Source organism: Phragmites australis, chromosome 24 (assembly GCF_958298935.1).
Source record: "Phragmites australis chromosome 24, lpPhrAust1.1, whole genome shotgun sequence".
NCBI lineage: Eukaryota > Viridiplantae > Streptophyta > Magnoliopsida > Poales > Poaceae > Phragmites > Phragmites australis.
In genome coordinates, this window is record NC_084944.1 from 6877313 (window position 1) to 6949401 (window position 72089).

The window sequence follows — 72089 nt, forward strand, 5'->3', positions numbered from 1 at the left end:
ACTGGAGTTACCTAACGAAATTCAAAAGTTGATCACTTCTTTTGCACATCTGTTTGCTGAACCCTGTGGTCTTCGTCCATCTATATCTTTTGATCACACGATCCCCTTAGTGCTAGCTACAAAGTTAGCTAACTTACGGCCATATCGATACAACCTAGCACGAAATGATTAAATTGAGAAACATGTATCTGAAATGCTATGACAAGGGATACAGCACAATACAAGTCATTTTGCATCGCTTGTGTTGTTGGTTCAAAAGAAGGACAATACTTGGTGTTTTGCGTCGACTATCACCATCTCAACGCAATAACAATCAAGAACCGATACCCTTTACCGACTATAGATGAACTGCTCGATGAGTTATCAGGCACCAGCTGGTTCACTAGCTTGGACCATCGCACATGCTATCACTAGATACACATGGTGTTAGCAGATGAGTCGTAAACAGCTTTCAGAACCCATTGTGGCCACTATGAATTTAGAGTAATGCCCTACGGACTAACTGGTGCACCGGCAACTTTTCAAAGCGTGATGAATACAATTGTTACTCTGTTGTTGAGAAAAGGGGTTTTCGTGTTCATAGATGATATTTTGGTATATACATGTACCTTGACAAGCCATGTCCACATGCTTGAACAAGTGTTTCAGATTCTAGATGAACACAAGCCGAGAATTAAAAGATCCAAGTGTGCTTTTGCCAGAAGACAACTTAGTTATTTGGGACACATCATTAGCTCAACTAGAGTACCAACAATAAAAAAACATTTTAGCAGTGCAACAATTTCCAACACCAACTACAGTTAAAGAAGTCAAAGGATTCTTGGGCTAAGCAGGCTATTGTAGAAAGTTTGTGCGCAATTTTGGATTATCAAATCGCCCTCTCACTTATCTATTCGAGAAAAAGGCTATATTTTGTTGGACAAAAATGGAGGAAGAGCCATTTAGAACTCTGAAATAGGCATTGGTGCACTATGTGAAAAAAAGATCATAAGTGATGGGTGATAACCGTCATAGGTGACGGGTCCCGTACCCGTCACCTCAAACACGTCATTGACGACTAGTCATAAGTGACGGGTATGAATCAATCACTAATAAGGTCATTGGTGATGGGTCACAACTTGACCTATCACTAATGAAGGTCATAAGTGACAGGTCATAACTGTGATCCTTCAGTGATGGATCACAGTTATGACCCGTCACTTATGACTAATAAATGTTTTTCATATTTTTTAGAAAATAAAATAAAAAAATATTTTTTTCACCTGAGCCATCCCAACGTAGGGGCCATCATCACTCACCACGTGTTACATGCTATTTTTCATACTATTTTTAAACTCTATTCGATAGGAATCAAACTCGTGACTTCTCCTCGCGCACGTTTCTCCTTACAACTCCACCCACATGTGTGTTCTGAAGGTAACAAGATATTTTATCCTTTTAACCTCACCCTCGCGTCACGGTTATGACCCATCACTTATGACTATTTTTCTATTGAATTGTAATTTGATAGGTCACCCGTAGTGACCTTCGGTAAAATAGGCATCATTTTTGTATACGAACTCCGATTTTGACGTTTTTTTACTCTACGGATATCTAAAAAAAAAGTTACATCTATTCTCCATGACTTTGTCAGGTTTGGCAAATTTTTCGAGTCCAAAAATGACCTAGAAGATTGAGTTCTTGCACCCTGAAATTTCTGCACCATTTTTTAAACTCGCGTTTGTGTCCATAGCCATCACCCCTTATATCAAACTTGATTAGAAATATACAATGATTCCTATTCTAGTGCTTCTAAGGTGAGAAAAAATGAGAGAAAAAAAAAATTATAGCATCATGCTATGTACATATTTATAATATTAGCAAAAAAAAAGTAGTAAGTTGTGATAGGAAACTGATTGACTAATACATCTAGTGACCCACGTGAAAAATTAGGTAAGTTGTGATAACAAAAAAATTAAAATTCCTTCACCTTCTCTGTTTCATCAAAATAATCATTAGTGACGGGCCACAATTTGACTCGTCACTAATGACTCTCTAGGATGATCCGTCACTGATGAGTTGGTCATTGGTGTCACAACTTGAGCTGTCACTTATGATTACTAATAAGTGACGAGCCACAATTATTACCTGTCACTATTATCATAAGTGATGGGTCGTATTACAATACATCATTAATTTCGTGTCTCCTTTATCCATTTGTCACGTAGTGGTGTCAACACCTGTCCTAACCTTGCCGAATTTCGACAAACAATTCATCATGGAAAAAGATGCTTCTAAAAAAGGAGTCAGTGCCATTTTAATGCAACAAGATCACCCTGTAGCATATCTCAGTAGAGCATTAGGGCCAAAGAACCAGCAACTCTCCACATATGAGAATGAATGTCCGGCTATTCTTATGGCAGTGGAACACTGGAGGGTGTATTTACATATTGTTGAATTCATCATTCGTACTGATCAAATAAGTTCAATCCATTTTCATGATTAGGGACTCACAACTCCTTGGCAACAAAAGGCGATGACCAAGCTACAAGGGTTAGAATATTGCATTGTCTACAAAAAAGGTACATACAACTTTGCTACCGATGCATTGTCGCATTAGTCAGTTATTGTTCCCAAACTAATAGTAATTTCTTCCTCGGTGCCAAACTGGATCAATGATATTGTGAATGGCTATAACGATGCCACAAACACGCAATAATTGATTGATAAATTGAGCATCGATCAAGCAGCTTCCCCTCCCTTTACACTGAAAGATGGAGTACTTTGATATTGTGGTCGTATCTAGGTCGGTCAAAATCCGACAATACAACACTCAATACTGACATCACTGCATTCAAGCACCATTGGAGGCACTCTGGTATTCAAGTCATATATGCCCGCATCAGGAAACTCTTTGCTTGGCCTAGTATGAAGAGAGCGATCAAGGAATTTGTAAATGCCTGTTCAATCTGCTAGCAAGCAAAACCGGAGCATGTGTGCTACCCGGGACTTCTTCAGCCTGTGTCGATGCCTAAACATGCATGGCAAGTGGTCTCTTTTGACTTCATTGAAGGACTTCCTTGATCTGCTGGCTTTAACATCATTTTGGTGGTCGTGGATAAACTACGAGGTAAGCTCATTTCATTCCACTCTTGCATCGATCCTTACATAGCTTGGAAAGTTGCGCAAGCTTATTTGAATCATGTGTATAAGCTCCATGGCCTACCATAGTCAATGATCTCAGATCGTGATCACATATTTACAAGTGTATTGTGGAAAGATCTGTTTAAGATGGCAGGCACACAATTGAACATGAGCTCCTCATATCGTCTGCAACGGACAGTTAGACCGAACGCGTCAACCAGCGCCTGGAAGCATATCTCCGCTATTTTGTTCATGCTTGTCCCACAAAATGGCGCTCATGGCTAGCATTCGCTGAATGTTGAACAACACTTCCTCCCACTCTACTCTTGGCTGCTCTCCTTTTGAAGCTCTTATGGTCACAATCCACATCATTTTGGTGTGCTTGATTCCTCAGTTTGTGCTATTCCAGACTTGGTTGAATGGGTGAAGGAACGCCGCTTGCGTACTGACCTACTGAGATAGTACTTACACAAAGCATGCCAACAAATGAAACATCAAGCGGATCAGAAACGATCGAAGAGCTCATTTTCTGTAGGAGATATGGTGTGCTTAAAGTTGCAACCATACTTGCAGACCTTAGTCGTGGATGTGCTAACCACAAATTGGCATTTTGATTTTTTGGTCCCTTTCAGGTTCTTCGGTGCGTCGGTGCAGTGGCCTACAAATTGCAGCTACCAGAGTCCAGCCTTATGCATCTGGTAGTGCATGTCTCCCAACCGCGCAAGGCATTGCCACCGGTGACACCGCATCAAGCTACATTACCCGAACCGGTACCAAATGGGGCGCCGCAAGCTGAACGGCAACATTCCATCAGTGGCGACTACATCGGCATGGTTCCAAGGTGGCGTGGCAAGTCCTAGTACAATGGAAGGGGCAACTGGGAACTTTGTCAACGTGGGAGCGTCTCTCTGAGTTTCATCATCGCTTTCCTCTCACTCCGGCTTGTGGACAAATCGCATCTGAAGGAGGGGAGAATGTCATGACGGCTTCCTCGATGGTGACTACATCAGGTGGGCGAAGGAGCGCAGAAGCAAAAGGGAAGAATAGAGCAAAGGCCTAAAAAACAAGAACTCGGGCCTGGATGCCCACAATGACGTGCCCGACGTCCCTCTAGACCAAATGAGAGGGCACACGAAATATTTAGGTGACACCGAGCGAGGACATGGGTGTGAAGAAACTAGATGGCTCTGTATCCGTCTCTTCTCCTTTCTTTCTTCTCCCTCAATAACTCCAGCTGTTGTCTGAAAAACCCTGTATCAAACTGCAGTACGTGTTTCTTTCCATCAGTCAGCTTTCTCGCTTATCCTGATCGCCGCACGCGACGCAGCTCGATCCGGAACCAGTCAGAAGGCACAGCTGTATCAGCTGATAAACAACACAAACTTCGAGGTCGCCGCGCGCGCTGCCATGTCAACTACTGTCACCAGTTGAGTGCTGTGCTGATCTCTAGTCTAAACAACGTGCGATCGATGAGGCAGGTTTCATCTATCCATTCTCCATGCTCCGTTTACTTAATTTGCTCGTTTGTGTTTGGAAACGTAGAAGAGGATGAGGTTTACTTATAGCTGATCTTTCTTTTGTATAAATTGAAAAAGATCAGAAGCGATGATGATCATGATGATAGGCTAGGATAGTGTGGTGTGTATATAATATGTTTAAATGTAGCTATCATGTACTGATATCTTTTTGTGTGCAATGAAAATATATTGAACCTGATAAAGTGGGGGAGAAACGGATGTAATTTTTTCTGTAGATATCAGTAGAGCAAAAAAGCGTCGAAATCAGAGTCTTATGTCCATTTTACTGAATGTACTCTAGGTCACCTATCAAATTGTTATTGTTTGCATGAGATATTTAGAAATTTATAAAATATTTGTACAACTTTGGATGAAGAAAAAGTTTATATGTAAATCAACAATTCAATAAGCAACAATTCACTGAATCCAGTACCAAACAATTCAGTAATCAACAATTCAGCAAAAATAATCATAAGTGACGGGTTATAATTATGACCTGTCACTTATGATAAGCCTGGAGCTGGAGGTTCGCACATTGGTACTCCACCTCACTTTGGTTTGTTCTCCTCACTTTGAAAACTTACTTTTGTAACCACATATCCATACTTAGCATTTCTGTTTACTTTCAAATGCATACTTCTTACTTAGTGTTTCTGCTCCTTGATTGATGCAGGTTAAGGTGGTAATCAAGTGTGGAGTCTGTTACGGCCTGCAATATTTTCTTTTTGTTTGGACTATATTTTGCTATCTTGTCGCGACAATTTGTGATGTTTGTGTCACTTGCGATGTTTATACGACGGTTTATCTGATGTTTATGCGACGGTTTATGTGATGTTTATGCGACGATTTATGTGATGTTTATGTGAATGTGGTAATCTGTGAGATATATATAAATTGTTTTGAATTGCAGCGACAGTTTTGAATCTGGTATGGATCAATTGGCGGTCTGGTATAGAACAGTTTGCCAAGTGTAACACTCGGCAAACCAGGATATGCCGAGTGTTACACTCGGCAAACGTGACATGTGTCGCAAGGCTATTTAATCTGGCATTTTGGATGCCAGTTTGCCGAGTGTATACACTCGGCAAAGAGTGCTATCTCGGCGCTATTCTGTACTCACTTTGCCGAGTACCCTCCGATACACTCAGCAAACGTGATGTGATTTGCCGAGTGTATTCCACGGACACTCGGCAAAGTCGCGAGAACCACGTGTCCTCGGGTTTACGAGTGTATACATTAGACACTCGGCAAAGAGGCCGTTAAGGCCCTGGCGCCGTTAGGTCGCTTTTTTTGGCCGAGTGTCGTATTTGGCTCTCGGCAAATATGTTTGCCGAGTGCTCGACATAAAACACTCCGGCACTGTGTATGCCGACAGTGTTATGCCGAGTGTTACACTCGGCAAACACTTTGCCGAGTGTTTTTAGCGCTTTGCCGTGTGCCCTGGGCACACGGCAAAGTATCAAAATCCGGTAGTGAGTTTAGTAGTTGTGGCTTTGGATATGAATGATGTTATAATGTGGATAATGAGGATTGATTGTGAATGTTTTATATTTGTACCATGAGACTTTAAATTGATGTTTAATCAACCATAGTTTACTTGTTAAATATTTTGATTGCTGAGATTTTTTTTCAGCTTTGTATTCTTTTTTTGAGGTTGTCCTTGAGCTATTGTGGGATGAGGTCTAAAGCAGCACAACGCCATTACACATGTTTTCATGAGTCTAGTTTTTTCTTTCGGTCGTTGAGGACTATATCTTAGAAGTTGCTAGGTCGTGGTTGGTATTACTGAGGCTTGAGAAGTTAAAACTAGGTTGATATAAGATGTTGGTATGCTTTAATTGATGCTGGTTTAATATCTGTTTATATATGATGTGTTGATATGCTGTTGGAATCTTTTAGTCTGGTTTGTCGTAAATGTAGTTTGAGTAGCATTTTGGGTTAGTGTGGTTTCCGAAGTGTTACCTTTGCTCTCTGATGAATTGGTTGAAATGGACTAACTAATGCAAGGTACGTGTTTGAGCTTGCAAATTGAGTAGTACTCCTTGCAAAATACTACGAGACTCGAATAAGATAGGTGCTTTTTATACCGTACCATCAATTCGGTGCATCCCTGGAATAGGTGAAACCAGGTCTGATGTTTTTGAAGTTTAGTGGTCTACGGGATTTGATATTGACCACTACTTTTTATTATTTACAGCAATATGTACTAATATAAAGCTGTACTTTTTTGAAAGAATTTTTTCAAACACAAATTTAGTTGTACATTTTTATGTCAATCTTGATAGTTCAAAACATGTTAGTGCCTAAAGTTTTAAAAGTTTAACGACACATATTCTGCTTATCTATTCAATCGGACCATTCCGACACCTATTAGACAAAGTAATTCAAAGATCTCAAATCATTCACATTGCTCTTGTTTTTATTTTCCGAAACAACGAATACTAATGAAGTGAGCATCTACTTAAATCGGAGGAAGCAGGTAGGACCCAGTCCTAGCTGTTTGAGGAAGCAGCTACTAGGTTTAGTTAACAAGTTCCATTAATTAGTTTCACTAGCTTTTTAAAGCCTCCACTTGATCTCCTCATGAAACACCGCTAACGTGCATGCTATTAAAACAAAGAACCACTGCATGGCCTCAAGCACTATATATACTCATGCGGCCTTTCACTCGCAGCTCATCTCAACTTGTACTCTCTAGCAGTAGCTCACAATGGCAGGCACTAAGCTGGTAGCACTTGGGTTCATTGTCCTCATCAGCATGGGACTAGCTGGTAGCACTTGGGTTCATTGTCCTCAACTTCTTTGGACCGTTGCATTTGTGCACTATCTGGATGTTTCTTATAAATCTATATTATTTACTTAAAGTAAAAAATCCATGTGTTCTATTTAGCTAGACACACCTAACTCTTTTCGTCGACCCTTGGTTTGCAGTTAGATGTGCTGCCCAATTCGCCTCTCTAGGTACAAACATTATATCCAAACCAAGGAAGCAACACATCCACTATCCACCTACTTGGAGTTCTGAGATAGCCAACGATCTCCGCACTTTGTTTGGTCCAATCCTTGGCCTTCTGCGCCGGAAGCACACCCGCACCCCTGACCTCCAACTAGGTTTCTCAAAAGTTCAATCATCACTTTTCGAAAACCAAGTCAGCAACAAGCTTCCGTGCCATCCAAACATGCCCATGCATGCATGCCTCCATAGTTGTTGCATTTGGAGACATGTTTCGAGTTCCAACCATCGGTTAGCACCCTACATTATTGATTGTGGACTGAAAGCTCCATCCATGCTAAGCTTGCGCCACATTCTTGCGGTTCACTCCATTAAGCAGCTCTCACAGCTAGGGATTAAAATTTACCGAAATTTTGATGAAATTTCACGAATTTCTGAGGGGAACAAAATATGTAATTCTAGAATTTTCTTTGATTGACATGTGAGATACACATAGTAGAGGAAAAAGAAAATAACCAAAATTTCCGTGAATTTTGATCTGTTCACCATGTATGAAAAAAATTGGAAAACAAGATTAAAATCGCTGCTCACAGCTGGCACCAGTAACAATGCATATGATCTACTCGACTGCCTTGATCTCTTGCCCATCTTGCGGTGACCCTGGTTGAGATTAGCTCGTTGATGTATTCCATTGGCGCGTGGCCGGAAACGGGCTATTCTGCACTATGATATGTAACTGTTTGCACAACTGAACTTTGGTCACGACTCTAAGCCCATTTGCACACGAAGTTTTGGGCTTCTGTATCGTGGTCTGCGAACGCGGACGACCCCAATTGACTTATATCTCGCATGCCTCTACGGACTTCACTTGCAAACTATCCCGACATCTCCTTCCCAAAGACAGTGGAAATTACAATCTCCTAGGCAAGCTTCCAGGTAGCCAACTCTCCGCGGGCGTTGACACCTCGAAGTTAAACCTATTTTGAACCCTGTGATCTTCATCCATCTATATCTTTTGATCACAGGATCCCCTTAGTGCTAGCTACAAAGTTAGCTAACTTACGACCATATCGATACAACCTAGCACGAAATGATGAAATTGAGAAACATGTATCTGAAATGCTATGACAAGGGATACAGCACAATACGAGTCATTTTGCATCGCTTGTGTTGTTGGTTCAAAAGAAGGACAATACTTGGTGTTTTGCGTGGACTATCACCATCTCAACGCAATAACAATCAAGAACCGATACCCTTTACCGACTAGATGAACTGCTCGATGAGTTATCAGGCGCCAGCTGGTTCACTAGCTTGGACCTTCGCACATGCTATCACTTGATACACATGGTGTTAGCAGATGAGCCGTAAACAGCTTTCAGAACCCATTGTGGCCACTATGAATTCAGAGTAATGCCCTACGGACTAACTGGTGCATCGGTGACTTTTCAAAGCGTGATGAATACAATTGTTAAAAGGGGTTTTAGTGTTCATAGATGATATTTTGGTATATACATGTACCTTGACTGACCATGTCCCCATGCTTGAACAAGTGTTTCAGATTCTAGATGAACACAAGCCGAGAATTAAAAGATCCAAGTGTGCTTTTGCCAGATGACAACTTAGTTATTTGGGACACATCATTAGCTCAACTAGAGTAGCAACAGTAAAAAAACATTTTAGCAGTGCAACAATTTCCAACACTAACTACAGTTATTTGGGCGAAGGAGCGCAGAAGCAAAAGGGAAGAATAGGGCAGAGGCCTAAAAAACAAGAACTCGGGCCTGGATGCCCACAATGACGTGCCCGACGTCCCTCTAGACCAAATGAGAGGGCGCACGAAATATTTAGGTGACACCGAGCGAGGACATGGGTGTGAAGAAACTACATGGCTCTGTATCCGTCTCTTCTCCTTTCTTTCTTCTCCCTCAATAACTCCAGCTGTTATCTGAAAAACCCTGTATCAAACTGCAGTACGTGTTTCTTTCCATCAGTCAGCTTTCTCGCTTATCCTGATCGCCGCACGCGACGCAGCTCGATCTGGAACCAGTCAGAAGGCACAGCTGTATCAGCTGATAAACAACACAAACTTCGAGGTCGCCGCGCGCGCTGCCATGTCAACTACTGTCACCAGTTGAGTGCTGTGCTGATCTCTAGTCTAAACAACGTGCGATCGATGGGGCAGGTTTCATCTATCCATTCTCCATGCTCCATTTACTTAATTTGCTCGTTTGTGTTCGGAAACGTAGAAGAGGATGAGGTTTACTTATAGCTGATCTTTCTTTTGTATAAACTGAAAAAGATCAGAAGCGATGGCGATCATGATGATAGGCTAGGATAGTGTGGTGTGTATATAATATGTTTAAATGTAGTTATCATGTACTGATATCTTTTTGTGTGCAATGAAAATATATTGAACCTGATAAATTGGGGGAGAAACGGATGTAATTTTTTTCTATAGATATCCGTAGAGCAAAAAAATGTCGAAATGAAAGTCTTATGTCTATTTTACTGAATGCACTTTAGGTCACCTATCAAATTGTGATGGTTTGCATGAGATATTTAGAAATTTATAAAATGTTTGTACAACTTTGGATGAAGAAAAAGTTTATATGTAAATCAACAATTCAATAAGCAACAATTCACTGAATTCAATACCAAACAATTCAGTAATCAACAATTCAGCAAAAATAATCATAAGTGACGGGTTATAACTATGACCTGTCACTTATGATAAGTCATGGGTCACAGTTATGACTCGTCACTTATGACCTTCAGTGAAAAAAGATCCAGCTTCTTTTATAACGCACGCGAGAGTGAGATAGTCGTGCAAGAGGGGAGGTCGTGGGTTTGATTCTCATGGAACATAGAGTATAAAAACCGTGTGAAAAATACCAAGTGAGATATGGCGAGTAGCGATAGCCCCTACGTTGAGATGGCTCGAGTGAAAAATATTTTTTGACCTTTTTCTTGTCCAATAAACAAGAAAAATGAAAGCGTAAACACATATATTGTTTTCAGATGTCGGTTCTTAGCTCCTCGGTTCTCGATCGCGGGCAGGAGTTTTAGAACCGACACTGATACGTTATCTGTACCGGTTTCTTCGATCCAGCACTAAGGTGGTGGCACTTATGTTGTGTTATGTAGTAGTGCCCATGCCATTGTGCTGTAATCTTTTAAGTATAGACAACTAAGAGGAGACTGGAAGACATGGCAGCACGCTTTACATAGCTAACGTGAACCGTACCTGAAGATCTTCTTGTGTGCTTTTGTGCATTTCTCTAACTGCTACAAGTGGGCATACACTTACGGTCCAACGCTTCTCTTGCTATTAATACAACTTGCATTGTACTGATTACACCATGTTAGTTGTCTCTCTTATCTTAATCACCGCGTGCATTCGATTCTTAAGGCTAGGGTTGAATTCGTCAAAGTTAATTACGAAAACCTCGAGGTCGCCTCTGCAATTAATGTCACTCACTAGCACAGGAATAAGATTGTCCAGTTGGTCAGTGGATGACCGTGTTGATTTTCAAACATGCAATTAAGAGTTATACTGGATCATCGTTAACTTGCTTTGACTGTTATTAATACTAGTGCTCGATCACTCATAAGTAATCACTGCTATAATTTCTGTGAGCGATCTGGATATCTTTTGGTTGTCATGTCGCCACTTGCTCACGTTTTACAATACAGGAGAGTTTACTCAAATGCATTGTGTAAGCGATCCAAATTCATTAGCCGAATGTCCAACCGGCATATATTTGAGTGCCTATTTTGGCACATATACCCTTTGTAAGAATTTTGAATCTGGAAAAAATTGAGTGCCGAAGGTCCAACGGCTTACATTCCTTAAAAATCTGGAAAATTTTCATGTTCCAAATGAGCATAGTCCTACAAATTTTCTTAGATGTTTACTGTAATGACCTAGATGTCGATTTGGTGTTTCCCAAAGTTTTACCGGATTCGCGGAGATTTCTCTTATTTTTTATGAATCATGGAAGGCGTGTGCGTGCTGCGAAATTGTTGAAAAAGAAAGGGGTCTGGTGGGTTGTAACTAACATCCAGGCCTATGTTCTGGAATTGTTTCAGAATTTTTGGCCGGGTTGTTTCTGTATGATGGTCGTGGAGAGTCTTTGCAGATGTGTATTCAGAGAGTTATCTCTGGTCGAGGCGCGTTTGGATGGCCTGGATGTATTTTATAACTTTGTGCATTATAACGAAAGTTGTAGATAATGCGGAGTCTTAGCTGTTGTTAAAATTTGGAATTTTTTGGAGTGAATTTCAGTCAGTTGTGGCCCGAGGAATTGTGCTAGTCCGGAAACAGAGATAAGTTATGTTCTCTGTTTTTCAATCGCGTTTTACGCCCAATTGCAGTAGGAATTAAAATATAGAATCTCACGAAAGTTGTAGGTTTTGTTCTATAGTTATCAAAAATGCAAAAAACTTGCTATATTTTAAACAGTAGAATAAATGATATAAAAAATGAAGCAGCCACTATATGAAAAATAGACAAATGAGTCATTGTGACCCATCACTTATAATAATAATATCGAGTCGTAGTAGTGATCCGTTACTATTGATGACTCATCAGTGACGGATTATTTTAAGCATGTTATAGGTGACAGATCAAAGTTACGACCCATCATGTTTGATGACTTTGATGGATCATTCTAGCCAGTCATTAGTGATGGGTCAAGTTGTGACCCGTCACCAATCACTATCTCATTAGTACAAGTTAATCATGCCAGTTATTAGTGATAGGTCAAGTTATGAGCTGTCACTAATGACTATATGACACATCATTAATGACGGTATTCACAAATACTTGGCTCGGTATATGATGCTATAATTATATTCCCAAGGCTATATATACATATATATACATACATATATATACATATATATACATACCTCTAGGTATTTATATACTTAAGTTCATGTGGATATGTTTACATAACATTTATTGTTGTTTTTATAGATGTACATGATCGATATATAGAGCTGTCATTTCATGTGGTGCAAAAGTTCATGTGCTCCTGGTTTATGCCATGTTTGTGTATATATGTATAGTAGTACAAACATATACTCATATATATGTATATACACATATATAGTGGTATATCCATATACTCCCGTTATTCTGTGTTATTTTTGTCTAATTATCAGGGGTATATATACAATACAGCCTTGAGAATATATGTATATGATGCTAATTTTTTTCTGTTAGTTTTTTCTCACTCAGCAATACTGGAATAGGAACTATTATACATTTTTGCTCATATCAAATACGAGAGCTTTGTCTACTCTATGATCTGTGAAGGTGTCTTTGAGCAGCTAGGACTTAGAAGAACTAGCATCTTAATCATTTAATTATGACAAGTTGTAACCACTTCGGTACTTACATTATTCCAAGTCAACAAGTTCCATTAATTAGTTTCACTAGCTTTTTAAAGCCTCCACTTGATCTCCTCATGAAACACCACTAACGTGCATGCTATTAAAACAAAGAACCACTGCATGGCCTCAAGCACTATATATACTCATGCGGCCTTTCACTCGCAGCTCATCTCAACTTGTACTCTCTAGCAGTAGCTCACAATGGCAAGCACTAAGCTGGTAGCACTTGGGTTCATTGTCCTCATCAGCATGGGACTAGCCAGTGCTGTGAGGGTGGCTAGATACTCCAGTGCTGATGGAACGGGCACAGGAGGGGGAGGGGGCGGTGGGTATGTGAATGGTGGGGGTTCAGGGTCTGGTGCTGGCACCGGATCTGGTGACAGCAGTGCAAATGGTGCCCATGCAACTGCTGGAGGGGGTGGTGGAGGGGGTGGCAGTAGCCAATATGGCGGTTCTGGATATGGTGCAGGGTCCGGATCAGGTTCAGGTTCTAGTCAATATAGTCAAGGATCGTATTCTAGTTATGGTGGATCTTCTAGCGCTGGTGGTACTGGTGGTGGGGGTGGTGGAGGACAAGCTGGAGGTTATTGGGGATCTAGTGGTCATGGGGATGGTAGTGGCACCGGATCTGGCTCTAGCTCGGCTAATAACTACCGGTATGGAAGTTCTGGAAGTGCATATGCTAATGGCAATGGTGGTGGCAAAGGTGGTGGTGAGAATGGTGGGACTGGCGGTGGTAATGGAGCTGGATCTGGGTATGGTGATGCCAACCCCTAGTTGGTTCTTCCGACAATCTATAGGTGGAGCCCAACTTTTCTAGTTTGAAGTTGTAGAATCAGTTTGGTTTCTTTTGTACTAGATATTGTGCTTTTGTTATAAGCTTATTAATAAAGGGCTCCACTGATCTAAGTAAGTTAGTGGTTTAAGTGTAAGGTGCAAATTACACGGAGATGTTGTAACCATATCAGCTTATAAATGAAATAGTTCTTTAGCCATTTGTCCTTTGCGCACTATTTTTGGACATTTCTTATAAATCTATATTACCTATTTATTTATTAATAAAAAGATATGGATCTCCCACGATCCTCCCACCACAATGGCCAGGAAAAAAATGGCCTACAAATTCTTACAAAATGGGAAAACATCCGGTCCTTAATCCCCTTCTTGTAATCTCATAAAGACTCTGACCCTTGATCCCCTCTCCTCACCTTATCACGTCCACAAGAGTAACCAACCCGTCCAAGTCCAATTCCATCTCTCTTCCCCTCCTCATCCTGCACGTCGTTGTCCTCCCTTCTCTCCACCCCTTCTCCCTTTCCCTCGCTTGCTTACCACCGAAATCTACCACAGTTTCTCCACTAGATCTATAGACTCTTGCCCAAAATGCAACCCAAGTAATGACTGCACTCGAGTCTGACGGGATCTGTACTCTCACACCAAAATTGCTATCCGAGTATGGTTGCATCTGAATCTAGCACCTCTGTCCCTCGCTGCCTCCAGAGATGACATCCCACGTCCTCACGTTCGAGGAAGGCAAATGCAAGTACTTGAGCATGCATGTAGGAGATCAATGGCGGACCGAGCGTGAGCGTCGCCTAAGCATGCACAAGACCAAAGATATACATTACATGGAAAAAGAGCATCAGTGATGTGTGACAGCCTTATGGGTGACGGGTCCCACACCCGACACCTCAAACGCGTCACTGATGAGTCATCATTAGTGACGAGTTATAACCCATCACTTTTCACATCATAGGTGATGGATCATAACTATGACCCATCACTAACATGTTTCTCCTATGTGCTTGGGAGAAAGACACAAGTGATGGGTGAAGAGATTACCCGTCACTTATGTGAATACATAAGTTACAGGTCACTAGTGAATACATAAGTGACGGGTCACAATGTTACCCGTTAGTTATGTGTAGGTGGCCCTGCTGGTTTGTCCTATTTCCTGACTGCATCCTGGAGCATAGTCAGGATTTGGCAGCCGTCTTCACCCTGCAAACAACAGCAATACATCCAAATCCATATCGCCGAATGCACTTATATAAGAACTCACTTCGTCACAAAATCGTAAAGGTTACAAAGTTCTAATCAATTCATCACAGAATCGTAAAGGTTACAAAGTTCCAATCAAGTCGTATTACATCAGACCAGACAACATATGGTTTCTATAGTGCAACTCGCCTTGTGGGTTGATGACTTCAAACATCATGAACTCAGTGATCTGTTATCGAATCCCTAGGAGTGCACCATCATTGAATAACAAGCCTGATAATCCTGCACAATTTGATGTGTAACCAATGTCATGTTATTATGGAGTTAAACTAATTACTGAAATTAGTTATGAATAATCTTGTATTGAACATACATCAGGGGATTAGATATCCTTTGCTCAGATCATGAGGAGCATGTAGTACACAACATAGAATTCGCAGGTGTTGTCCAGTGGTTGTTGCTAGCATTGCGGAAAAGAAAATTTATGTTTAGATCAAAAGGAAAAAAACAGCAACAGAGAGTATTTGGTAATCTGTTTGGTAGCATTTACCATGAACCCAGTCTTGTGTGTCAGTCTGTGGCCGTGTTTCACGTTGTAGTCAGGATCAATTCGAAGGTACTTGTCAAAAGCCCTGCATAAAGAGTGATTGATTAGGAAACTTTTGAATGTTAGGAAAGTTAAATATGTAAACTAAGTCAGGCAAAACTTACACGTTGAGGAGTCCTTTTACAACACTGTAATCACGCTCTTCTCGTTTGCCTTTTGGTCGTACTGAGTCCAGGTACCACACAAAGTTCCACTTGAGGCAAATGACCAATAAGATACAATGGCTATTGCTGTTGTGGGCGCCCAACAGGTAGTCCATTTTGGAATAGTGTTGCATTGCTCTTGCCACATAATCCACAACGTAGTTGCCATGCGTTTCAATGACCGAGATTGAAATGCCCTCAGGGTCAAGAAATCAAACGGGCTCCTTCTTCTTTGTTTCTTTGATCAAGTGGTATTAATTAATGAATATCCAGTTTCAAGGGACTTATAATGGGAAGATTCGTAATAATGATATATCCACGGCATCAAGGTTGAAGAGGTCATATAAGTCATTGAAACACACAAGGAAGTAGCCATCCTTAGCTAAGAAGTGACGTTATTTGTACTGTACGACTATGGACTGAGCCTTGGTGTCTATATAAGTCTGCATGTAGTAATTGTGAAGGTCAACGCATGCTTGTTCTGCCCTTGTTAGGCTATCTGCCATCATCAAGTGCTTCCCATATTGGAATTTTGTGTGGACACTAGTCCACGCTTTCCCAATGTCCGTGGACTTCTTCGTCGGTACAATGGCCTTCGACTTCTTCGGCAGGTGCTTCTTAGAGCCTTTCTTCCCATCTCCCTTTTCCTTCTTCTTTGGGCTCTTTGGGGGAGACAGAATTGGAGCTGGAGGCGAGGCTATCGGATGCAGAGGAGAAGCCAGTGAAGCCAGCTTCTCTGTAGGAGGGTCGTATCGGTAGTTCATTTGAAACTCATCCAGACTGAGATGCACTAGAGACAACGATGCCACCCCTCTTCCACTGGATCCTTTGACGAAGAGCTTCACCTAAAGTTATGACTTCATCATTGGGGGGAGCTCCAACACGTGATGAGTTGCATTGCGATGTACCATGTCCACCATAACCATGGCATAGCCAGCTTGTATCGAGACTGTATGTAACATATGAACTTCTGGAAGCACTTAGCCCCTTGCAACCTCAATGTGATACCCACCAAGCCTGATTACGAGGCTGCAGGGCTTGGGTTCTTCTAGTAGGTAAATCGTATCCAGCTCAGTCACGACGGCTACTGATTGATCGACCTCCTTGGACGTGTAACTACTCTTTCGTGCAATTCCAGGGCTAGTTTCCTCTATGATTGAAATCTCCATTCCTTGTGATGCAAGCGTTCGCATGATGTTTGCATAAACTTTTTGGGTGATGTCTTGTGTCAATACATCCACATCCACTGAACTCGACCTCTTCCTCTTCTTGTACATACCGAGGTCTTCAGGAAAGTTGTATTTCCAGCCCTACGAACTGGATACACCTCGCATTCGACCTGGGTGCTCTGGGTTTCCCAACGCTGCTGAGAGAACATAATGTTCCCTAACCCCGGTGAAATAACCTTGGCTAGCTTCGGCTGACTTTTCTTTTACTTTTTCTACAATTGACTAGGTTTCGCTGTTTCTAAATGTGATCTCTCCACTTTCGGACAACTCACCCCTTGCACGCAAATATGATCGTGATTGTCCCAAGAATTACAACCAAGGATCCTCGCAGCCTTCTTTAGCTAACTTTTTATCCTCTGTTTGCCATTTCACCCTTTTCCTCATGTACCCCATTGCGCTGATCATGTTGTTGTGCTTGTTCCTAGCTCGAAGCTGCTTCTTCTCCACACTCTCCTTTTTGAACTACTCTGAGTTCTTCATCTGCATAAAAGCTTCCTAATCTTCTGCTTTAAAGTGCTTTTAGCTCTCAAAGGGCCCCACCCATTTAGCCAAGTACCGACTAACAAGCTTGCTCTTAAAGCTTCAATGAAGTTTCATGATCGCTTTCATTGCTTCCTTGACCATGGCATTCATTTGATACTCACTCATGTTTTTAGGGTACTCTAGGTACTCCTTGACGACATTATTGAAGAAGTCTCTCTTCGCTTCGTCACTGAGGTCATCGAACTTAGTCATTATTGGAACCCTCTCCTGAGCAATGAGCCCTATGACCCTTCTGAATCTATTCAAGGCCTTTTCATCTATAGGCTGTCCATCTGCATCAATTCTCGTGATGGTAACCTTATCCGTTGGCCATTGTGTTTGTGTCCTTGGCTTTTGGGCTCATGCACCACTACCAGTTGTCTAACTTGGAGACTGCACTTCCTCATAGCCATGTGATAGATCAAAGGATGCTATTGAAGATGCGTTGGGAGCAGAGTTTGTGGCACAGATGATCGACGCGAAGACCTTTTTACCCTCTAGGGAGAAAACAAGGGAAGTTGACATAGAGAAAAAATATTCCTCAATTTAAGAAGTATAAAATGTATTGACTCGTCACAATACCTCTTCGACGGGATCGTATTCGGGGCCACTTGCTCGATGTCTACTCTCCTACTCGCACAGAACAGGGCTCGGGTTGTACTACGAGCGCTCATTTTTGTAGCTCTCAGAGGAGGAGGACGGGTGCAGGTTTGGGCTCCAATCTTGTATCAGGGTACCCTCTAGTGTGAGCATCCTCTGTGCTTGTGGTTTATTAGGGGTTGTTGTCCCCTTCTGCCCTATGGTACTTAATCGACCACTAAATTATTATTTGCCTAGAAAAAACTAAGAATTAATAAATAATCAGGCTAAATGGATTCAATTTGTATTAACTGATATTGAGTAGCCAATTAGCATGCCATCATCTCTATCCTAATTGAGAGGAATCAATTTTTAGGACATGATGTAAATAGAATCATATTTCTTCCCAAATTAACCAATCTAATCAAAGTTTGGGCTTCAAGATTGATCCATATTAACCTAAATTTAACGATATTTCTAACCTAAACTGGTACACCTTGTTAAAAAGATAGATTAAGTAATTAACAAGCAAGAGGTATCTATGCAAATATTTTGTTTAGGCACAAAGCATGTGTTCAAGAATATATTAATCCCTCCATTCTTGCATATATGCTAATAAATCTATACTTTACAAAGCATGGATTGTTGTACATAATTTGCGATAATATGAGTATGGATGTCATCCCACATAAAAATATACAAAAGCATAACAGAATTTGCTTGTTACACATGACCTTGGAAAGCATTGACAACAAAGCATAATAAGCAGTTACTGATATCATGTATACATCAAGAACTAAACAACAGGAATATTTCTTGTACAAATGTGCTCTCAGAAAATATATAACAATTGGCCCTAGGACTATCATAGTCCTGCACCCTAATTGTCCTATTAAATACATTATAGACTGGGAAATGTTTCTAAGCTCTCAACTAGTAAATAGAACCTAGACAATGTTCTCAAAATTTAAAACCTCATCAAGGACAGTACTGCTGTGCCAAGCCAAAGCATACAAACTCAGAATAGAAGAGGCAAGTCACTGCCGAGACAAAGATAAAAATGAACAGCAAATTGCAAGATGATATAGTAATTGCAATTTGGATTGGAAATGTATCTAGCACACTCTAGACTCATAGCAACACTAATCCATGGATCAAAAAGTAGGCAACATACTAGAGATCCAATCCATGAAGTGTTTCTTGGTGTACAGGAATAAAACCAGGAATCACATAATTAGCCTCCAGGTGCTATTAGTTTCAACCAAATAGGTAGAGAATCGACATGCCTAAGCTAGTGTACTCAAAGAACATGCCCAATCTTAGCACATCTATTCATCATTGAGCAAAACTGTATATGAACATGTGATGTCCAAAACATAGAAAAAGGCTGCACGAAGGTGGGGCACAAGGGCGACCGAGTTCTTACTGGATCACGCCGGCGAAGGGGAGGGAGGTCATCGGGGAGTGCGGCTAGGTTGTTGGCACTGAATTTGATGGTAGTGTGTTGATGAAGTGGAGGGTGGAACGGTGGTAAAGGGGAGGGAGGTCGCCTAGATCATTGGGGAGGCACAGGTCACCGGAGTGGAGCGCGGTCGATGGGGAAGAGTGCCGGCGAGCTTGATGATTACAGCAAGGGCGGCAGGGCTCTAAAAGTGATAGGGACAAGAGGGAGGCGGTGCTCTGAGTGCGGCGGCGCATGGAGGATAGGGCGGTAGATCAACAACAGACTGGTGCTCGAAGGTGGCTCTGGGTTGATGGATGAGGCACATGGTGGAGGGTGAAGGGCGGTGGGGCTCTGAGAGTGACAAGAACCTGAGGGAGGTGGGGCTCTGAGGGCGGTGGGGAGACACGGTAGAGCGGTGCGGTGACGAACCTTAGCGCAAGCGGGTGCTGCAGGAAATGACTTAGGCAAAATGACACAAAGGAGGGCGTGCACTCAGCCTATATATACATAAAATGTTCATAGGTGATGGGTGAAAAATGTCACCCATCACCTATGATCTTCATCCGTCACTTATAATAAATCATAGATGATGGGTTATACTATTAACCCGTCACCTATGATTCATAATAAGTGACGGGTGATGGGTTTCACCCATCACATTTTACTTATAATCTGCTGAGGAAAATGAGAGCGCCATACCATTTGGTGAAGGGAAAAATATTTTGCTAAACTAAATTTCAAATAACTTAAAACCTAAAATACAAATTTGACATTAATATTACAAATTCAAATATCTTGAAATCTAAAATACAAATATTTCATTAATATTACAAATTCAAATAACTTGAAACCTTAAATTTAAATTTGACATTAATATTACAAATTTGATATTAATATTACAATTTTAATATATAAAAAATTCAAATTTGACACTTAAATTTAAATTTGCCCTTTTCGTCCTTTATTGACATGAATCCCTTCATTATGGTCAGAGCGCAAGTATGGAGTTTTTTCGGTCGGTGAAAGGTGTGACATAATTGCAGTAGCAAAAGGGGGGATTTCATCAAATTGATTGAACTCCTCCTTATCAACAACGTTTGCAACTCCGACGATGTGTCTTTTCTCAGTAGCAACCACATGGCGTTTCTTCTTTGTTGTGTCAGTCACATAAAAGATTTGGCGAACATCTTTAGCGAGTATGAAGGGTTCAGACTTGTAACTGACATGTTTAAGATCAACACTGGTGAATCCATACTTGTCATTAGTGACGCCCATTGCCCCATGTATCCAATGGCACCAAAATAGGGCTACCTTGAATCCCAAGTAGTTCAGCTCTCATATCTCCTCTATTTGATCGTAGTATGTGCCCCTCTGCAAGTTATTGTCATAAGTATCTATACAGACACCATTGCTCTGGTATATACTCTTCTCGTCTTGGGCAACTGTGTAAAATGTGTATCCATTTATATCGCACCCTTGATATGTCATAATTGTGTATATAGGGCCCGATGCCAGTTTTTTTATCATAACACTTGTAGGAGTATTCGATTGCCTAACTCAATCTCGGAACCAAGTCGTGAACCTTTGTATATGTTGCCCCATAACTCAAGCTTCTGTCTGCCCTGGATTCTCTTCAAGTATCATCTACTTGTGCTCATCGACATATGGGCACACTTCGTTCATTTGTTGCAGTAAGAAGAAACGAGCTTGGTCATATGCCTTCAGATCAAGAGTTATTGTCATCTTCCCCAGAACCCCTACACTTGTAAGCCTCCCCTCATGGCTAGATTTAGGCATGAGAATTGGGTTATTTGGGTCAATGTGATCAACAAACCACTCCAATGTCTCTTTCGTTGCATAACCCTGCATGATGCATCCCTCATGAAATACTCAATTTCTTACGTACGACTTGAGAACGCCCATATATCTCTCATATGGAAATATGTGACACAGGAACACGGAGACAAGGTAGTGTATCTCCTTCACAAGGTGAGCAGTGAGATGTACTATGATATCAAGAAAGGATTGTGGGAAATACACCTCAAGAATATATAGAATATCAAAGTATCTTTTTTCTAGCTCCCCAGCGAGTCTAGATCAAGCACCTTTTATTCAATTGCATTGAAGAAAAAAGATAGGCTCAAGATAGCCTCATGAACCTTAATTAGGAGGATGTTCCCAATAGCTACCACAAGCAGTGACGTCATCATCACATGAAAATCATGGGACTTCATCATGACAAAATTCATTTTTAGCTCTTTCACCGAAACAAGTCTTGCAATGTTGGATGAGTAATTGAAGGGAATTTTCACATTGAGCAAGAACTCACAGAATTCTTTCTTCTCCTTCTTGGAGGGAGTGATAGCTGATGGTGGTAGGTGTTTTCCTTTGTCCGTATCATGTGCACGGAGCTTCAGACTTAAGCCCATTTCTTCAAGGTCAGCTCATGCGTTCTCATGATCCTTTTCTTTTCCTTTCATTTGGAGCTATGTACCGATCAGACTCTCACAGATATTCTTTTTTACATGCATGTTGTTGATAGAGTGACAAACATCTAATTTTTCCTAATACTCTAGCTCGAATAGTACTGATTTCTTGTTTCACATTTCTTTTTGTTCATCATCCTTGTAGGACCATTTTCGCTAGACAAGGACAACATTGATATTCTTAACCTGATTGTAGACATCTTCCCCACTGAAATACCTTAGAGGTAATGCTTTCTCCCTTGTGCTATCGAACTGCTTGTCCATGTTTCGGTACGGGTGCTTCTTGGGAAGGAAACGTCGATGCCGTATGTACACTATTTTTATTGTGTTATTCAACCTCAAACTTCATGCGTCATCTAAGCAATGAGGTAAGCTTCACCCTTTCTTTTGCTCTGACTTGATAAGTTATGAGGTGTTAGCAGATCATTAATGGTGACGAATAACATGGCGTGTAAGTTATTCTGCTTATCTATTGAATTGGACCATTCCTACACCCATTTGACGAAGTAATTCAAAGATCTCAAATCATTCACATTGCTCTTTTTTTTTGAAACAATGAATACTAATGAAGTGAGTATCTACTTAATTCGGAGGAAGCAGCTGCTAGGTTTAGTTTTAAGGGGCCTTTCTAAACACCTATGAATACGATCATATCAAATACGAGAGCTTTGTGCATTCTATGATCTATGGAGATGACTTTGAGGAGCTAGGAATTAGAAGAACTAGCATCTTAAGCAAGTAACCACTTCTGTACTTGCATTATTCCAAGTCAACAACAGTGCTACAAAAACTAATTTTTGGGACACCAGGGTACCTTTCCATAGCTGGTTTATATAAAAAACTGCCTGAGCAGTTGGCAGCGATCCCCTGTGGTTTCAGGCCGTCTGTGGAAACAAATTTTCATACGCAGTTGCTTACAATAGCGGCCTGTGCAAATAGGATGATTACCAGAAGCGGTTCCTTATGTGAACCACATGTGTAAATGGTCATTTCTAGAGGTGGTTCCTTATGTGAACCATCTCTGGAAATGAGATGATTACCACTGACGGTTCACATAAGGAACTTCCTGTGGTAATGGATCATTTCTAGAGGTGGTTCCTTATGTGAATTACCTCTAGAATTGGGATGATCAACGCATGCGGTTAACATAAGGAACCACCTATAATAATGGTCATTTTCAGATGATGTTTCTTATGTGAACTACCTCTGAAAATGGATGATTGTTTATCTTAAAAAATTCATAACATTCATAACATATTCATACGAAATCAGGTGGGGACAAACTTTACATGAAAATTATCCTCGATGAGATCTACAACTTTGTAGTTGAAAACTTTTTTTATTTAAAATTATTTATGTGTCCAAATAATCTATTAAAGTTTCAAACACAAGAGAGATCAAAATAAGTGTATATGCTATTGTTACTACGAGTCCATTTAATGCAAGCAACTCATAAACATGGAGAAGAAAACAAATACTACCAACTCCAACATCTCCAACATGATAAACAAGAAGAAGACCAAAGACCCCCACTCTCTTCCCAAGAAGAAGAAAGATCGATGACAAGATAGTGGCCTACAAGGTTGGCATGCAAGATAGGGGATGGACCAACTATTCATATATAATATAAAGGACTCCAATGGGATTTGGATTCCTAAAATGATTTTGAGTCCAAGGGACTTGGGAGGATTTAAAGACTTAGCTTACATAAGTATTAGTGATAACAATAGTATACGCACTGATTTTGATCTCTTATGTATAAATTTCAAATGATTATTTGGACATCTAAATGACTTTAATGAAAAAAACTTTCAAGTACAAAGTTGTAGATCTCGTCGAGGGCTACCATTTTCATATAAAGTTTGTCCCAATACGAGTTCGTATGAAAAATTTATGAATTTTTTAAGATAAACTATCATCCATTACCAAAGGTGGTGCTTTATGTTAACCGACTCTGTTAATGGATGGTCATTACTATAGGCGGTTCCTTATGTGAACGTCTTTAAAAGTGGATGACATCTTATCTTAAAAAATCTATAACTTTTTTGTAAGAAGTTAGATGAGGACAAACTTTATATAAAAATTATAGCCCTCGACGAAATCTACAACTTTGTGGTTGAATTTTTGTTCATTTCAATTTATTTAGATGCCCAAATAATCATTTCAAGTTTTAGATAGAAGATATCAAAATGAATGCATATGCTACGTGTTTGCCCGATCTTCTGAAGGTAATATGATAAGTTGATCGGTGGAGTTTCGATATTGATGATCCAAAGGCTCTGACCAGAACAGATCGAGAACCCTCGCAACTACTATACCACTACTTTGTGGTTACCAACCGTGCCAATATGAGATTGATCTCACCAAGAAGTCTTTTTCTGCAAGCGAATCGAGAACACAAGTAAGAACAAGTAGATGCAATCTGAATATTATTAATTACCAATGAAGTACTGGAGTTGGAGTTCAACAAACCGATAAACAATGAAACTGTCTAAAACAGAATAATCTAAGCTAAACCCAAGCCTAAATTATGACGGATACTGTGTATATATAGGGAGATATGAGGAGGTCGACCTATGGTTGTGCAGCCGTGGAAAGAGGCATGCACAACCTGGACTCCGACCCCAACACAATTACAAGATCTAACAGGGTCCAAAACGGTGATGCAACATATTATTTCTTTGACTATGACTAAACTATAAGGAATATTTAGTCGAGCATAGATCCATTGGAAAGGGATCATCATAAGCTTTCCAAAATGTCCAAGATCGCCTAAAACGGACTTCGTATGATAGAGTTATGCCCGTTTTACTGACGTGTTGTCCTGAGACTCGACCACGACCGCGACCACGACTAGAACTTAGCCTCGAGTCCGAGTAGGCTTGGCCTTCGAGGGGATATGTTAGGGTAAGGTTGTGGTGCTTCTCTCACATTCCTCAGCAATAAAACATCATAAGAATTTAGTAGTACTCCATCCAAAGAAGCATGAACAGCAAGGAACGAGTTCACCTGGTGGTTTAATTGTCGTGTACATGCTCTTGTAATTGGACATTGTATGATTTGAGGAATATTAATAGTATTGATCGTATCTGAAGGAGCCATGGGCTCATCATCCTCCCCCTCTTGAATTAGAGTCATCCTCGACTCAAGTCCATCTTCTTCTCCCTAGTATGGCTTTAAATCTGAAATGTTAAATGTGGGACTAACCAAAAAATCTACGGGTAGGTCTAGTTTGAATGCATTATCATTTATTTTCTCAATTATCTTAAATGGTCCATCATCTCTAGACATCAATATTGATTTTCTGGGTTCTGAAAACCTATCGTTTCTCAAATGCAACCAAACTAAATCACCCGGTTCAAATTTTATTTCTTTCCTACCTTTACTTCCAACAAGCCTATACTTTTTAGTCATGCTCTCTGTATTCTTTTTAGGTTTCTCATGCAGCTTAAAATAAATTCAGCACATTTCTTGGCATCCAAATTAAGTCTTTCAGAAGTACGTAAAGGTAGTAAATCAATAGGAGCACGAGGATTAAAACCATACACTACCTGAAAGGGACTTACCTTGGTGGTGCGGTGTATTGACCTGTTGTAAGCAAACTCAATATGCGGTAAACACTCTTCCCACGTTCTTAAATGTTTCTTTAGAACAACCCATAACATGGTAGATAAGGTACAGTTGACAATCTCTGTTTAACCATCGGTCTAGGGATGACACATAGTAGAAAACAGTAGCTTCGTCCCCAGTTTATTCCAAAGTGATCTCCAAAAGTGACTCAAAAACTTTTTATCACAATCCGAGACGATAGTATTAGGCACTCCATATAGTCGAACGATTTTCCTGAAAAATAAATCAGCTATGTTTGTAGCATCATCGCTCTTATGACAAGGTATAAAATGTGCCATTTTAGAAAATCTATCCACAACTACAAATATGATATCCCTCCCCCTCTTTATCCTAGGTAATCCTAAAACAAAATACATAGAAATATCCTCCCAAAGTGTACTAGGAACAGGAAGAGGTATGTAAAGACTATGTGGATTTAAGCGAGACTTTGCTTTATTGCAAATGGTGCAACATGAAATGTAGCGCTCGACGTCACGTCTCATCTTTGGCCAAAAGAAATGAATGGCTAGTACATCTTCAGTCTTCTTTGTTCCAAATTGTGCCATCAATACTTCTCCATACGCCTCCTGCAACAACAAAATATGAATGAAGCTAGATGGAATGCATAGCTTGTTAGCACGATAGAGAAATCCGTCATTCGGCACATGTTTATTCCATATTTTCCCTTCTTTACAATGTTTAAGAACTTCTTTAAAATTCAAATCAGTAGCATATAATTCTTTAATGGTCTCTAAACCAAAAATCTTGATCCAGTTGAGATAACATAGTATAACACCTAGCGCATCAACTATCACATTGTCCTTTCCTTTCTTATGTTTTATGACATATGGAAAAGACTCAATAAATTCTACCCATTTAGCATATCGTTTATTCAGTTTAGCTTGATTCCTAATATGTTTCAACGATTCATGATCATAATGTATAACAAATTCTTTGGGCCAAAGATAATGTTGCCAAGTTTCAAGCACTCAAACTAAAGCATACAATTCCTTATCATATGTAGAATAATTCAGACTTGGCCCACTTAATTTCTCGCTGAAATACAACATTTTTACCTTCTTGAATTAGCACATCTCCAATTCCAATCCCACTAGCATCACACTCTAGTTCACTGATCTTACCAAAATCAAGGAGTTGAAGCAATGGAGCATGGGTTAGCTTCTCTTTCAACAACTTGAATGCTTGTTCTTGTGAGGTCCCCATTTGACAACTACTCCTTTCTTTGTCAACTTATATAATGGAGCAGCAATGGTGCTGAAATCCCGCATAAATCGCCGATAGAAACCCGCAAGACCATGAAAGCTTCTCACTTGTGTAACAATCTCAGGAGTTGGCTAGCTCTTTATGGCTTTGATTTTTGCTTCATCCACCGCTATTCCTTGTGGAGGAACAACATAGCCAAGAAAATATACTTGATCCATGCAAAAGGAGCACTTTTCGAGGTTACCAAACAAACATGCATCTCTCAAAACATTAAAAACAGCATGTAAATGATCAAAGTGTTGTTCTTGTGTCTTGCTGTAAATCATGAGATCATCAAAATATACCACCACAAATCTTTCAATAAAAGCACGTAAAACTTCGTTCATCAATTACATGAAAGTACTAGGTGCATTAGTTAATCCTAAAGGCATTACTAACCACTCATAGAAGCCAAACTTAGTTTCAAAAGCGGTTTTCCATTTATCTCCAAGTTTCATCCTAATTTGGTGGTATCCACTTCGCAAGTCAAATTTAGTAAAAATTATAGAACCACTCAACTCATCAAGCATATCATCTAACCTAGGGATATAGTGATGATATCTTATAGTAATATTATTGGTGGCTCTACAATCAACGCACATACGCCAACTACTATCTTTCTTAGGAACAAAAAGAATAGGAACAGCACAAGGACTAAGGCTTTCTCGTACATACCCACGATCCAATAGATCTTGGACTTGTCGCTGAATTTCCTTAGTCTCTTCTGGGTTGGTCCTATATTCAGCACGGTTTGTCAAAGTTGCTCCTGGAATCAAATCAATTTGATGCTCAGTCCCTTGAATAGGTGGTAATCCCGAGGGTACCTCAGCTGGAAATAGATCCACAAACTCCTCCAAAAGATTAGCAACAGTAGGAGGCAAAAAGCTAGATATATTCTCGAGTAAAACTAAGGCCTTTTGCATATCAAAGCATAGCATGGTAGCTCATTATCGCAATTTTCAGTAAGGTCAGATTTAGTGGCAAGCATAATACACCCTTTCAATTTAATTCCATCAGACTTAGAAGTTGTTTTTGATTTCTCCTTTTGGGGTGGAAAAACATTTTCCGCTACTTGCTGATTTTCAGATTCATTCTCAAACTCTTTTCTCTTATTTTTAGCTATCTCTGGTTCACAGTTCACAATTTCAACAAGGGTTAAAGGTACAAAGTTATTTTCTTTCCTTTATGCATAAGAGTGTACTTATTATTTCTACCATAATGTGTTGCATCAGTATCAAACTCCCATGATCGTTCTAGCAAAAGAGAGCATGCTTGCATGGGAATTACATCGAAATTAGCACAATCATGGTATGAACCAATAGAAAAATACACCCTAGTTGTTTGCATTACCTTTACCTTACCACTGTTGTTGAACCATTGAATATGATAAGGGTTAGGATGGTTTCTTGTCGGCAAGGCAAGCTTCTTGATCATATCTGAACTTATCAAGTTGATGCAGCTTCCTCCATCAATAATAACTCGAACACGATAATCCTTGACTATGAGGAACATCTTAAACAAATTGTGGCGTTGTAGCTATTCCTCTTGCTCCATTTGAGTGCTTAACACTCGCTGCACAATGTGGGTCCGATAATCTTCCATGGCAGAGGCATCGAACACTTCCTCATGGTCGATATATGTCTCACGTCCATCCTCATCACCTACATGGTTAGCTGCAAGAGCATATTCATCATCAACATCAATAGCACTTACATATCCACCATCTTCTGTTACAATGTACACTCACTGACTTGAGCAATCCTTTATGATGTGGCCCATTCCCTTACATCGGTGGCATACAATCCCAGTCAATTGGCCTGTAGAAGCAACCAAAGAAGATCTCTTGGCTGGACCCTGTACACTTCTAGATTTGCTTACCTTGGCCGCATGAGATGGTGTCGAAGGTACTGCTAAATGTGCCCTACTCGAGAATGGGGCAACAGACCGTGTAGCTGAACGTGGGGCTATTTTGACTTGTTCCGGTGTTGATTTTGAAGTGGTCGTGATTCCAAAATTGCTCATTGGCCTTTGTTGTCGTCCCTGCAATTCTTTTTCTACTAGACATGCAAGTTGAAACAATCTAAGAACACTATTGTATTCTTTGTAATCAACTATATCCTGAATTTCACGCCTTAACCCTCCATAAAAGCGTGACATTGCAGCCTCTTCATCTTCAATAATATCACAACAAACATAATAATTTGTAGCTCCTGATAATATTCTTCTACGGATCTATCACATTGGTTTAAGCGATGCAATTTCTTATGCAAATCACGTTTAAAAGAGGGTGGAACAAATCTGTTACGCATAGCAACCTTTAAAGCATTCCATATGGTAGGCGCTAATCCATCGATACATACTCTATTCCACCAGATAATTACAAATTCTTTAAATTCACTAGTGGCTTGCCTAACTCTATGCACTTCAGGAACCAAATAAACATTAAAATTTTGTTCGACCATCATCTTCCAATCTAAATACTTTTCAGCATCATAAGCATCAGCAAAAAGATGGTACAGTAAACTTAACCTTAGCAAATAGATCATCATTAACATGTGAGTTATCTTGTTGAAAATTATTACCTCTCATACCTTGACGGTTGAAGTTCTGTTGCCGTGCATCAAAAGCATCTTGTTATTGCCTCAAAATTTCATCATCTGCGACGGACTCCTCTTGGTCATGGGCTACGTCACGAGGATACACATACCCGATGTCCGGTTTTTGGACGCGTTCTACGCGCGCACCGGATTTGCATTCGCATCCCCCGTCAATCCAAAAGCTATATGGATGCACCAACTGCGTCACGGTGTGTCCCATGGAGTCTTCTACGTGACCCTAGGAGCCCATCCCCGTTTGTACAGCAACACGACCAGGACGCCATTACCAACCACAGCACGTCGCAGCCACCACCCGTCTCATCTATGCTGATCATTCTTCCTCTCAGTGGATGATCTACTAAAACCCATGCCATAGCATTGTGTTCCCGGGTTATATGAACATCCTTGTTCAAACGGTTCCTCAAATTTCATAGCCAATCTCCTGAAACGCTAGCGTCTTCATTCTTGAATCTGTTCGCGATCACCACCAAACCTAGAAGCAGTCATCGTTGTTTTGCCGCTACCTCGGATGACCCCTCCAAAACCAACCATACCGCTGAGTTAGTCTTTCTGCGTTTTACGCCATGCTTCCCTTGTTTCACTGAAACACCACTGAAGCCGACATCGATGTCAGTGGCCACGTGCCCGATCGCTATCTTCGACGAAACCCGAACCACCACCGCTACATAGAGTCACCAGTAGTATCCTTAACCTAGAAGTGCAACCTTCGGCCTTTTTGATCCATCATAGGTGATCGATACTAGATCTCCGCGTATCCTTTATTTAATCCAAGATGATACTTGTATAGCATGCCAAGTTAGCACCACATCATTTTTCTTAGCCTAGTCAACAAAGTCTGGTCTGCCCTACACTTCTTGAACCATGCATTATGATGTTGTCAAGTCTGACACAGTGATTGTACAATAAAGCCTTTCCCATAGAAAGATAGTTCATGAAAATCAGCATCTCCTTTTCAGTTTAATCCATCTCTCGAAAGCTGTTCTCTTTTCATCTTAACTCCGATTTAGGCGATTCTTGCGTCTAAATATTTCTAAAATCATCCCTATCCAACCATAGTATTTTTAAAGTGTTTTGATGATATTTGGTATGTTTTTCTTAGTGTTTTCCTTTGTGTTGTTTGTCGGTAGTTCTCGCGATTAGTCGATAACGTTCCGAAGCAGTTCGAGGGACTTCAAGACCAAGATTTTAACAACATTGAGCAGCATTGGGAAAAAGGCAAGTGTCCTTGATCATTTTGAACCTATGTTTTTAAATATTTTGTTTTACAAAATTGCATGCAGTGTCAATATGATGGGTAGTCTCTTATGTTAGGGTTTTCTCTAGATTTTCCCTTATCATTTTTTGGAACCTAGATGGTTTATGGTTAGGTGTCTTTTATGGGTAGATTGCTTAGCCATGCTTTTGAGATATTGGGAAGTGTCATATACTTGACTAATGAACATATGCAACAATAGTGGTTAATTGGTTAATGGTCTAGCAACATGGAACCTTAGGCCTTGAGCAAAGTAGTTTTGATGGTTGTCATGGTTATGATATTGATTTAGTGTTTGCTCAAGTAACCTAAGTAACGATCGGTTCGTCGACAACCCAAGAAGTAACGTACCAACCACGAGGCAGATATGGGTAAGGCGTGACATACTGATTAGAGTCTATCCAGTGTGTGTTGGGTCAGCACAAAAGGGGGCTTCTAGGTAGGAGCTTAGCTTGCGTAAAGCCTGGCGGTGAAACCTAGTGGGCAGACACATACTGGATTAGTCTCTGGTTAGTGGCAAATGTCATGCAGTGATTCTTGGCAGCACATCACTGGCGTGTGTTAAGTGTTTCACGAACACGGCAATATGGAATTCACTGACTCGTGGAGAAAGCTAGACAACCTCTGCAGAGTGTAAAACTGTTATAACAGCCGTGCTCACGGATATGAGAGACTTGAATCCTCACATGATTAGTGAGTTGTGGTTATGGGTTTTGTTGTGGTTATGGTTCTGGTACAGGGAGTACTAGATGGTTGTGTTTATGGTTCTGGTACAGGGAGTACTAGATAGTTGTGGTTATGGTTCTGGTACAGGGAGTACTAGATGGTTTTTGTTATAGTACAGGGAGTACTAGAAGGTTATGGTGAGCAAGGTGGGGAGCCTTATATGCTGGATGCTGAACTATTTGGGTTACATTCACTTAATAATTGCTTAATGCTTTTGAGTCCAAATATGTTTTTATTACTCGCATTTACACAAATATACCATGTGTTAGCCTATTCTTGGTATAAGCCTGCATATCATTACTTTCCTCCACTTGCTGAGCGCGTCGTGTGCTCACACATGCTATTTTCCCTACACCATGCGACATGTGTGTTGCTGCTCAGTGAGTGAAGATATTGAAGATTATCAAGACGAGGTTGTGACGTTCTATGCGCGTGTCTCCTGGTCAGTTGCCTACGGTGTTGTTGGGCACCAGTGCTTCTGTTCCGCTGCAGATATCTTCATAGAAGACAATATATGTCAATTGTTGTAAGAGTTTAACGTTTATTATATAAAAGTATTACTTTTGTTACTTCACCTGTGACGTCCTTATGTGTGTCGAACATCCTGAGCACACATAAGCCGCATCTGGTTATCCGTTAAAACCGGGTGTGACAAAAACCCGACGAGCTCACACATTCCCATGGACAAGCATACAAACAAAATATATGAACTTGACCAAATGGGCAGACACTACAGTGAGGCGTGGATCTAAACATTAGTTCAGCATTCATTTCTCAACAATGCGCACATCAAATTGCCCCATAGTTTGCAAGAACAGCTGCCCTTGCAGAGCTCATCATATCAACAAGCTAAATTGAAGCACGGCGACCGCCACTGCCATGAGGCTCTACCGCAACGTATCCCGCCACCCCCAACGGAGAAGACGATGGCAAGCAGTAGGGTGGGCACCTTCTCCACTGGACCTAATCTACACTGGCGTGCACACCTTCTCCACCAGATCCCGCCGCCCTCACAGCGTATCTCGCCACCTCTGAGAGTGGGAGGAGGCTAGTGGGGGAGGAGGTCGGAGGGAAGGAGACCGGAGGGGAGGCCGAAGGAGAGATTGAATGAGAGAGAGATGGGGGTGAGGACATGAGAAGTGAGGACGTGAGGGTGAGAGACCGAGAGGATAAGGTGGACGCGCCTAAGTCGTGACTGACCCGAGCGGACGCCAGCACGAGCTAAGAATCGATTGCATAGAAATATTGAGTCCGATCGTAGTATCAGTGTCGGTTCGTAAGTAGCATAATATGAACCGACACTGATACTAGTTATCAGTGCCGGTTTTTATCTGAATAGATGAGTTGATGCTTGATATTGCTACCAACCGGCACTGGTACCCTATCATTACTGGTTTTGACTGAACCGGAATTGACGAGGTGACACTTATAACTAGTTCTGTAGTAGTAAAGATTGATGCCCTTTTATTTCTTACTACCTAGTACATAAAACGAAGACTAATTAAGGACAAAATAAAGCGAACATTGTGGGACAGTAAGTTGTATGACTAAATGTGTAATGGGCTTTAGGTTTAGGTTGATCCATTCCAACAACAAAGAGCTTAATTTAGGGCGATGATGATCCATACCCACTGTTTCCATACCCTTGTCCGTCCCCTCCACCAGTACCGTATCCACCCTTTTGCCCACTGCCTCCGCCATCACCGTCACCACCACCAACCGCATCCGAATGACCTCCGAAATAGCCACCATCATTATACCGTGTACCAGTGCCACCACCTGATCCAGATCCATACCCATGACCACTAGACCCGGAGCTGCCATCACCTTGTCCGGCACCACCTCCGCCACCTGAACCTCCAGCATTAGCATATCCACCAGCAAGCCACTCTCTTCCGTTACCTTCACTAGCACTTGAGCTAGAGCCGGATCCTAAGCCAGAACCATATCCAGCTCCGTCGTATTGTCCACTACTGCCACTGCCGCCTCCTCCACCTCCAGCTGTAGCATGGGCCTTACTTATCCCATCCCTGCCCCCTGTGTCACTAGTGTCACTAGACCCAAAGCCACCCCCAGACCCTGAACCGGTACCATTTCCATATCCAACTCCCTCTCCCCGTCCCTCACCTTTCCCTTCAGCAGTAGAGTATCTTGCTACCCGTGCAGCATCGGACAGTCCAATGCTTAGGAGGACAGCAAAACCAAGTCCTACAAGTTTGGTGCTGCCCATTTTGAGTGTAGTGAAGTGAATGCTTAGTTGAATGCCAAGTAAAGATCACATTGGTACTTATATATAGTGCCGAGAGCCTTAGAGATGGTGCTTCATCTTAACAGCATTGTGATAGATCACAAGTTGATATGCACGTATAAAGTAAACAACAACTTGGAAAGCAACCATGGATCGATGAAGATGACAAGAGTAACAGAGCTAATTAGTTGACAATGCCGCGACGACCTAGAAGTTCGTGAGTAGTCGTATTTACATACATATGGCCAAGTGGTATAAATATAACTATTTTGGGGTGTGATGTTCAACAGTTCGGAATCCAAAAAAGGTTGCAAGCTATACTTAACATTGAATCTTCATGGAGATCATAGCTCCAACTTGGATGGCTCTAGTTAGGGAAGTAAACCGCAATTTGGAAGAAATCATGCAGCGATGAAGCAGAGAATTAACAGGATGACTAAGTTGATAATGCAGCAACGACCTAGAAGTTTGTGAGACGTCACATACATATGGTGAAGTGGTATATGTATGTGATGTTCAACAATTCGACAATCAGAGGGAGGCATCAAGACTTAGTAGAAATTTCTAGATGCTCTGTTAACATCGCTGTTTCTTTTTTTCTTCTAACCCGTGTTCAGACTTCAGAGTTCTTGAGGCTCGTAATCAGAGTTGGCATCATCATGCATACCAAGATCGGCCTACCTGCAGATCAACTTGTTTGTATAATATATTCAGGTCAAGAACTTCAGTACATGTATGGCCTCTTGCATGCGTACGTAAGATCTCCCTCGGTCCTGGGATCCCATCGAGACCTGCTAATTTTGTAGATGTAACCTATGTAGCACCGATACAGATACGTGTATCGGTATCGGGTCGATACGGATACATGGATACTCCATTTTCTAAAAACCCCGATACGCAAATACATTTAACTATTTTTTTTAAAAAAAGTAATATAGTGCATAATAAACTATAATAGCATGAACAAATTACCTTGTTCTTGTGCTGTTTCTTCTCTCTAAGTATCCAACAGCCAATCCAATGATCCAAGTAGCCCACAGTCAAGGCTAAATAAAAAATGTAAAAGAGGGTTCTCAGCAGCAGGAACAACTGTTTGATCATATGTGGGGAAGGGGAAGAAAAGAGTCCTCACCGCAAAACTCAGCATAGCAGGCAAGACTTCCTGACACCTGGGTCCCCAATGAGGAGGAGCTTGAAGAGATAGTCATTGCACAAAAACATAAAATCATCTCATCACATGACATCATAACCCAAGCATCTAATCACACCATCGCACACATCAGCACATGCTAAAGACTTTGTAAACACATGCGCAACATACAGGGACAACACATCTACAACTAAACAGAGAGAAAGCATCGCAACTTTGCAGAGCTCCGAGCAGACGGAGTAAGAGGGACCCAAATCAGCGGACACTGGGCCCGCCACCGCGGCCGGCCACAAGATCGGCCATCTACCCGACTTTGCCCTGACCACGACAGATTCCACGAGCCCGCCACCAACCAAATCGGAAGCAGCAGTATGAATAGAGAGGTGGGGGAGGGGGGCTTACTACTCGGGGTTCATGGTGGCCAGTGAGACGAGGCAGCGAGTCTTGCTCTCTAGGGTGTCAGCACCGGTTTGCTAACGACCGCCGAGAGGGAGAGAGCGGGCGACGGGTGAGACAAGGCAGCGGGTCTTGCTCTCTGGGTCATCGGCGCTGGTTTGCTAGCGATCGCTGGGAGGGAGCGAACGGGTGGCGGGTGAGATGAGGTGCCGGTTTGGTGGCGACCGCCGAGAGGGAACGAGCGGGTGGTGACGAGAGGGAGCGTGCGGGTGGCTAGCGAGACGAGGGAGACACGAGCAGACGTACGTGCGGCTGGCCATTTAGGTTAGCTAATGGGTCGGAGTTGTACTATTTGGGCCAGGCCGTATCATATAGAAGTATCCCTGAAGTATCTAGAAAGTATCCGTATTTTTCTGATTTATTTTTTTCGATACTCCATAGATACGTATTGGTGCCATATCCAAGCTGTATCCCACACAATCTTCGGTTCTCGGCGCAGAAGCAATTTGCTTGGCTTTACATTCATCCCAAGGTATCATTTCTAATACATCTGTTGGACAAGCTCGTACACATTGAGTGCATCCTATACATGTATCATAAATTTTTACAGAATGTGACATTGGATCTATAAATTTTAATCGAAAGCCATATTCAATACGGATACGGCCGTTCCTGCACGTATCGGTGTTTTATAGGACGTAACCTGCAGGAGATCACAGGCTGGGAGGGGAGACTTATATCAGATGCTGTGCGTACTTTATCAGACTATCGGCCTGCAGGCTATCGTGCACATATAGCCATTAATGACAAGTTCCAAGTTGATTTAGTTAAGTAATAAGTCGTCAGATGCACGTTAGTTACCAGTCAGGCCGTACGTGCGTACGTACGTGTACATCGAGCTTGCTTTGGCATGCAGGGCGATGGACGTACGTACGCAACAAATGGCGCATGCATGCATCACTGCAAGTTGCAACACGTAAGAGTGCGTGCATGCATCATTCGTCCTCTCTTGCTCCGTCAATTTGCTCTCTCATGCCGACGGTTCCTGCACCGCCCGAAGTCAGTCAACCGAAAACTTCGAGGTCGCCGCTACAATGTCAACTTGTTCTGTCGATTGACGATCACTGGATCGATCGACGCAGCTTGTGTGTCGACTACTCGACTTCTTGTGGTAAACGTTTGCGTAATTAATACTCCAAGCTAGCTGGGCGATCGAGTGGGCGTGGCAGTTGCAGTGGCACTGGATATATCCTAACGAAACGATATCATGCAGGCGTACTTCTTCCCTTTACAATGGAAACGATATCCCTTGCTTTTACAAAGCAACACCACTGAGCTAAACCCTAGAGTTGAGGTGAATACGTAGCTACCAGCTGCAATAAGATCTAAGAAAATAGTTCTCTTAAAAAAAGATCTAAAAAATAGGATGGAGAAGAGGTATGCAATAAGATCTAAGAAAATAGTTCTCTTAAAAAAATATCTAAAAAAATAGGATGGAGAAGAGGTAAAAAGTTGCAAGTAGTGATGAGTACATGATTTCTTCATTAGTCGAGCGCATCGATCTATATGTAGCTAAGTCAACTCGAGCACCGCTAGCTTATTTACTTTCCCTCCTCCACTTGATCTCCTATGGATGCTCCAACATAACTCCCAAGTTACCAGCAACGAGCTGTTAACCTAACGAGCCATGTATCCAGAAGACCAGATCTATAAGTACCCATGCAACACTTCACAATTAGCGCATACATACATCTCATCTTGAACTCTAGCTAGGGACATCAAAATGGCCGGCAGTAAACTTGTAGCTCTAGGCTTCCTTGTCTTTCTGGGCATTGGATTAGCCAATGCTGCAAGGGTTGCTAGGTACTCTAGCTCCGAAGGATCGGGGATGGGAGGGGGAGAGGGCGGTGGATCTGTGAATGGTGCCGGCTCAGGGTCTGGGAGTGGTGTTGGGTCTAGTGATAGTGGTAAGTATGGGGGATCTGCTCATGGAAGTGGTGGAGGTGGGGGTGGAGGCAGCGGCGGTGGACAATATGGTGGATCCGGACATGGTGCTGGATCCGGCTTGGGCTCTGGCACCAGCAAGGCTGGTCCAGACCCGTTTGGCGGATCTTCAAGCGCTAGCGGTAATGGTGGCGGCTACGGGGGTGGAAATGCTGGAGGCTACTATGGATCCAGTGGTTATGGAATTGGTGGTGGCAGTGGCCATGGATTTGGTGAGTCTAATCACGGTGACTTCAATGGTGGCACTTACGCAGATGCAAATGCTTCTGGCAGTGGTGGAGGCCAAGGCCATAGTCAAAATGGCGGGAGCGGTGGTGGTGGAGGTGATGGTTCTGCGGCGGGAAGTGGTCAACCTTAGTCCTCTCTTCTATTGATTTCTGATTGATCAATGCCTAGCTGGAGCCTCCTATAGTACAGTTATAGCCTCGATGTCGCAGTGGCAGTTTTCCTCTTTATTTCCCTTCGTGCATCACCTCGCCGTTGCAAACTAATAAATGGATCAAAGCTCCATTATTATGGTAAATGTAGTTGTGTTCGTAGCATGCAACTTGATGGTAGTTTACGGAGGCCGTATATGCAGTTGCACGGGTCGTGAGTACGTGGAATATGTTGGGTTGGTCAATGTATCTGAATGCTGTTTGAATATGCGCGCTCGTATCACCAGCTTAGTGAAAAAGTAGTGAATTAAATCCCATCATCTGGGTCTCTTCCAATCACCCACTACCTGTAGAATTCAGGATACCCTTGACGGTGTCACTCATGGATCTCTTGATTCTTGCAGTGGCCGCATGAACATTAAGATGTAACCCATGGGGAATTTGGAACAAAACTCTTGTTTGACAACCGTACGCAAAGCAAAAGTATAAGACTTCCATATGCTACTAAGGGCAGCAATCTTTGGCTATTAAGGCCCAGTCCAACTTGCCATGCAGTCGCAACTGATGGTCCTAACCTATATCACCTCCCTCTGCTAAAAGTAAATAAAATGAAATGGTATCTCATAGAGTTCTTTTCAATATTATATTCTACCATACTATTTCCTCTTTAGTACCACGTTATTCAAAATATATATGCATTTAGACTTTTGCATATGAAGGTCGATAAATAATCCTAACTAGCGGTGATTGATGACTATTTATTAGGCCTCAGAACGTGGAGGCTCCTTTAATTTAGGCATCAGTCAATAACAAAAACTTAGAGGTCAACTCTACTTTATCAACAAGAACTTTTCTATCGAGTAGTGGATTTCTTAAAGCTCCTAATTTTTGGGCATGGAAGAGAAAGAACAAAAGAAAAAGAAAAGGAGGAGGAAGAGAGAGCCCCTACTTTGTGGCCCTGGATCCACCACTTATTATTTGGCAGTAGACCTTATACTTATCCAAGTCAACAATAAAACCTTCGATGTCACCTCTCTAGTGCCAACTAGAATTGATCTGTAGGGCAAATTTAAATGGATTTCTAAATGACCATGTGACACTACAAGAATTAATATGGGTTTTAGCTACCAAGGATCTTAGGTCGCTAAAAGCTACATATTGGTTGCTATTGCTATTTTGTCACCAACAAACCTTATATAGTCGCATCGTGGTGGCTACAGCCTGGTCGCTATAGGTATTTAACCACCAACATTGACTACCTTGGTGACTAAAGCCCCTAACAATAGTAACCAATGCAATTATTCCTCGGTTACAATATGTGAAAGCTGCAGCTACCAAGCAAATGTTGGTGACTACAAAATTTTAGCAACCAAGCAAACATTGGTGACTATATGATTTTAGAAACCAAGTAAATGTTGGTGACTTTATGATTTTAGCAACCAAGCAAATGTTGGTGACAAACTATTTAGACACATATGTCTCCTTGGTTACTACATGTATCTAGCAACCATGAATACGACCTTGGTGGCTAAAGACATACACATGAAATATTAGATATAATTACAGTATTATCGTGATATTAAATATTCAAGCATTATGAAACACAATATTCATGAGACGCAAAAACTTGCTAGGGTCGACAAAACAAGCTATATGGTAATTCAACACATCCTTCTTTACAATAGAAGATGTTTTTCTGCAGCAAACAGTCATGTACTATATTAAAAGCTCAAGTCATGCTATTCTAGTCTATATGTATACAAAATGTTCATGGAGTAGATTATGATGCAATGCTTCTATGTAGAGCGACTCTTGTATGATGTAGTGGCCTTGGAAATGACGGTGGCAAGAATATTGGTCTAGTCTGACCTGGAGAAGAACCGAAATGAGTTTGAAGGAAATAGAAAAAAGAAATATTGTCCCAAGATAGAGTAGAACTCCTCTGAACACAAGATACTATATTGAAAAGCAGCAAACTGGGATATGACAGAACCAATCAAATTCTTTAGATATTAGCTAGTTATTTCAGGATTATAGATAGCATTTGAGTAAAAAAAATTCAGGTATTCATAATGCAATCCAGGTCAAATATCATAGAAATGCACTAACGTGTGCTAGTTGTGATTCGGCTCAAAAAGAGTGGTCGTAGTACATTCAAGAGAAAAACAATGCAGTCTTAACTAATGTGCCAATCATGTATTTATGGACACAAAGGACAGAGGCAGCAAGTAATTAAAATTTAAGCATGGCATTGGCAAGCAGTAGCACCTAATAAGCAGTAATAGCAGAAGGCCACCAGTACACATGCATTGGCAACCAGAGCAGCATGAATCACTCATTCAAGAATTGCTAAAGCTCAAAGCTATAGCCAAACATCAGCATATTCAATTCACAAATTGAAGCAGAGAGCACACATTCAATTGGAAAGCAGAATAACATGAGGCAACATTCGATCATTCAATTAATTGATCGATTCACAAGGCAAAAAAGTAGCCTAAGTGCATAAAATTAAGTTTAGAGTTGAGGAATCACAAATAAACATTGACATTCAGGAGGTATAGTAGAGAATGTAGAGTGGAACAGAGCACACATGATAAGCACAATGCAGTTTACACAACCACAAATAGCAGTAGAGACTACATACTAGAGTAGACTGGAGCAGAGCACACATGACGATCGCACAAAGCAGAGCAAAAGTACTTCAAGTAGCAGACTAGCCATGCTATAAAGGTGCTAAAGCCACAGCAACACAAAAAAAATTACATTCAAACCTGAGATCTAAAATCCTGCATATACATGAATAAAAAGAGTGGGGGGGGGGGGATACTGAAAGCTTTTTTTTGCATAGGTGTCACAGATGTACAAAAATATAGAAGAGGAAAATCACCTAATACAAATATGAACTCTAGGAATTAGCTGACTTATAAATATAAACTAAATAACCGCTGGAGGAGGTCGTGCTGCTAGTGGGCACTGGGCAGTCAAAACTAATTATGATGATTCTGTGGTCGAGTCACCTCTTAAGGCAAACGAGCAGGAGAAGGCTACTCCGGATAGTTCCCTTGAGCCACGCAACCTGTTCAATGCACAAGGCGACATTTCCCGTGTCCCCCGCAAAAGGAAGACAGCGCGCGGTTCGGGAGGGGGCTCTACACTACACCCCAGGCCCCTGACCTGAACCTCCCTCCTCAAGTCCAGAACGCCATCGTTCTGGTTTGCCTAGCGCACTCCCGGATGATTCAGTTTGGGGAAAATCGGGAAGAGCAGGAGCGTGGAAACCCAGAGCAGCTAAAGAAGCAAAAGGTTGCTCGCAACTCAAATGAAGCAAGATCGGCGGCGGCTGCGATGCAGCCCCACCGGGCACCCAGCTTCTCGGAGCTGCAATTGCGAAGTACTAGAAGAAAAGCACCTATACCTAACAAAATGAAGTGAATACCCAAAATTGTAGTCATTTTATTTCTATCTTAGTATCATAAGTGTGAACTGCTGAGGCTGCAGGCAGTCCGAGGCAGTTCAAGAGTTTCGCCAGGTGGTGGAGCTGTTTAGCCCCGTGTTGGTCTTCTTGATGGAGACTAGGATGGATAAAGATCGCGCTCTGATTCTCAAACACCAGCTGGGCTTCCCTAATGGTCTAGCGGTGGGCGCGGTAGGACAGAGTGATGGTTTGGCACTCTTCTGGCGGAGTGATGTTGTGTTTGATCTACAGAACATGTCCAAGTCTCACATTGATGTGCTCATTTCATGTGACAATGTGGGAGTGAAACAGTGGAGGTTCACTAGTTTCTACAGCGAGCCTCGCCGGGACTTTCGGAAGGACAGCTGGTACCTATTGAGATTTCTTCGTGCGCAGCTTGACACCCCTTGGCTGTGCGTGGGAGATTTTAATGAGGTGCTCAGTGCGGACGAACATATTGCCGGGAATGAGAGGGAGCCCTAGCAAATGGCGGGTTTCCAGGATGTGGTAGCGGAGGCGGACTGTGGTTTCACTGACCTTGGATTCAGTGGTCTCCCCTATACATGGGATAATAGGCAGGAAGGAGACCGCAATGTCAAAGTGCGCTTGGATCGGGCAGTAGGTGACGATAGATTCATGGATGTACTGGGCACCACTACGGTACAACACGTTCAGTTGGCAAAGTTGGACTACTGTGCTCTGATGATTGAGCTACAGGAAAACTCGGCGAATGAGGGTGTTGACTTGATGGAGCTGCGCCTGCCAAAGCCGTTCCGCTATGAATTTATGTGGCAGCGGCATGAGGGCTATGAAGATTTTGTTAATTAGGCTTGGGACCTAGGAAGAAAAAATTATCGGCGATATAATTTCGATATTTTTGATATTTCTGTTTTACTGGTTGGGCCTGGTAAATTTCTTTATCGTCTAAAATTTTCATTTTTTTTTAAATCCCATCTAGTGGCACACCGATACACCACTATCGTTGTATCTTTGAATCTGTGATATTCTCTCATTTCTATATTATTATATGTAGTTTTTTATGTTAAATAGTTTGGGGACGGTGGGTGTTATTTTCTACATAAATTGAGTTGTTTTTTCTGAATTTTGATCGAAAAAATTTGTCTATCACCGTTAGAATTCTGATAAATCCAAAAAATCTCGTTTATCGGTGATCCCAATAAATTTCTGCTATCCTTAAATAAAATCTTGGACCCAGGTTTGGGTTCTTGGGACCTACAAAGTATATCTGCCTCACTGACCTCTCTGCAATGCTCTCAACGGTCATGGGGCAGGGATGTTTTCGGTTCTGTCCGGAAGCAGGGCAGTCACCTGAGGTGAAGGAAAGGAGCCGGACTCTGTATCGTGGTCCTACTAGGAGGGAAAACGGCAACCCTTCAAAGTTTTGGCTAGGGAGGAAACAATGTAACTCCTTGCTCGAGGAGGGTGATCGGAACGAGTTTTTTTTATTTTTATATTTTTTCAATTAAAAATTTAAATAAATAGATTTATCGGGTTAACATTTGCAAAATTAGACGCATGCCGCCCTTAAAAAGGCTATAGCCATCTCCCAGAGGGCGATAAGAACTCCTTACCGCCCACTGAGAGGTGGCAAAGGGTCTAACCACCTTCTCATAGGGCTGGTAGGGGCAACCCACGTGCCCGCCACCCTTACTACCCTATGAGAGGGCGGTTAGGCCCCTTGCCGCCCTCTCAGGGGACAGTTAGGAGCCAGCCCCGCGCCCCCCTCCCCTCCTCCCTCCTCTATATAAGCCGTTAAATTGAGAAAAAAATCCTCATTTTATTCCGAAAAAAGAGAAAAGTAGAGAAGAAGAGAGGAGAGGAAGACAGTGCGGCGAAGCCCTACTGTTTTCAATTGGCGGATTTGAAGAGCATTTTCTGATAATTTCTTTTATACTCATATTTTTGTTAGTAAGTAAAGTAGCACTAGATATAGGGTTTAGCGGTATGACCTAGGGTTTAGGGTTTAGAAAATGTTGTATTTAGTAGTATATTGTCAATATTAATTACGACATGGTAGGATAGCCATTAAATACATATTAGTATTTTTAGTATGGTAGTTTTGAATATCTAGATTGTACAGAGTAATAATTGTAGGTTAGTTTGCTTAGGGGCGTTATTGAAGAACCTATTGTTAGGAAGTAATCGGTGTCGGTAATTTTTTTTAGTTCCGATAATCAGAAATATAGTTTGTCGGTCTTAACATTGGTTATATTTACGGGTGTTTCCAAGGATGGCAGATAAATTATATTTCAAATATATTATGGTGAAGGTCAAATTAGTTATGATCTAATGGTGTAGATCTCTCTGGGTTTCGTCATGTCGTCAAGGGTCTTAATAAAGCCAATGAGAGGACCATTGTGGGTGTGTGCAAGTGGCTGATGCAGTATTTTTAACTGGATCTGTAGCAACATGATCTTAAGCTGAGAGCTGTCCTCAGTCGTGCTAGTCAGGGCTACTTTGGCGAGCTCATCCCGATCGATGCGACATCTACTTGGAGGCAGTATATAGATATATCATGTGAACGTGGGCTCCCTCTGATTTTGTTAGCTGAGACGTACCAAAAGGATCCAACAGAGATAAACTCTATGGAAGCAGTAGCGGGAACAAGTCAGACAGTGGTAGATGAATCAGACCCGGTAAATATCAGGGCCAGGCAAGATGTTGGGGATATTCCTGAGATGTAGCCGATGAGGGGGAGCACATCCCTAGCATAATTGAAGAGATGGAGTTGGAGGATCAAGAGCTGGATGAAACTGTTACCGATGAGGATTCATCCGACGAGGAGGGAAACGCTCATGTTCCTGCAGAGTGGAGGAATCAGGAATTTTCAAAGCTGGTGGTTAGTGAGGCTGATTGAACACCGTGGGAGTATCATGAGAATGAAGTGTCTCAGGATGCTATGTACCCTACAAAGGAGTCTATTATTGATGCAGTTAAATTCTGGTCGTTGTCTCTTGGGAGGCAGTTCAATGTTGTTAAGTCAAGTAAAAGGGAGTACAATGTGAAGTGTTTGGTGCCTGAATGTCCTTGGCGAGTGCACGCATTCAGGAGGAAATGGGTAGACTACTGGCAGTGCTCAATAATCAGGGAGCATAATTGTCACATTGAGAAAATAGAGTTCACCCACCAGAACCTATCATCTGCTTTTATTGCTAATGTTATGTATGGGGAGATTGTGGACAACCTGAAGTATGAGCCACGATCAATAATCTGTGCTATTGAGTAAAGGTTCCAGTATAGAATAAACTACGCGAAGGCATGGAGGGCGAAACAGAAGGCTATTGAGATGAGATTCGGGACATATGAAGATTCATATCACAATCTACCTTGTCAATTAGCTACAATATGTGGAAGAAACCTGGGAAGTTACTATGACTTCAAGCATTACCCTTCGACTGATGTGGAGTATAGCAGGAAACGAGTATTGCAGCATGCTTTCTTTGCATTTGTGGCAACCATCAAAGCATTTCGGCACTGTCGACCCATCATTTGCCTGGATGGGACGTTCCTCACTGGGAAGTATAAAGGACAGATATTGTCTGCAATTGGGGTCGACGGTAACAACCAAGTCCTACCACTGGGGTTTGCCTTCATGGAAAGTGAGAATGGGGATAGCTGGTATTGGTTCCTTGAGCAGGTGAAGCATACTATTGTTCTGGACTGCCAGATGTTTGTTTGATTCAAGATAGACATGCAAGGTTGTTGCAGGCTTTGCTGGATATACAATATAGGAGTGTTCGACGGTGTGTTGCAGCAAAGTGGCCCGACTTGAAGAGCAGGTGGTGCATGCGCCATATGAGTGTGAACTTCTATAGACAGTTCAAAAATAAAGACTTCATGAAGCTTTTCAAGAAATTGTGGAGTCAAAATCAGCAAAAAAAGGGATAGCCGGGTGGCAACCTCTGGGCAGATCGCTTGGCGCCGTATGTCTCAACATGGGCCCAAGCCCTTCAGGATGTCGTGGAGGAGGCGCGTCCATTCGATGAGTGGAGCTTCGAGGAGTACCTGCGATGGTACATGCCACGTACACGTACATGGGTCACCTTCATCCCAGAGGATGTCTGGCCCCATGTCGCGTTGACTACGAAGGCCTACCCAGGCCATTGGGATGAGGACGCTGCATTAGCGGTATGTGTAATTTACATCTTATTTTAGTACCATGTACTCGCATAAGAACGACTATAAACTGAAATTCTCATTTCTTGTTTGTTTCCACAGGCCGATCAGTGCGGCGGATGTAGCGGGGTCCGTCAAGCGGGTTTTCGATAAGTCCGCGCGGGCCCTGAAGCTTACCTCTTGCTGGTCAATCGCAGACGTCGTAGGAGTGCCTCCCAGGTCGAGTGGGGTTCACACAAAGTCGTCCAGGAGATCTGATGTGCACCGCCGTCCACCGGGGTCAGCACCCACATGGTCCCCTATACCACGACCTACAGGCCCGGGCCCAATAGGTACGGATATTTATACGCATGGCGTTTAAATATATTCATTTCTTACCGGTGCATTAATTTGAAACAAATATTAGGTGCACCTACACACGTCTGAACGCTGCCACCTAGACCGAGCCCAGTGTCGACACCCTCACCACTTGCAGGCCACTCCGGTACTGGGCGACACTACATTGCCATATTAAATATATTCAATAGTATATCTAATATTGTCCACAAGTTACTTCAGAGATGAGATCGGGCCGTCTTCAGCTACACCTCGATCGATCCCACCACCAGCGTTCGAGCCCTACTACGGCACGCACGCCTGGCCATCTTCTACTGCACCTGCATACCACACAAGTACAATAGTGCATTTTATACAAATACTTTCATTTCCACATTTTCCGTATCTAATACATTCATCTGTTCGTAGGCCCCTCCAGCCAGTACACATGGACACCGGCAGAACCTTCGCAGTCTTCATACTCGAGCCAGGAGGATGAGCCTAGGCCAGACCCCCCGTTCGATCTCATGAGGGACTTCTTCGGGGGCACACCAGACTACAATGTCTTCCAGCAGTCCCAGCTACCCAGTACTCCACTTTGGACACAACACACCCAGGAGGAGGCCTCGACACCGATGATCCCTACTACGCCTACCAGGCAAGTTGGTGCACCCGACGCCCTGACCTACTCTAGGGGCCACGTGAGGACCAACCAGTGGCAGCGGCACCTGGACCATGATGGTGGGAACGGCTGACGTCAGTGGGGGAGACAACAGTAGGATTTACATTTGTTTTTGTAACTTACATATGCATATTCGATTCACGAGCTATTATTACATATTCGGACGCGTCTAATCTCTATGGTCTACTTACCATGTCGTAACTGAATTTCTTATTCCAATGTGACCGCACGCTAGTTGCATTTCTTAATCCAACGTGACCACACGATACTTTCTATCATCCTCGGCTATGTATGTACCGTTCACGGCAGACCTAGAAAAGTATTTCTTATAAAGCTACTTATACACGAAGTGACCACTCAAAAACTCGGTCGGGAGTCTAACTTTAGTCACGAAGTGACCACACGAATTAACCACACCACTCAACTTTAACTATGAAATGACAACACATTTGTCCTTGCGCAAGCTACAGACAAGAAGTGACAACATGGGACAGCTTTTACCAAAAATTAAATGACAACACATATATCTTGACACATGAAATCTCTGTCCAGCATCAATGCCACAACTTTTCCATTCTTCAAGAGGGAATCCAATGCTCCTACCCCTTGCTAAGCCCTTCCACCCACTCCTTTCTTCAAGAGGGAATCCAATGCTCCTGCTTTTCCCCCACCATAAATAACCTCACCTTCATACATGGATACAACACTCATTTCTCAGTTCTCTCAACTACAATATCTTCCTCAGCTCCACCAAGCCCACTCAAGAAACACTGGGGGATTTTCATCCTCCAAGGGGTCGAACCACCGATATGCTTCTGTGGTGACCGTTGTAGGCTTCGCGCATTCCAGGATATCTCCTACATCTATGGGCTACAGTTCTTCATGTGTGCCAACTACCAATACGACAAGCATCAACATGGTCCGTATGAGTATCCACCGGTATAACAACAAAGATCAGCCACATCTTTTCCGATTTCACACACCGTTTTACTAATATCTCATCTTATTCTATTTGTCCGGTCTCCTCCACCTATCTATGACTTTATTGAATGGCTCGACATTGAGCAAAATGAAGATCAGAAGCGGTGGGTCGACATGACCATGCGGTGGAGGAGGGAAGCTTACGCACGCCGGGAGTACGAGCAATAGCAAGAGGAACTACGCCTGAAGCGGTAGGAAGAAGAGCGCATGAGGAAGGCAACGCAGGACCATACCGCAGCTCAGGCCCGCGAAGCTGAGAGGGCAAGGAAACGGGAGAGGGCCCGTCGCACTAAGGCGGCAGGTCACGATGCCATGCGAAAGGGCAAATATCCTAAGTGCACTCAGTAGAGAGTATCTAATGTAACCCGACATGTTTTCACTCTCTAAGGCATGTTATGATTAGGAGCGGCACACTATTAAGTAGGTCTTTATGCGAACCGTACATACCACCTTTTTTCGTCATCATGTCTTCGAGGTTACAGTCTCATATAATATTTTTCACCATATGTATAATCTTATGTTTGTCGCCGTTTGTAACCACATTGGCACGTAATATGCTGTGAGTGTTTCACATATATAATTTGTTCACAAATATTGATTTTATGTCCTCATAACAATACGTAAACTAGTCCAAAATATCGTTTCCACATTATACCGTATTGGCCACTTTTTAACCATTTTAATTCCAAATTTTGCAACATATCAATTTCAAATATTGAGCAATTGTATACATTTAAAAAAAGGCCTACCCGCCCCTGAGAGGGCGGTTGGAATCTACCCGCCCTCTCAGTGGGGCGGCAGACGCCTAGTTTTGTAAATGTTACCCCGAAGAATCTATTTATTTAAATTTTTAATGAAAAAAATATATATAAAAAAACTCTGATCGGAACACATATTTTTCAGGCTGAAGCCCACGCCCGGGCGCGTACAAACCGTATGCGGGCCTTACAGCGTGATGATGGTACGGTGGTGACAAGCCAAAAAGAATTAGAGCGAATGGCAGAGTTTTTTTATTTTTATATTTTTTGGATTAAAAATTTAAATAAATAGATTCGTCATGGAAAAAATTACAAAACTAAGCGCTTGCAGCCCCTGAGAGGGCGGTTAGGCCTGCTAACCGCCCTCTGAGAGGGCGGGTGGCCTAACCGACCCCTCAGAGGGTGGCAAGGGGGCTAACCGCCCTCTCAGGGGGCGGGTAGGGCCTGGGAGGGCGGTTAGCAACCTAGCCGCCCTCTAAGGGGGCGATAATGGCATTTTTTCCTAAAAATTGCAAAATTTTGTGTATTTTATCATAAATTAAAATAGGGCTTTAAGAAAATTTGGAATTAAAAATATTGAAGAGGAGTGAAAACGGTATACTGAGGAAGCGAGAATTTGGAGTAGGTTATGTAATAGTCGGAGAATTAAAAAATCAGTAATTAGCACTCGCAGCAATTACTTGGGTATGCGGTGCGAACGACGACAAACATAGTATTAAATATAGGGTGAAAATATTACATAAGACCGTAAGCACGACGACACGGCGAGGAAACGAAGGTGGCATGTACGGTTCGCACTAAGACCTAATTATTAGTGCGCCGCACCTAATCATAACATGTCTTAGGGAGTGAAAATATGTCGGGTTACATTAGATACTCTCTACTGAGTGCATCTACGATATTTTCCCTTTCAGAGGGCATCAGGACCTGCCGTCTTAGCATGGCGGGCTCTCTCCCGCTTACTTGCCCTCTCAGCCTCCCGAGCCTGATCCACGGTATGGTCGTGCGCCGCCTTCCTCATGAGCTCTTCTTCCTCCCGCTTGAGGCGAAGTTCCTCTTGCTGTTGCTCGTACTCCTGACGTGCGTACGCTTCCCTTCTCCACCTCATGTTCATGTCGACCCACTGCTTCTGTTCCTCATTTTGCTCATTGTCGAGCCATTGAATAAAATAACAGAACGGTGGAGGGGACTAAACAAATAGAACAAGATGAGCGGTTAGTAAAACAGGGTGCAAAATTGGCAGAGATGTGGTTGATATCTGTTGTTATAGCGGTGGATACTCATATGTTCCATGTTGAGGCTTGTCATATTCGTAGTTGGCACACATGAAGAAACGCAGCCCATAGTTGTATGAGATGTCCTGCGACTCGCGGAGCCTGCAAAGGTCAACACAGAAACACATCGGTGGTTCGATACCTTGAGGGATGAAAATCCCCTAATATTTCTTTGGTGGGTTTGGTGGAGCTGAGGAAGACATTGCACTTGAGAGATCTGAGAAATGAGTGATGCATCAACATATGGAGGTTCGGCTATTTATGGTTGGGAGAGGCAGGAGCATTGGATTCGCTCTTGAAGAAAGGAGTAAATGCAAGGGCTCAGATGGTGGCAGGAGCATTGGATTTCATCTTGACAAGAACTCAATCACGTAGGGGGGTGCGTCCACCTTCTGCTTAACCGGGCCAAAGCGCTGATGCATGATGTTGATCCAGTCAGCATCCATATCGATGACCCTAACCACAGCTCCGGCGCAAGGTAGGCCTAAGAGGTAAGCTACGTCCTGCAAGGTCGGGGTCATCTCGCTGCACGGGAGATGGAACGTATGTGTCTCCGGCCTCCATCGGTCAACCAGGGCTGCTATCAGCGACCGGTCAAAGTAGAAACGACGCGCCGCTGCCTCGGGGTTCTGCGTCGATCGGGCCTCAACCAAATGGCAAAGCGGTAGGAGTCTCGCCGCTGCCAACCTAAAAGTATTGAAGTACATCAATAATATAGAATTACATCAGTGATATGGCAATTTCGTATGAAAGTATCGAAGTACATGTGCTTTCATCGATTGTCGATCGTAAGCAGCTCTCCAGGGCCTCGTGGTCGGAACACTTCTAACTTCGTCTAGTGCTCGGCGGACAAGCTGTGGTGCCTCTTGTCCACTGCAGGGTCTAGAAGCTCGAGGGTCGCAGGGTCCACCATATCTATATTTGAAAGACATGTACATTAATGTATTACTAGATGTAGACGGGAACAATATATATTAAATACAAATTCACTATACAACTATATGCAACATGAACATATTGTGATATTTACTTATAAATGAAGGTTCAAATGCTAGAAATCGATGTATAATTAAGACAGCAAGCTACGCTAAATACAATCAGACTACAACGTGTCATAATACTCACCTAGACAATAGATACATCAACAGGTGCATTTTCTGAAGGAGAGCCACTGCAAGGTGTGTGAGGAGCCATCGGAGACTTTATTTCACGTGGCTATACAATGCTCGTTCGCGCGTCGATTCTGGCGGGCGGTGAAAGACATAACCGAGGTAAAGCAGCCAAAGCTATACCGGCCGACATGGACAAAGGACCTTATTGCAGGCGATCTGTGCACTCTCTCTGACGCCTCGTTGTTTATCTGGCGTTTGGTCTTCATGGTCGAGCAGAAATGCGAGAAGACATGGCCGTGAGCGCTGGGACCCTACAGCAGCGGTCAAGCATGTGGCAAACATAGTGGAGGATATGTTGTGCATGGATACCGACGCATCCCCTACGAAGTCAAGGCCTGAGGAATCATGGTCAGCTCCAGTACCAGGATACACCAAGGTGAACACTGATGGATCGATTGATAGCCGCACATGTTCAGGAGGAGGTGGGGCTGTGCTACAAGATCAATCCAGCAAAGTGGTGGCAGCTGAAGCTAGATGGTACGATCACCTACAGGATGTGCTTACCATCGAAACGCTCGCGGCACGAGACTGCTTGTGACTGGCTGTACAGCAAGGCTGTGACAAGGTGCACCTGGAGCTGGATAATCTTCCGTCGGTCAATCTCCTTCAGTCGGTAGCAGGAAACAGAGCTCCCATTGGCATGAGATCCGAGAGTTAGGCAGGTCTTTCTCTTCTTTTGTTATTCCTTTTGTCAGACGTCAGGCAAACTCGGCTGCTCTGCTCATTGCTGCGCGACTTATTCTAATGATTCTACATTTCTGCCACTAGCACTATACTCTATATATACTTGACCATGTCTTGCTTAACCCAATCTCCGCATACATCGGATCCTTCTTAGTTAGGCTATATATTGGTCAAAGCAAATGATGAAAACTGCGAGGTCGCCTCTGCAATGTCAACGTTGTCAATGGATTTCTGAAAGGGATATCCTCAATCATTAACTTTCACTACTGGAAAAAATATTTCTACAGACGGTTCGAAACCTCAGTACGGGACGCTTTTTCGAACCGTCTATGAAAAAGAGTCTATAAAAATCATATTTGTACAGATGAATTTTAAACCGTTTGTACAAAGATTTGTACAGATGGCTCGTAACTGGAGCTGTCTGTACTAATTATTATCATAGGCGGCTCCAAATTAAGAGCTGTTTGTGATATAGGAGTACTGGGAATATCACAGAGGGCTTAAAACCTGGAGCCATTTGTGAATATGGTACAGTATAGATGGCTCCATTTTCGAGCTGTCTGTACTATGAATTTGTACTGACTGTTGTAGTTCGAGAACTGTCTGTACTGTGCATTTATACAGTGCTCAATTCACAAATTACTGAATGTAAACTGACATATATGAACAGCATGCACACAGCAGATCATTTACATTCAAACAATAACAGATCGAACAACCTACACATAGATCATACACATAGCAAATCGAACATATTCATTCAATAATACACATAGATCACAACAATTTGGAATCGGCAGGTCCACTAGGGAGAATCGGCAGGGTGCCTTAGATTTTCATCTTACTTGCGGCCCTTTGAGTGCTAGCACAACAATTTAGTCTCTTTTCGATTCACAAACAAACGCTTAAGACGCGGAATTATAGGCAGATACCACACTGCCTTAGTAGGAATCTCTTTCTGCACCTCCTCATCATCTGATTGACTTTTACGCTTGTATAGAGATGCTTTGCACACTGGACATGAATGCAAGTTTGATAGATCTTTACGGTAGAGGATACAGTTGTTTGGACATGCATGTATCCTTTCTACATCCATCCCCAATAGACAAAGAACCTGCTTTGCTTCGTATGTACTTTTGGACAGCTCATTTCCATCTCGATGTATGTCCGATAAGAGTTTTAATAGCATCGTGAAACTCTTGTCCCACCAACCATCGCTTGCTTTCAATTTAAGCAGTTCAAGCACGGATGATAACTTTGTGTATTCTGGTTTGCATCCAGGGAACAACGGCTTCTCCAAGTCCTCGACCAAGCACATGAATTTGTTAAAGTCTCTCTGATTGCTCAAGTTCACGTCTGCATCGCCCATCATCTAATCCAACCTATCATCGTCTCCTGCAGCACTACAGCCATCATCATCTACATCAAATTCCTCGTCATCTTCTCTTCTTACGTCGACTTTGGGTTATTCGATGATACCAACGTCTTCATGTAATATATTCTGCTCTTCACCATATTTAGTCCAACACGTGTAGTCCGGTTCAAAGCCCTTGATAATCAAGTGCGCTTAGATCTGTAAGACTATGTTCTATCTAAGAAAGTATCTTTTTTTTCTACAATCGCAGCAATGACAATATATAAATTCAACACCCTTCTCCAATCGATCCTCCTCGGTAGCTTCCAGAAAAGCCATCACACCATCAAGAGAACCATACATCCAGCCACGATTCATCTATAATGTACGAAGTAAATTAATATCAAATCAACATAATAAAAAGGAGCAACCAAGATTTTCGTCAAAAAATAGAGCTACCATGCATGCATGCATGACTGAACCATACAAATGACAATTAATTCAAAAATAATTAATGATCATACAAATGACAATTAATTCAAAAATAATTAATGATTATAGTTATATTAGTTATATACATGAATACCTAAAATATAAAAGCAAACATTAATTCAAAACTTGTCGTTAAATCTTATAGTTAATGATAATTTTATATTTATATACAAAAGTCCAAAATTTATCTACAACACTAGATTAAAGCTAGCCATTTATAGTAACACATAATTAAACCTTCATCTGCACTTAGCTTCATATATACCTAGAACAACTAATATTTATTCTAGATCATCATGAAAAAAATCCAAGTCTAAATGTAGATATAGTTGATCTCACAAAACTAAATTAGAATACAAATCTACATCATCTAATGAATAGAATAAAACTATGTCATTATAGAAAAAAAAATCTAGATTTAGGTCTAGCTAGCTCTCTAAACCAAAATCTAGACCATCTAAACCAAGATAGAACATAATACTTACCTTGGAGTAACAAATGCCAATGAATCTTCAAGTTTTTACCGAAATCTAACAAATTTTTTGGTCAAAATCGCACTCTCCCATCAAAAGCTACGCATTGTGTTGAACTATTCGGGCGCCACTTTTTGGTTCGATCCAGAGGTAGGAAATGATGTACTGTTCTAATAGTACAGACGGCTCCATGTTTGAAGCCGTCTGTACTAAAGTGTCCCACGTCCCTTTGCTATTTTCTCAGATAGCTCGTGTATGGAGCCGTCTGTATTAATAGTGCAGATGGATCGTGTTTGGAGCCATCGGTGATATTCGTTTTATTACAGGCGGCTCCAAATACGAGTCATCTGTATTAATATTACAGACGGCTCCAATGTGAAACTGTATGTGATACTGGTTTTATTACAGACAACTCTAAATACTAGCTATCTGTAATATTAATACAGACGGTTCCCAATAGAAATCATTTATACTAAAAGAGTCCCACCCCTACCCATGGGGTCTTGTCATTATCATAGACGGTTCGTGTTTAGAACCGTCTGTACTAATCTTTGCACGGACGGCTCCACAGAAACCGTCTGTACATAGACGTCCCACCAAATCATTTCTACAGTAGTGTTTGTTTAATACTGTCTCTGTTCATAAATAGTAAGCTTATTTCTTTTAACTTTGGTCTTTAAAGTTAGATTTTGACTAATGTTTTTTTAATATATCATTTATAGCTACAAAATATATAAAGTGTGAGATCATTTTGAATTATGAATCTAGTTGTATAATTTCTATACAGTAGACATTCTTATAATTTGATTAAATATTTATCAAAGTACATAATTTTTTTTAAAAAAAATACGTCTACTATTTTTAAACAGATAGAGTATTTTAGTAGTCATCATGGATAGTTTCTTACAATGTAGATCTGATGGGAGATAATTTCCTGGGTTGGTGTCCAAGCAACAATTCCTTCGGCACAAACATCACTACTTGGCAGATAATTTTTACTTGGTACAAAAGTTGAAAACGAGATGAGAAAGGCCAGCACCACTTTATGCGCTTGCAATTCCACTTCGGTGAGAAAGTGCATGCCTGCATCATATAGGGTCGTGAGTTTGTCTTGACCTTTGAAACAGATGTGTGCTCGCGCGCATATGCATCTTCCGTAGAATACAAAAAGAGAAGAAAAAAGGGTGACAACAAGTTTGGTACAGTTCCCATAAAAGACTAAACATCTATTTTAATAGGATTCGTTTCCCTTCCTTTGTCATTCCTGTGTTTTACATATGCATTAATGGTCATGCAAACGACACGCACTAGTTTAATCTTACTCTATTAGTATAATTTGACATTTCATGACAAAGAAACGTTTTGTGATAAAGAAAAATTATAATGCAATCCTATTTTCATTACCCACCAAATAAAAAGAAAGAGCGTACATATGTTAGTTAGCAGAATGCATGGCTTGGGTTGTCAAAAAATTGGTAAATGTGTTAGTTATTAGCAGATGGCATTGTCAGTTTGCATACTGGGGTTACTAGAGAAATGTAACACATCTCTTTGGGTAGTGTTATATCACTAGTGCTATAACCGGCGTCGTCGTGGTAACGAGCTGACATGAAGATGGAGGGGAAGCTGAAGGGTGGTGGAAGATCCTGCATGCACCATAATTTTTTAACTGGGAATTAAAGTTTAATAATGTTTGTCCACCAAGGAAATAAAAATTGTGTTATTATTACAATATCTCTACCCCTTTAACTTTGTGAAATAGGTTAAGTTGTAGTACTGTAGTATGTTACTATGTGGTAGGGGTATTTGTGGTTCATTAACTATTTCTCAGAGTTAGTGCTTCTTTGGGTGTATGGTGAGATTGGACACATTGTGAAATTGCGGGAATATTTTGAAACCAGCTTAATACGATAATCGAGAATCTCTTCATTGATTATTTTATAGACTTGGCTAAGTCAACGAGTATTTCATATGCTTCCACTTGATGTCCAACGAAGTTGCCTAACTTTGCATCCACTAATGTGCAACCATGACCTCAAGCACTATAAATACCATCCAGTGATATTTAGCTTAGCACTCATCTCATATGTTTGTTTCAGCTGGAGATTATAAAAAATAGCTTACAGATTGTAGATCGTAAAAAACTAGATTGTAAAAAGATGAGGGTCAAAAAGATGATAGATGTTTGCCAACTTGGATCCGGGGCGGGGGGATTCGATTTCTGATTTTGAATGTCAAAAGTCTATAATGCCCTTGGTTGTTTTGGGTGCCCTGTAATGTTGTAGGCGTGGGGAGCGTCGGGTGCGGTCAGGCAGGGGGGTGTAAGGCCAGTGGTAGGGTGGGTAATTTCCCCAAAAGTCTGATGGTGTAACATCCTGGGTTTTAACATTTTAGAATTTAGCAAAATTCACTCCTTTTTATTTTTTCTAATTATTCAAAATAACTTAAAAGCAAGGATATATATATATATAAATATTGTTTTGACTAAGTATTTCAAAGAGCATCAAATTAATTTCTAAGTTAATCCCTATAATAAATTAAATCATTTGCATTTTGGTTTATTTGTTATTATGGCTCTTCGAGTAGAGGTTTGAACTGAATGTCTCTCAAATTCAATTCTATTCTTAGATTCATTTCAACTCAAATCTGAATTGAATTCAAATCAACTCCCAAAGTCAGAGCTTTAAATCCGAACTCTTAATTCAAATACTCTTATTTAATTTTATACCAAACTCAAATCCAAGTTCGAAACCAAATTCAAATACATCCACTTTGAATTTACCCCAAATCAATTCCAAATCCTTTAAATTCTTCTCAGGCCGCCCTCTCTCGTTTTCCTCGCTGCGCAGCCCGACCGCACAGCCGAGCCGGCCTGACGTGCACCCCCATCCTCTCTACGCACACATGGGCCACGGCCATTTTTCCTATTTTTTCGAGTTTAAATTTAAATAAATAGATTCCCGGCGAAAAGATTTGCAAAAGTAGACGCCCACCGCCCTCTCAGAGGGCTGCAGCCCTCTCAGAGGGCGGGTACGGGTGCTAACCGCCCCCTAAGAGGGCGGTAGGCCTAACCGCCCCCTCAGAGGGCGGCTAGGGGCTAACCGCCCCCTCAGAGGTAGCCGCCCTCTGAGAGGGCGTTTAGGGGCTTTTTTCATGTAAAATTAATTTTTTTCCATTTTATCCTATAAAAACGTATTATTTTTGTAATTGAAGAAAAAAAAGAAGGGGTGTAAGGAAATTAAGAAATTAAATTTGGAGTAGGTTATGTAATAACGGGAGGAAAAAAATCAGTAATTAGTAGTTGCAGCATTTTACGTGGGTATGGGGTGCGAAAGAGGATAAACATAGTATTGAACACATGGTGAAAACATTACAATACACTGTAACCGCGATGACACGATGAGGAAACAAAGGTGGCATGTACGGTTCGCACTAAGACCTTATTAGTGCGCCGATCCTAATCATAACATGCCTTAGGGAAGGAAAGTATGTCGGGTTACATTAGGTACTCTCTACTGCGTACATCTAGGATACTTTCCCTTTCAGAGGGCATCGGGACCTGCCGCCTTAGCACGGCGGGCTCTCTCTCGCTTCCTTTCCCTCTCAGCCTCTCGAGCCTGAGCCACGGTACGGTCGTGCGCCGCCTTCCTCATGCGCTCTTCTTCCTCCCGCCTTTCTTGATGTTGCTCGTACTCCCGACGTGCGTACGCTTCCCTTCTCCACCTCATGTTCATGTCGACCCACAGCTTCTGTGAGTCATTTTGCTCATTGTCGAGCCACTGAATAAAATCACAGAGCGGTGGAGGGGACTGAACAAATAGAACAAGATGAGCGGTTAATAAAAGAGAGTGCGTAATCGGAAGAGATGAGGCGGACATCTGTTATCGTACCGGTCGATAACCAGTTGTTGCATTGTGAGGCTTGTCATACTCGTAGTTGGCACACATGAAGAAGCGTAGTCCATAGGTGTATGAGATGTCCTGTGACTCGCGGAGCTTACAAAGGTCACCACAGAAGCACATTGGTGGTTCGAGACCTTCAGGTACGGTAGTCCCCTAATGTTTCTTTGGTGGGCTCGATGGAGGTGAGGAAGACATTGCACTTGAGAGATATGAGAAATGAGCGATGCTTCTCCGTAAGGAGGTTTGGCTACTTATAGTTGGGGGAGGCAGGAGCATTGGATTCGCTCTTAAAGAAAGGAATTAGGGCATGGGCGTAGCTGGCGGGAGGAGCATCGGATTCCATCTTGAAGAATGTGACAGTTTTGTCGTTGCCCATGGTCAGAGATTCCACGTTTATTGGTACCCGTGTTGTCATTTACTGATTTGAAAAAGCTGGGTAGTGTTGTCACATCTTGTTTAAAGCATGCGGCAGGAGGCATGTGTTGTCAAGTCATGGTTAAAGTTTAGTGGTGTGGTCACTTGTTCATTGAACGTGTCTGAATATGAAATGCATTTACGAAATGCTAAGTCGACCATACAGAGTGAACGTGTCTTAATACATATGAGCACATCACGAAGCGAATACGCATATGTTAGTTACAAAAAATGTAAAATGCTACTCATGCCTCCCTCGTTGCCGTCGTCCGTGCGCCCCATCGTGGTCCCGATGCCGCTGGTTAACCCTCACGTGACCCCTGGAGTAGGTGAGGGGGTCAGGTGGGCCGACGTGTCTGGTAGGCCTAGTAGGGACCACCGGTGTCGAGGGCTCGTCGTGCGTGGGCTGGGTCCGAAGCGGTGCACTGAAAACATGGGACCGCTGAAGGACGTCGTAGTCAGGTGTGCCCCCGAAGAAGTCACGGATGATGTCGTATGCGGTGTCGGGGCCAGCCTCATCCTCCTGACTAGGGTAGGAGGACTGTGAAGGCTCGGTAGGCGTCCATGTGTACTGGCTGGAGGGGCATGTGAACAAATAATCACGTTAGATATGAACAATATGGTATTGAAAGTAGTAGTAAAAAATGTATAATTGTACCTGCGTGGTACAACGGTGCAGCAGAAGAAGGCCACGGTGACGTGCCGTAGTACGTTGTGGGGGGGGGGGGTAGGGTGTGGGGCCGCCGAAGACGGACCGGCCTCGTCACCGAAGTAATCTGAGCACAGTTGTAACTTATTTTGCTGAAAGTACTAGAAATTAGGAAGAAGGGTTCCCGGAGTACCTGACTGTGGACGTACAGGGCTCAATCTATGAGGCTGCATCGAGACTTGTGCAGACGGACCTAATGAATGTTTAATAACAATAAGTAAAGGATATTGATCAATAATTTTCAAAAGTATAATTCGTACCATGTTGCTCGGACCCTCCAAGACGTGATAGAAGGGGTCGTGTGGGTGCCGACACTGAAGAATGTCGGTGCACGTCTGACGGCCGAGACGACTCGGCGTGTACACCACTCATCCTGGGAGGCGGCCCTGCTACATCTGTGGTAGATCAGCAGGAGGTTAGTTTCAGGGCGCGCGTCATCTTGTCGAAAACCCATCTAATGAAGCTCGCAACATCCGACGCACTTAGGTGATGCCCTTGCCGGACGCGGTCCATGGCAGCAGTTGCATCCCTATTTACATCATAAATGATATCTGTCTGCAGATACGAACAATAGTGAACAATTAAAGTATACGGTTATGTTCATTCAATATGTAGTACGGACTTCAAAAAATGACTTACAGCTAAAGCGGCGTCCTCGTCCCAATGCACCGGGTATGTCTCCGTTGTCGATGCGACGTGGCCCCGGACATCATCAGGGGTATAGGTGACACGAGTCCGCGTACGAGGTACGTATCACCGTAGGTACTCCCTAAAGTTTCCCTCGGTGTGGGGACGCGCCTCATCAACGACGTCCTGTAGCGCTTGGGCCCATGTTGCCATGTAAGGGGCCAAGCGGTCCGCCCAGAGGTGGCCAGCTGGCTGGCCTTTCCGCGTGTACTTGCATTGAAACCACGGTAAATGTAAGGCAAACTGAAACGAAGGTTGCTCAAACTAAAATTTATCAAATGTACCTGTGGACGTGCAAGGGGACTGTACGGATGGGGACGAGCGGGAATGCCTGGTGACGGCCAAACTGCCGCATGACGCGCTGCGGTGAGTACTCTTCGACGTAGATGTCGAAGATAAGGGGCGCCTTGGTGAGCTAGTACTCCTCATCACGGGTGCACAAGGGTGACAATCCCGACCCTGCACGTGTATGAACGGACCGAACGTTGTATGGCTCCCATACCACATCGTTAGGACGTAGCCTGTCAAACTGGGTACGAAAATGCTTGTACGCGCTGCGAGGCTGCTCATGGGCCCAGTGTGGCTGAGTGACAAACATCAATACAGATATTTAGATAGTAACATAGTACGAACGAAACTGTTAATATAAATTACGTACCCGTCGACGACACCACAACAAGGCCATTGTCAGCGCGTCCTCATCCATCTCGCCGTACCACTCCTCTGGGTACGGGGAGCGATCCACCACCGGCCTACCTATGGCGAAATGCTCGTACGACCATAGCTGAAGAAGAAGTGGACACCCGGCAAAAGTGGCTAGCGCCTCCTTCTTCATGCATGCGTCGCAGAGCGCCCGATACGTCGCAGCAAGAACAGCTGATGCCTAGCTGAACTGCGGTACATCCTCTGCATGCGCGTCCGCTATCGACCGGGCGTACGGCACAAGGGTCCTCGTAACCAGGTGACCTTGGCCACTAGTGAACATCACCCACCCAAACAACCAAAGGAGGTAGGCCTCCAAATGTCTCGAGACCGCGTATGCGTTGGCTTGTGGGTGGATGTACGCCGGCTGCATATATGACTGGTGTCAGAAATAATCATTACGACATAATTTGTTAGAAATCGATAGGTTGCATGTTACCATACCTGGAACTGTAGGATCCACTTCTTCGTTGGCCCTCGTGCATCGGCTAAGAACTCAGGTACGTACGGGGGTGCATCCGCCTTTCGCTCCACCGGCCCAAATCGCTGATGCATGGCGTTCATCCAGTCAGCCTGCATATCGATCACCCCAACCGCAGCTCCCGCGCAAGGAAGGCCTAAGAGGTAGGAGACGTCTTGCAGGGTCGGGGTCATCTCTCCGCACGGTAGGTGGAACGTATGTGTCTCTGGCCTCCAACGGTCAACCAGTGCTGCTATCAGTGACCGATCGAAGTAGAAACAACGGGCCGCAACCTCGGGGTTCTCCGTCGATCGGGCCTCGACCAACCGGCAAAGCGATAGGAGTCCGGCCGCTCCCAACATATAAGTATTGCAGTACATCAATAATATGTAACAACAGCAGCGAAATGATATGTAACACCATCAGCTTTTCTAAGTACCTGTGGGTCCAGCGCTCGTCTACCGTCAGCAGCTCTCCAGGGCCTCGTGGGCGAAACACTCCTAGGTCCGTCTGGTGCTCGGCGGATAAGAAGCTGCGATGCTTCTTGTCCACGGCAGGGTCCAAAAGCTCTAGGGTCGAAGGCTGAGTCATCTCTGCATTTGAAAGACATGTACATTAATACATTGAGAAATAAATACAAGAACAACATACTTCGAATGCAAATTAACCGTACGCGAAATTAACACATATTAAAATGGTAGAAAACTAGCTGACCTAGACAACAGGTGCATCACCGCCTGCACTTTTGGGACAATATTTGTAAGTGTGACCTACTTCATTGCACTGACTGCATCGCTTAATCCTAGGGCCAGCCTCGGATTCATCCATATCGTTACGAATCCGCCAAGATTGTCTTCGGCCCGGTGCGTTCTTCATCTTTCCCAAATCAGGCACATATATTCTTGAAGGCCCTGGGTTACTTGTAAAAGTGTCAACAATGCCGTAACCATACAGCTCCTGGTTCCAGGTGTTCAGTACTTGATCTTTCATGAAATATTGTGATACATATTGCCTTGGAAGCATATGGTGCTTCGCGCACGCAGCTATGACATGTGTACAAGGTTTGTGGAGTAATTGTGGCTTCTGACAACTACATATGCATGTCCCATTCCTTAGCACACACTCTTGAACATGCCGCTCACGTCTACCCCCCCTCTGACCCTTATCCTGACACAGGACACTGAACCTGTGCTTTGATGTGCCCTCTTGATTTGCGCGATGCATGTGGGCCTTCCTATTTGCCTTCTCCATGTACTCACATAGTATCCGACCATAAAGCATACGATTGTCCTCCATTCAACCTTAGCAGCTGCAAACCGATCAATGAAGTACTTGCAGGTGCCATGCAAAATACCTTCTACAATTCCAACTAGTGGTAGGGACCTCATTCCTCGCATGACCCAGTTATAAACCTCTGCAAGGTTTGTAGTCATTACTCCATACCTGGCACCACCACTGTCGTACAGCAGAGCCCATTTTTCATTGGGCTCATTGCGTATCCACTGTGAAAAGCTCCTAATAGATGAGCCAGATCTCTGTACAATCTGCGGAGTATCGGTTGGGAGCCGACCGAGAGCTATTGGTTCCTCACGGTTAGGTGCGGCCTCCGCAGTTTGTTTAAGAGTCAGTTCATCAAGTCTTGCCCATAATGCATTGAACTTACCTTGTTGGTTCTGACTGCACAACTTCTTGAAGAGCTTCATTAACTCTTTGTTTTTAAACTGTCTGTAGAAGTTCGCACCCATATGGCGCATGCACCACCTGCTTTTGAGATCTGGCCACTGTACTGGTACACCTCGTCGCACGCTACCGTGTTGCATATCCAGCAAAGCCTGCAACAATCCTGCATGTCTATCATGAATGAGACACACATCTGGTCGGTCAAGAACAATTGCATGCTTCACCCGCTCTAGGAACCAATACCAGCTGTCCCCATTCTCACTCTCCACGAACGCAAACCCTAGTGGCAGCACTTGGTTGTTATCGTCGACCCCTATTGCAGACAATATCTGCCCTTTGTACTTCCCAGTTAGGAATGTTCCATCTAAGCATATGATGGGTCGGCAATATCTAAATGCTTTGATAGTTGCACCGAATGCAAAGAAAGCACGCTGCAACACTCTTTTTCCGTTATACTCCACATCAGTAGAGGGGTAATGCTTGATATCATAGTAGCTGCCTGCATTTCTTGCACAAATTGTGGCTAATTGACGAGGTAGATTGTGATACGAATCTTCATATGTACCGAACCTAATCTCAATAGCCTTTTGTTTCGCCCTCCATGCCTTTGCATAATTTATTGTGTACTGGAACCTTTGCTCAATAGCACGGATTATTGATCGTGGCTCATACCTTAGGTTGTCCACAATCTCTCCGTACATAACATTTGCAATGAAAGTAGAAGACAGGTTCCGATGGGCGAACTCTATTTCCTCAATATGACAATTATGTTCCTTAACTATTGAGCATTGCCAGTAGTCTGCCCATTTCCCTCTAAATGCGTGCACCCGCCAAGGGCACTTAGGAACCAAGCACTTCACATCGTACTCTCTTTTACTTGATTTAACAACCTTGAATTGCCTACAAAGAGACAACGACCAGAATTTCACAGCATCAATAACTGCCTCTTTTGTAGGGTACATAGCACCCTGTGACACCTCATTCTCATGGTATGGCCACGGTGTCTGGTCAGCCTCGCTAACCACCAACTTCGAAAATTCTTGATCCCGCCACTCTGCAGGAACTGCAGCATTACCCTCCTCATCAGAAGAATCCCTATCGGTAAGGCCTTCCTCCAACTCTTCATCCTCCAAATCCATATCTTCAATGATGCTAGGGATGTGCTCCCCTTCATCAGCTACACCCATCGGCTGCAGGTCTGGAACATCACCAACCTCCTCTCTGAACCCTACATTAGCCGCCTCTGACTCATCTTTCACTGCCTCACTTGGTCCTGCTACTGCTTCTTCAGAGTTCACCTCATTTTAATCTTTCAGGTACGCCGCAGCTAATAAAACAAGCGGCATGCCACGTTCACAGCATATATCTACATACGTCCAAGTTGATGTGGCTTCGATGGGAACAAGCTCACCAAAGTATCCATGACTAGCACGGCTCAGAACACCTTTCAACTTCAGCTCATATTGCTACGGATCCAGTTGGAAAAACCGCATGAGCCATTTGCACACCCCCACAATAGTCCTCTCATTAGCCTTACTAAGCCCCTTCATAACATGGCGAAATCCAAAGAGATCTACACCGTTGGGACTGTACATAATTTCACCCTCACCATAATATATCTGAAAAATTAATTTATCTCCCATTCCTGGAAACACCCGCAAACATAACACATGTTAAGACAACAAGCTATATTTCTGATTATCGGATAAAATAGTTTTTAAATGCTACCCTAGGTTCACAAATTATCATCTACTGTTGACTCATACGTCCGCATGTACAAGTAATATACTATAAACTATATACTACAAACAACATACTGAAAATAATATACTACAAATAATATACTACAGGTAACAAATTGAAAATAATATACTAAAAATAATATTCTATATTCAACTATTATCGTGCAATTTTCTAACTAAATTTTACAATTTTCTAAACCCTAGATCTAAATATCTAAAATCTATGTCATATACTACTACTGCACTAATTAACAACAATAAAAAGGATAAAAAGATTGACCTGAATTTTTTTTCTAAATCCGTAGCCCAAATGCAGCAGGGCTTCGTCGATCTCTCTTCCTCCCCTCTCCTCTCCTCTCTCTTCTCAACTTTTCTTTTTTTCCGAATTTTATGATTTTTTCTCCAGTTTTCGGGGTTTTTATAGACTCAGGACGCAGGGGGCCGTCGCAGGGGCGGCGGGCGGGAGGAGCCCTTACTGCCCCCTGTAAGGACCTCTACCCGCCCCCCGAGGGAGCGGTAAGCTGTGGGCACCGGGCGGTTAGGCCTACCGCCCTCTCAGGGGGCGGTTAGCACCCGTACCCGCCCTTCGAGAGGGCTGCAGCCCTCTGAGAGGACGGTGAGCGCCTACTTTTACAAATTTTTTCGCCGGGAATCTATTTATTTAAATTTAAACTCGAAAAAATATAAAAATAAAAAAAACTCCCCATCCCCCGTGCGCGTCGACCCAGCTCGCGACGTTCTCTCCCCAGCCCAACCCGTGCATGCAGCAAGCTAGCCCAGCCGCTTTTCTCTCCCTCACCGACACCCCCCCACCCCGGCGACCAGACCCTTCCTCCTCCAGCTCGTGTTGTCCACCTCCCCGCCACCATCGTAGTTTTTCTCCCCTCGTAATTAAAGCGCCAAGTACTTTTATGTGTCTCTCCGACATTCTCTCCGTGCTCTCTCTCTCTCTGCTCTCACTGCCATCGCACGAGCAAGTCGCATGCCACCGCGACTTTGGCGTCTGCCGTACGCCATGGCCGATGGCCACACTGTCATGCGCACTGAGCAATTCTTGGTAGGCAGCACCATCCTGACCACCGAGCTGCATGTCTCACCGCCGTCTCTATTCCCCCGCTCCATTTATAAATTGAACGAGCCCAACATCCTTCCCTTCTCTTTTCTCCCAAATCCGGCAACATCTGATTCGTCACCATCGTTTATCCCTACTACCGATAGCCAGGGAAGGAACACCGCCCGAGGAGCACGAAGGTTATCCCGAGCCGCCCTTCCCCGTCCGACAGCTGTGTGGAGCACGCATTGCATCACCAAGCTCGCCGCACCACCGCCGTGTCCCAAATCCGCTGTCAGCCTCCACTACTTAAAAAACTATTTTTTAAGATACTTAGTATAATTTTCTACAGGCAGTTTATTGAAAAATTGTCTGAACAATTGGCGAGGATCTCCTGTAGTTACGAACCGCCAGGCGGTTCCATAAGAAACCATCTATAAAAATTGTCATTTCCACAGACGGTTCCTTATATAAACCATCTCTAAAAATGACCGTCCATTAAAAAATTCATAACTTTTGTATATAAAGTCGGATGAGGAAAAAAATCTATATGAAAATTGTGGCTCTCGATGAGATCTACAACTTTGTAGTTGAAAGTTTTTTTTATTTGAAGTCATTTAGATATCTAAATAATCATTTTACGTTTCAAATAATTATTTGGGCATCTAAATGACTTCAAATGAAAAACATTTCAACTACAAAGTTGTAGATATCATCAAGGGCTACAATTTTCATATAAATTTTATCTTCATCCGACTTCGTATGAAAAAATTATCAATTTTTGCAGATAAGTTGTCACACATTTTTACAGGCAATTCCTTATGTAAGTTGCCTGTAAAAATGACCACATTTTTACAGGCGGTCCGTTTAAGGAACCACCTGTGGAAATAGGTGACAGATTATCTTCAAAAATTCATAACGTTTTCATACGAAGTCGGATGAGGATAAAGTTTATATGAAAATTGTAGCCCTCGACGAGATCTACAACTTTGTAGTTGAAAAGTTTTTCATTTGAGGTTATTTAGAAGCCCAAATAATCATTTAAAGTTTCAGATTGCAGATATCAAAAGAATTACATATGCTCAATGTTCAGTTGTTGTTCTCTGGTGTGATGCTGGGGTGGGATCGCGCGACCCGACAGGTTTCGAGTTCGAGTGCCAAAAACTGCGTAGCGCGCGTATTTCGCGCGAAAAAATATGTGACTTGTGACTTGCGACGTCGCGACCGCGTGGGGCTCCTGGTCGGTCTAAAAATTTTTTTTTGCTTTTTTTCGGTTCAAAAAATATCGATTGAGTAACCAATTATCACAGGCGATCCGCTTAAGAAACCGCCTGTGGAAATCAATTTCCACAGGCGGTCCGCTTAAGAAACCGCATGTGGAAATCAATTTTCACAGGCGGTTCCTTAAGTGAACCGCCTGTGATAATAGATTTCCACAGGCGGTCACTTTTGCACCTGTGAAAATCATTTATTTCTACAGGCCTTCGATCACAGGCGGATGCACTAAACGCCTGTAAAAATGAGTTATCACCCGCCTCTAAAAATAATTTTTGTAGTAGTGCCCTGCCATACGTCGATAAGCTTTCGACCACCCCTCACTTCCTTCCCTTTCTGAGCAGTGGCTACTCTGATCTGCCTTTGCGTGGCTTAGCCTGGTGAGGGGCTTTCTCCTCTTCCACTGTCGTGTTGAGCTTGCTGTTGGCCCTTGTCTGCCGCAATGGCGCCGGCCATCGATCGGTGAAGCACGCGGGAGTATCGCATGGTAGTTTAGGTCTTCTGCAAGTGCCTCAAACCATATGAAAACAAGGGGAGATGTTGTCCAACTGAAGCCATCCCCGTGCCGAACTTCAGCGGTGTAGCTAAAATAGTCCTATTAGTCTAATTATAATTTTGATAATTAATAATAACATAGTCATTGGACTAACATATTTATCAAAAATATATGTTAATATGTCTCATGGATGTAATACATGAAGAAACCATCAGAGCAGAGAAATTTTTTGATTAAATTAGAGAAGTCCTACAGAAAATGAGTACACTGGATAGTCCGGTGATACCAAGGTATACACACTGGAGCATTTTCTAAAATGTGGAAAACAGAGATGAAATTAGTTTGTTCTCATCGGAAGGTCCAGTGCTCAGGAGTTTATACACACCAAAGTATTTTCATTTAGAGGAGGAAAGAAATGACTTAACCAGATAGTCTAGTGATCTGTGTGCTCTACACACTGAAGCATTTGTTCTAGGGAAGATAACAATTGTCGAAGGCTAAAGATCAATACACTGGAAGGTTCGGTGACTAGATTACAGTACACACCGGAGTGTTTTCTAAAGAGTTGCAAAGAGATGGAAATCAACATAGCAGAAGGTCCGGTGATCAAATGATGTACACACCAGACAATTAAACAGTGAAGAAGTTGGCTCGGTCAGTCTTGAGTATACACACCAGATAGTCCCGTGATGGAGATGAGGTCACCGGATAATTCAGTGTTCAAAAGTGGTTCTGAGTGGGTTCTAATGGTTAGTTTCTGAGATTGTACACACCGGATGGTACAGTGCTTGTACAACTGTCCACACCGGATCATCTGTTGTTCACAGTAAAATTGAGCAGTTGGAGCAACGACTAATTGGTGAGTTTGAGGCTATAAATACTCACCCACTCGACCATTTGAAGGTGCTGGAGTCCGGAGAAACCTATATACACTTGAGAAGACATCCAAGCTATCAAAGTGCTAAAAGTGTTCATCAAAGGTGATTAAGCACACAATTAGAGAGAGATTAGTGCTTATAAGCCTAGAGAGAAGTGTTGCTAGGTGCTTCAACCTAGAGAGTGAATCAAGGAGTGATCCAACTGTGTACCGAGAGGTACATCGGCGCCTTGGAGTCTCTGTGATTCGTTGGTAACTTGTTGACCCTCCGACTTGGTGTGGAGCGACAGTAATAAGATTGTGCGGGGACGCGGAGGCCCTTGTCTCTGTGATTAAAGCTTTGAAGTGAAGATGACGCACAAATGACCGGAAGAGAGGTTAGTGGTGAGAACTCGCCTTGGTAGCTTGGTAGCTCGTCGTGCTTGAGGTCTTGTCTTGGTGACTTGGTATCTCAAGAGCTGTGACCGGAAGAGACTTGGTGACCTAGAGCATATTCTTTGTGGAGCTCCAATGTGGACTAGAGGTGGTTTGTGTGCCACTAATACCACGTGATAAAATCTCTTGTGCCGAGTTTACATACTTGCAATTCACCTTGCTAGAGTAGGTTGTAATCCTCTTGAGTGGTAGAGTAAACACACTGAATAAACCTAAAGCACATTTAATTGAGATACGTTTATCTTGTTAAGTTTTTAGAGCCATTAGTTTTTAAGTGTCTTATTTCATCCCCTCTCTTAGGATGTCACTGTTCCTCACAGGCGGTGATATGGGGCCACGTCGACTGCCGCCTACCAGAGATGTCTGGCAAAACAGACTCGTCGTGACCCCTAGACCCTTGGCCACCTAGTCTCAACATAAGCTGCCTCCATTTTGCCAACTCCAGTGAGCTCACCGGAGGAGCACCGTCGTGAAGCACACCTCCCCCACCGGTGCTCTATTATGTCTAACAGAGTAGCCCAGCACGCCGTGTCGCCCCCGTGTGTGAGCCAGGCCAACCCAGCCTAGCCTAGTAGGTCACCATGGCTCGCCCGCGTTCGAGCCAGGTCAGCCCGACCTAGCCAAATAGGCCATCGTGGCTCGGCTCATTAGATGGGTTGACCAGGATTGGCCCGCCCAAGGCAGCAGGCCAGTTTTGCCCGATCCAAATGCCATAGCCCATCTCTATGCAAGCCCGAGCCCATGTCCAGCCGAGCTAAGCTAGTGGGACCTACCAGCACTGTGTAGTGGACCTCACATCACTGTTTAGTGGGACCCACCTATGAATAGTATAATTTTTCATTTTCTTGATTTAATTCTAAGTCAAATCTTCCAAGAGTCATAACTTCTCCATTCTGACTCCGATTCCGACGATTCTTTCACATAAGTTCATCTAAATTTGAGATCTATCTTTCTATCATAGTGTGATATACATTAGGGATCATTTGGTATTCAATTTGGTGTTATTTGGTTTCTTCTCTAGTATAGGTCATTGTTGATTATAATCGCATATGCAGAACCTGAGGATTTCGGTAAAATCCCAAAATTCCAAAAATTTGAAAATCAAGTACAAAGAAAAAAATTTCTTTTGTCTCTAGGCCGACCTCTCCCACGACCCATCTTTTTCTCCCAGACTCTCTCTCTCTCTCTCTCTCTCTCTCTCTCTCTCTCTCTCGCCAGTCTGCTCCCTCTCCCTTCTCCCTTGGCCCAGCCCGACTGGTGTGCCTTCGTCATCCTCACACGCACGCATAGGAGCAGCACAACCCCCTTGTCTCCTTCATCGCATGAAATCTACAAATGCGCCTAGCCCATACCTCCTGCGCTCCCTCCATGGCGGCAGCACTGTGCTGCACATCGGCCACTGGCAAGCTGTGCCACGCATGCAAGCAAGCGCTCCCCACGTCTGGCCCCTACCCCTGAGCCCTCCCGAGCACACCATCCACCACTGTTGTGCCAGGCCCCTCCTCATATAAAAGGCACCCACTTGTCATGCCACCACAGCCTTACCGACATCCAGAGCAGGTAGCCACCCCCTCGCTGACCCCCTCCCTCACTCCCTTCTCTTTATCTTCCTGCCGAGCCAAGCCACCCCCTCTTCCTCGATCTCGCCCTTCAGCTCAAATCTGTCATCGCCAAGCCACGACAAGCACCCTCTCACGCACCTCTCTCCCTCCTCCTTGCCCCTTACCAAGCTCCCCACAAGCTCAGCAGCTTGCACCCATTGTGGCTCGCCACCACCCTACCTCCACCTCCTTCTCCGCTAGGATTCCTCGTAAAATGGGTTCCCCGTGTCACCCGCTCTCTCCTTATTCCCTCACTATCAAGAATCATGGCGGGAAGGCCCATTCCGGTGAGCCTTCGGTGAGCTCATCGCCATGAACCAGAGATTGAGCAGTGGCGCCACCTGATTCTCATTCGGCCTTGACATCATCTCCCCCACCATCATCTCCCTCTCTCTGTGTGTTAACCCGATGGGTGGGCCCAGCCACCGATGCCATCAGGTGCTGTCACCCTCGTTGGGCCAATACTAGGCTGCCACGGCACGATAGCCAGCCCAGCCACGACCCGTCAACCCAAGGCCAACCCATTTTCATAGTTCATGATCCGTGTTCCTAAAACCAGCCCAAATGAATAGGGTCATACCATAAGCACAATACCCTTTTCCTTTTATTTCTAGACTTAATTTTAAAATCTCATTTCTCCTCCGTTTCAGCTCCAATTTCGACGATTCTTTCACCGATATTCATCTAAATTCAAGCCTCATCGGCTAGCTTTTAGGACATAGAAAGACTCTTTCAATCCTACAATTAGTATCGAAACCCGATCCACAAGATGGGATCATAATATTTGCCTATCCATTCTCATTAGTTTCATAACTTTTGGAGTTTATTGGTATGCTTGTGTGTATTTATTTTGTTTGTTGAGTGCTGCATTTTAGAAACCGAAGCGTTCGAGAGGAGGAGGAGGATCCGGGAACGCGGGACTTCAAGCAGGACCCCACAAGGACTTTAGTGGAGACAAGTCTCAATCTATTTTCCCTTGTCGATCATATTGAACCCAGATTTTATCACCACAATCCATAGCAGCCATTTTCCATCAGATAATTGCATAAAGTATTAATTGACGGTATAATTTAAATTGTTGATCTAGTTATGTCCTATTTTAGAATAGCTAGCCTGATTTCTTTAACCAAAATATAACCTTGGTAAACCTAGGATTTCTTTAACCAGAATATTAATTATGCTAAGACAAACCCCTTGGTACTAGCATGCTTAGGACTGTGTATTACACTGTTATTTTATAAATTACCATACTAGTTTTGTGAACTGTGTGTAAAATGTGGTGCTTTGTGGATGTGTGGATTATCGGGATGGGAAGACTTACAGGATAAGTAGTAACATAAGAGAACATGTGAGAGCTAGGGAAAATCAGGGTTCCCGCCGGGAATACCTTGGGAGCCTAAGTGATGCTTGTGTGGCAGGCTTAACATGGAGATATTTGCCTTGGCTCGATTGAGAACCGAGTTGGTGTGACATCTTACCTAGTATTCTTAGTACAACCACTTGACCCTATATGCGACAAGGATTAGTCTAAACTCCACTGCCTAGTCTACTAGTCGTCCGAAGGCAGGAGTGCAACAGGAGGCCACGAAACATATGCAAGTAGGTGTAGCCTTGTCGACCCGGTTGGAGGCCTAGGTTGCAGGTCAGGAACCCCTGGTTAGCTCTTGTAGGTGACTAGTGGGATGATGCTCATGAAGGTAATGGCTTTGTTGAGTTGTACTGCCACAACAGTGGTAGGTTGCCATACTCAGCTTGTGGGTTTGTGGGTAAAGTGTACCACTCTGTAGAGATAAAGCTATTCGAATAGTCATATCTATGGTCACGGATGAACTACTGTTCGGTCACAACAACTAGCATGGGTTATGTGCATTTCCTTGGAGTGTGACTGGGAAAAGTGTGCCCATTTTTGGAAATAGGTCTAGCAGTATGCCGTGGACAGAGTGTCCAGCAACATTAAAACTTGGGCCCAGGTGACCTTCCACCACGGCCGAACCCCTCCTTCATTTAATAATGATATTGTGTTTTCCATAAAACCCTCATGATGAAAATAAACCCTTGCATGTGTAAACTTGGCATTACCGTAAAATTACACTTATAGCCGTACCCTTGTCAATATTGTATGCATGTATTTATACCTCTCTATGTAGGGTAAGGATTGGGACTTGCTGAGTACGTTTGGACCCACCCTTAATTATGATTTCAAAGGAAGATCCGGACTTCACCGGTGCCGATGGTGAGGCTAACGAATAAGTCTTGATCGTGTCCGCACTCGAGTTACCTGTGGAATGTCTTATACCCATGCTGATCTTGTTGTGCCCTCTGGTGATGTGGACTTTGTTCCTCGCAAGCCTTTACGGAGCCCTTTATGTATTATTAGCTTGGTGGACTTATTTCACCACTCCTTTTGTTGTATGACTGTGATATCACCTGTTGTAAAACCTGTGTTGACCAACGACTGATCCAAGGAATAGTATAATAAAGTTTTAAGCACCGGAGATTAAGCAAGGCGCTTCATTTTTGCTAAGGAACCTGAGGACCCCAACTTTGACCAAGGTTTAGAAGAAGACTTTGAAGAAGACAAGTCCTACCACCTTGATTGTTTTGAACCCATATTTTGCAATAATCTAATTGATCAACT

General features: G+C 42.9%; 3 protein-coding genes across 3 annotated transcripts; 2 read left to right on the top strand and 1 right to left on the bottom strand.

Moving 5' to 3' along the window:
* Window positions 1-13177: 13177 nt before the first annotated feature.
* Window positions 13178-14003, top strand: LOC133907726 (putative glycine-rich cell wall structural protein 1). The gene has a single exon (XM_062349806.1). The coding sequence runs from the start codon at window positions 13192-13194 to the stop codon at window positions 13765-13767; it is 576 nt and encodes a 191-aa protein (XP_062205790.1). The 5' UTR covers window positions 13178-13191; the 3' UTR covers window positions 13768-14003.
* An 18814-nt stretch (window positions 14004-32817) lies between these two features.
* Window positions 32818-33714, bottom strand: LOC133907813 (putative glycine-rich cell wall structural protein 1). The gene has a single exon (XM_062349906.1). It carries the CDS (start codon window positions 33697-33699, stop codon window positions 33076-33078), a length of 624 nt encoding a protein of 207 aa, XP_062205890.1. The 5' UTR covers window positions 33700-33714; the 3' UTR covers window positions 32818-33075.
* A 3302-nt stretch (window positions 33715-37016) lies between these two features.
* On the top strand, window positions 37017-38140 carry LOC133907752 (putative glycine-rich cell wall structural protein 1). The gene has a single exon (XM_062349834.1). The coding sequence runs from the start codon at window positions 37047-37049 to the stop codon at window positions 37623-37625; it is 579 nt and encodes a 192-aa protein (XP_062205818.1). The 5' UTR covers window positions 37017-37046; the 3' UTR covers window positions 37626-38140.
* Window positions 38141-72089: the final 33949 nt, after the last annotated feature.

Bases quoted from the DNA above. Each gene is read 5' to 3' on its own strand.
- LOC133907752 (XM_062349834.1), top strand. From the start codon at position 37,047: ATGGCCGGCAGTAAACTTGTAGCTCTAGGCTTCCTTGTCTTTCTGGGC.
- LOC133907726 (XM_062349806.1), top strand. From the start codon at position 13,192: ATGGCAAGCACTAAGCTGGTAGCACTTGGGTTCATTGTCCTCATCAGC.
- LOC133907813 (XM_062349906.1), bottom strand. From the start codon at position 33,699: ATGGGCAGCACCAAACTTGTAGGACTTGGTTTTGCTGTCCTCCTAAGC.